At 30.9% G+C, this 72,089-nt stretch overlaps 2 protein-coding genes across 2 annotated transcripts; both read right to left on the minus strand.

Annotated features, from left to right (window-relative positions):
• Window positions 1–20,838: 20,838 nt before the first annotated feature.
• Window positions 20,839–52,100, minus strand: LOC147803339 (uncharacterized). The gene is made up of 3 exons (XM_087150506.1): window positions 51,089–52,100; window positions 50,001–50,989; window positions 20,839–20,970 (listed from the first exon to the last, which is right to left on the minus strand). Exons 1-3 carry the CDS (start codon window positions 52,098–52,100, stop codon window positions 20,839–20,841), a joined length of 2,133 nt encoding a protein of 710 aa, XP_087006632.1.
• Window positions 52,101–52,146: 46 nt separating this feature from the next.
• On the minus strand, window positions 52,147–53,856 carry LOC122270186 (uncharacterized). The gene is made up of 2 exons (XM_087150507.1): window positions 52,887–53,856; window positions 52,147–52,658 (listed from the first exon to the last, which is right to left on the minus strand). The coding sequence occupies exons 1-2, from the start codon at window positions 53,854–53,856 to the stop codon at window positions 52,147–52,149; spliced, it is 1,482 nt and encodes a 493-aa protein (XP_087006633.1).
• Between the last annotated feature and the right edge of the window lie 18,233 nt (window positions 53,857–72,089).

Genomic DNA, 72,089 nt, shown 5'->3' on the forward strand with positions numbered 1-72,089 from the left:
TTCATATAATGTACATATGTGTGTACATATACAGTACGTTTGTGCATAAATATATTGGGCATAATTCTTTCGTACAAATTTTACATGTGTACATGCATGCTATCCCTATCTATGCATATGGTGCAATGTATATATGTACAATGAATGTATCCACACATGTACAATACACGTATGTTCCATGTATGCATATCCATATGTACTATATATGCACGTACAATACATGAATGTATGTACATACATTACACGTATACATATGTACATTACATTTATGTCTAAATATGTGTACAATGCAATAAATAAAATGCATGTAAGTTAACTTTTAATGACTCAAGCAAGTTAAATGACAAAATCAAACGATATTTAAATTTAGTTTTCAGCTTTAATTGTTCTATATCATTTTGAAATTCTCTGAATAAAAAATTATTTTCAGGTATTTTCATGAAATGTTTGACAATACAGATTTATTTTTTTTATAACATAATGCATGATTCATAGAAATTTTTTAAATGGTAAGAAAAACGGTAAATTTTATGTGTGGAATTAATATTTAGAAATTCCAAATAAAATTATCGTTTGCTTTCTAAAAAATATGAGGTCGAGTAGATTAATTTTAAAACAAATTTTAGAATAATTTTAAAACAAATTTTAATAACTTTACTCATATAAATTTTTTTAATGTATGCACAATGTATGTGTATATTGTAATTACATTAATGTACGCACGTATTTGTACATTACTTGTAATTATGTACATGTATACGTTGTATGCACATGCATACATTGTGCATATAACTATTTTTTGTACATCCATGCATTACATGCGCATAAGTATTAACAAAGTATGTAGTTATACAAGTACATACGTAAGTTGTACATAAGTACATACTTTGCGTGCACATATATCGATGTACATATAAATATGCATGTATACATGTACGCATTTTATTTACGCAACTATGTGCATATATTATACCTTTAAATAACATTTTTACATATTGTACGCAAATACGTACAATTTTATATACAAACGTACATTGTATATACGTGCTATTATCGTAAATTTATACAATATATGCACTTAAGTACATAAAAGCATGCAAACGCATAAACATTATTTTCATATACGTTCATACATACATTGTCTATGTATACAAAGATACAAAACATTGCCTTTTTGTACAAACTAACATACATGCGTACATGTATCATAAAGGCATAATTATATGTACTAAGCATATGCGCATTGCATTAAGTATATTACAATATAATTATGAATATTGTACGTACAAACAACGTTTGTGCATACATTGTATGAATAGGAATCGCAAATTGTACGTTCATGCGTGCGTACATTCTATGTACATAAAAATATGTAAACACATGAATACTTACATTAAAAATTTGACTATAGTATACAATCGTAATAACTTGTAATCGTATAGTTTGATTACAAGTAATCACAATTACATGTAATCAAATTACATGTAATCATGATTACATGTAATCATATATTTTGATTACTTGTAATCATAATTACTTGTAATCGTTTTTGTTGTGATTACTTGTAATCGCAATTACTTGTAATCATGATTACAAGTAATTGATTACTGTAATCAAAATTGTAATCATGATTACAGCTGTAATCAAAATTTTTTGAAAGTTGTAATCACGATTACAAGTAATTGATTACATGTAATCGTGATTACAAGTAATTGATTACTGTAATCAAAATTGTAATCATGATTACAGCTGTAATCAAAATTTTTTGAAAGTTGTAATCACGATTACAAGTAATTGATTACTTGTAATCGTGATTACAAGTAATTGATTACATAGCTGTAATTATCTGTAATCAATTACAGTTGTAATCGATTACTGTAATCAACGGCCAACTCTGGTTGGCACCTCTCTATACATAAATAAAACTATTTTTGTGAGTTCTATATTGCATTAATTTTTTCAAACCATTTTAGTAACGGTAGTAATATAAAAAAAAATTGACTCGAATTATGGGTTTCAAAAGTCTTGACTTGACGGGTCACCGGTGACCCCCGTGGAGCTACGAACATACTCAGTACCGGTCACCTCCATGGCATTCAAGGTATTAACAATTAACACGTTCACGCCGGGGTGATCCACCGGTGGGTCACGCTAGATTATCTCATCTTGGCAGCGCACCGGAGTAAAAACTGGTAACAAATAAATTTCATTTTTTAGTTTTTTTCCGGGAATAATAAAAATCCATAACTACCAATTGTGTTTAACGGATGCAATTTTTATATTGAATTGCTTCTTCGCCGTGATAAATTTCCTTTCAGTGAATTGTTATTGTTGAGAATAGATTAATTCCTCCCAAATATTATCTAATTTTGAAATAGTTCTTCTACCAGTATTTTCTGTTTTCCCGTACCAGTATTCTCACTTTTTCCGGCGTGAAAGTGTTAAAGTAAGTGAATTGAACCTGACTGACTGATACAGTATTTACGGTGTCCTAAACTTCTGTTGTTATATTCTCCTTCATTGGATATAAGACCATTGAAGGGGAGGAAAAAAAGGGGAGCATTTAGTGAAAACTGACATCTTAGGGAATTGACTAGTCCTAGTGATGCGCTTTATCTGGGCCGCGAACCGTCCTCTACCTTATTTACCTTGAATTTGAATTGAATCTTTACAGTCTGCAGGCAGCCAAGATGCTAATATGACTGCTATTTCAATTACACTTTCCTAATGAATTTACTCAATTATTATACAATAATTACGAATTATATTAATTATTTCATTTTCATCTTTAAAGTGGTAATAAATTTCTTTTTAATTCTTCTATTTATAAATTTCATTTAATTTGATTTAGTCTAGGGGAGAGGGGGGCACATGTGAACATGGTATGTTTTACCAATATGATTTGAAATAAAAAATCTCAATTGATGGCAGTACTAGTCCTAACTCTTTGCAAAACTTTCAGAACAATGAGACATTTTGTTGTTCTATTCTGTCAATTTGTTTGTATCAGCTGGTGTTGTATATATTATAATCACTCACTTCTTCAAGTGAAAGCATAGTATAAATCAACTAATAAGCTAAAATTAACTATTGCAGATCATTATATGAACATTTAGGAAAGTTTATGGCAATTATTATTTTTTTTTTACTCAATTAAAAAATTTTTATTTTTCAAGTTTGGTTTAAGAAGGAAGATGGGGTACTTGTGAACAAAACATCTGGGGCAGTTGTGAACAGTTCACATGTGCCCCTACATAGTATTAAGATTATTATCCTCATGATATTATAAGTTTAAAAAATATGTATGCATTTAAAATTATTATTGTTTAATTTTCCATAATTAATTTATTAATTTTTTATTTATTTTTTATTAAATGGTTGATCGCGCATCACGCATATTAACTCATACACCTGAGAAAGATGTAATTGCTAAAGCTACAAATGAAAAGACAGAAAAAAATGAAGAAAAAAAAAGCATGAAAGAGTATTAGAGAGGAAAGAAAAAGGCCCATTACAACTCTTGAGGAGCATGAAGTTGCGAAAGACCCAACAGCGGAAAAATTATTGTACAGCTGAAAAATTATTTTCTTATTGACAGTACTGTTGTACAATTTAAATTCACATAGTTAGCTACAACCCCTTCAGTATAATGCGTATCTATATCTGTTATATTAGAGATTTTTTTCTTTGACATGTGATGACTGTTTTGTGTTTTAAATCTTGTTCATATGTGCCCCAGGCATGTTCACTTGTGCCCCCAATAGGGGCACATGTGAACAATTGAAGAAATTTTTCTAAAATATCATAAAGTAAAGAAATATTTTATTGAAAAATCTCAAAAAATTCCATAAGACAAAGAAAAGACTATTTAAACATATGGACTTTTTTACTGTGAGAAATTGATGATATTTTTTGAAAAATGAAGAAATAAAAAAATTTGTTCACATGTGCCCCCCTCTCCCCTACCTCTAAATGCAAATAATCAACTTTATTTAGAAGAGCTGATTATAGAAACGAAAATGAGTCTATGTCATAGTCTTTACTACCACTTGGGAAAAACTATATAAGAAGCAGTATAGGTGTAATACTATTTGTGTGTGTTCGATATTGCATTAATTTCTTCAAACCATTTTAGTAACGATAATAATATTAAAAAATTAAAAATTTTACTCGAATTATGTATTTCTAATAATCTTGGTTTCACCGGTGACCCCGTGTTGCTACGAACAAACTCAGTGCCGGTCACTGGTGACCCCCATGGCTCTCAACATGTTAAGGTTTTTTCCTACGCCACTACATAGAAATGAGGCAGCATTTTTTCTTGCGAAGTAGTAATGTTGAGTGTTGGTACTCGGTGATTTTGCAAAAAATTTTAATTTTTTACTTCGAAAATATTCGACCCAAAAAAGATTTTGACAAAAAACTCTTCGACTTAGGAATTCAAATTAATATTAGGTAGATGTGTAATGCTAAGGGGAAAAGTATATTTTTGACATACCAAGGTTTTCGAGCTATCGAGAGTATATCTTTATATATATATTTCGTCTGTTCGTGTGTATGTCACTGAACTCCCCCTAAACGGCTGGACTGATTTAAATGAAATTTTCTGTGTACCTTCAGAAGGATTCGAGAATGGTTTAGATTCACAATAGAACATTCTGCCACAAACCGTTCCAGCGGTATCAGCGAAAATCGAAATGGAATTTTCTGATTGGTTAAAAGTTAGCCATTGCTTTAAATTTTGCTGTACACGAATCAGTTTTCAAATATCTTGAAGATAGCAACAGTGATATTTTCTATCTTATAGCTCTATTCTTTTAGAAAAGTAAATTACATATACTTTAATATTTAATCATAATTCGGTTCTTTATTTCAGGTGAGCACAAGCACGTAAAATCAACGAGAATAAGTTTCGTAATTATTGGTCGTATCACGGATTTAGTATTGTGAAAACTGTTTAATAAAAATCAAGGCAAAAGCAAATTTTATTCATCTTGCACGCTTTTAATAATTATTTATATTTAGTATGCAATTTTAGCTCAATTTAGTATGCAATTTTTCATTGCTGACAGTTGTCATTTGAAAACTATTAGATTGTTTATTATTACAAAGTTTGCGAATTCACATTCATTTTAATTATTTCATTTAAAAAATAGGAGTAGACTATATTTGAGGGTGCCCCTTGATTCTCACCAAGTTGTGATAGCGGTTGATCTCCAAGCTGGCCGATGTTGAATCCCAATCGTGATTCTGATTCGTTTAAATTTCAGCGTTATTTTTAAATGTTCAACGGTATATGTAATTTCAGAAGTCCGTTAGTTCTATGTTGGATACCGGCTGGTTAGGTTACTTTTGCTTCTGATCAATAGGATCGAAGGTATGTGGGCAGTCATAAAAAAAGGACTTTAGAAAAAAATGTCACCGCCATTCCGATATCACAGACGCCATTTTCAATTCGTATTTCGCCGAATTTATGTGGCGATAGAGGAACACAGATTCTATTCATGATAAATTTAGACAGTATCTAACTGCTATTAGAGAATTCTGTGCACCTAAAACTGAGGAAATTCAAGCTTAATGAATAAGTGAGATGTTTTGTTTTTCCTTTTCTTTCTGTGCTTACTCCATTAATTTTTATTTCGATTCAAAATGCATTTTATTGGGTTTATTAATTTTGCTTACATTGGGTTCATTGCAATTTTATAAAGTTTTGGCCGATGTCTTGCTGAAATTTTCCAATGTATTATTAAAATATCATTATGTTTTGGCAGCCATTCCTGTTACCGCGGTGTTCCGCGCAAACAGGAATGGTGATAAACATAAGTTACCAATTTCGTCAAGGGGCACCCACAAGTATATTTTTACCAAAAATAGATTTTTGTTTTAAATTTCATCATTATTATATTTCTTATTTAATTTATTTCATTTTTATTGCTTTTTTATTATTTAAAATAAATACGTGAATTTTCGAATTAGCAAATTTGCGACCACTGTCAACTTCTACATTTCTTTTTGTTTGAAAGAGAATATTTGCAAAAATATGCCGCCTAAACGAATCGCTCTTAGTCGATCAACATCTCAAGCACGCAAGAAGAGAGCCAACCGTGTTTCAGAAAAATCGGAGCAACGGGAAGAAAGATTTGAAACTAATCGAGAACACAATGCTTTAGCCCGTTCCTTAGAAACGTCTAAGAAACAGGAAAGAAGACTGTTAACAAATCAACTACGCACTTATCAAGCCCGTTCGTCGGAAACATCAGAGCAACGGGATGCAAGAATAAAAATCAATCAAGAACGCACTTCGCTATTCAGACGCTGCCAATACTCTGATTTGAATCTCAGTGCATTTCACTATGATCCGACAACCAACTATAGTCTTTCACCCAAGCGTCATCATCGGAAAAATGGATCAATTATATATGTTTTGTAGTGCTCTCAAATTTAAGAATGAAACAGCTGGAATTTGCTGTTCTGGAGGCAAAGTGTAACTACCAGATTTAACGTCGCCAGCCGAGCCATTATCAACGTTGTTATCGGGTCAAGCAAATCAATAGAAACTTTTCTTGGCAAATATAGGTCAGTACATTCGTGTTTCCAAATGACTTCATTCGGTGCTGCTACAAGTATCGGTGCGCATATGGACAGCTAGAGTTATTTATTACATTCACATGCAATCCTGCTTGAGCTAAAATTAAACAGCTTTAGTAACTTAGGCAAACATCATCGGATCTTCATGATGCATTATCACACGTGAGTTAAAACAAATATTAAGCTCTAAACTTGGTTTTATTGCGAAAAGTCATGTTTTTAGAGAGACACGGTGTTTGATGCATTCTATTGAACGGCAGAAAAAGAGAATTGCCACATGATTTGGCTTATTGAAAAACTCACACCAGGACAAATTGGTCAGCTCATATCAGCAGAAATATTCATGACGCCATTGATCCAGAATTATTTCAGATCATCATCCAAAATATGTTTCACGGTCGGTGTGCATCACCATACATGTCTGTTTGAAAATGCACTAACGATATCCTAGAGAATTAACTGTTGAGACTATCACTGGTTTTTTCACCATTAAATAAAATTCTCTATTCAAATCATAATCACAAATCTCATTTACACACTTAAATACAAAATTTAAATTAAAACTGAAAGCTTTGCAACGCAAGCAGGGTACAGCTAGTATATATATATATATATATATATATATATATATATATATATATATATATATATATATATATATATATATATATATATATATATATATATATATATATATAAATACAAGAAAACACGAAGAAAGTTAAGAAAAACAATAAGTTTTTCACTTTAAAACCCTCTTGTTACACTTAATTTGCGCTTTTGTTTTCATATTTTGTAATCTGGCAATCTTTCTGCGAAAACATTATTAAATCATTCTTGAAAAATTTCCGTCCATGTAAGTTGATCTGATTTCGCTACTCGCTTTATAGTCCAATTTTACTGTTTTTTCTTTTTCTTTTATTTTATTTTCTGTTTCTACATGTTATTTTTACTTATTTTTACTTTTTGTGTTCTATTTTATTTGTTGTAATTTTTATAAAAAAAATTTTTGAGTTCTCCTCACACTATTGTATTAATATATTTTGCTTTGGCTTTATTGATACAATATCAGATAGCACTCTGTTTCACGGATATAATCGTGTGGGCTGATAAAAAGATTATATCTTTTTTTCCGGTTTTTTAAATAAAATTTCATCTCTTTTTTTCCTTTTTTTTTAAAACTGTTGTTTGTTATTTTTTTACTTATTATTTCCCACTTTTTCATATGTCTTTAATTTTTCTTTGTTTTATTCTTATATATATATATATATATATATATATATATATATATATATATATATATATATATATATATATATATATATATATATATATATATATATATATATATATATATATATATATATATATATATATATATATAGCCGTTTTTATCCGAGTAAAATATAATAAAAATACTTCTCACAAAACTGCTAAAAATAAATAAAATAGTTTTACTTTCAGTTTTTTCACTTTTTTGTCTCACTTTTCAGGTCTCATGAAGCAAACGGCATAGTTGTCAGCTTGTACACTCGTTCGAAAAAATTAAAAAAAAAAAAGAGGTAAAATATTTAATTATCAAACTATGTTGATATGCTAAAACACGCTGTATATCAGCTATATTACGTTTTGAAATATGCTTATCAAGTCAAATTCATTTGCCTAAACATGCGCTTTTAACTATATTTTCTTTTTTTTTTAAATACCCTTTTCAAGCCAAGTTCAATTGCTTAAACGCGCTTTTTCAGCTATGTTTAAAGAAACATAGCTGAAAAAGCTCGTTTTGAAATAATCCTTAATAAATCCTTAAACGAGTAAGTAATGTCCTTAAACGATCGTTTTGAGCTATGTCCAATAATTTAAATTTATAAACGTATAAAACATTTTCAATTTTTTCTTACATTTTAAATTTAAATATCAAAAGTAATATACTTACAATTAAATATCACAATCGAATTTGATATATATTACGAATGAAACTTACGCCTTTTTCAACAACATACTGCTAAAAAGGAAGCATTTACGACGAACAGGTCTTTTTTCTTCGCATTACTTTTTTGTGCCAAATTTCGACTTCTTCTCGATTCGCATTTTAATCTACTTAAAATAATTACTAAAACTCATGCTGCTTTTCTCAATTTCTAAAATAGGCGTTCTGTGAATTCAGTTCAGCGAAAGTAACCTTAATTAATTCTAACAACGCCGCATTTAATGAAAGTGCTTTCGTTAGCCAGAAAGTCAATTAGCATACTTTATCTAATGTCGTATATCCTTTAATTGAATAAACTCTTTTGTTCTAAAACTTCATCTGAGGAGAAAAGATTAAGACAACGCGGCTGAAGGCGAGCACGTATGTAGGAATTCATTAAGAAGAATTGGAATTAATAAGCAGATAAGTCTCCGGAGAAAACGATTTAAATTGAAGGCACCATAAAAAAAATTCTCACTTATTGTTTTCTTGTTGGATAGATAACATGATAGATAGCTGATTTAATCGTCAGCTAAATTACCGGTGATGATACAGGAGCGGCAAGTATGTTTCGTATTCGAAAATGAAGGAAAGTGATGTCAACATCAAGCGATATTTGGTAACATTCGATCTAGTTTGTTTTAAAACTTCCATGTACAGAATGTCCTAAAAATTCTGTTAACCCTTTCGCGCCGACTGTCACAAATACGTGCCAGCATAAAGCCGTGTCAATCAGGGTAAAAAGATAATACTGGTAACTCAAAGTAATTCTTTAACAGTTTATTTGTCGGCGGAGTTAAAATTGCTTGATTTATTTAATTCACCGTCACTTAGTTCAAAATGAAACTATTTAGTTATACTTTGAATTAACATAGATTATATATATATATGATTAAACTAACAATAATTAAAGTAAAAGCAAAGTAAGTCTGTCAAGTCAGCAACGACTACATTTAAGTTACCGTTTTTTATTTAATTACATCCTGATTCTGATTTTGTTCGAATGCTTTTCTGAATCACCCGTCCCCAAGGGGTTAATGATCTAATAACTTGAGAAATATTCAATGGATGAAAAAAGCAAACATATGATTTTTGCATTTTACGATAAGATATCCACACGAAAGAAAAGTTGATCCCTCAAATCGAACTCCTGAGGGTAGAGAAAGGGAAAACTTTAAACACTCCATAAAAATTCTTATTTCATATTGCCGATTTGGATGCTCTAGAAAAGAGTTCCCTAGTATTTGCGGATTTTGTTGGCAACGCTGTGATCAGTAACCGAGGAATTATCAAAAATTAACATTTTTATATGTTAATAATTAGTTACCTAATTATGTTACGAAGCTCACACTAAAACAACACGAGCACACAGATTGTCGGACCCTGTCAACCCCTTGTGAGTCTGATTAGGGCTGTGTAGGTAAAAAACTGAAAAAAGTGGTAATTACCAGAATGAGCAGGTCCCTACTTTAACAGAAGTACGCAATCTAACGGAATTTAATTATTTAACTTCACAACCACAATTAACACAATTTAATTACAATTATATATTGATTGGCTCATTTGGAATTTATTATTTTGTAAATACTTTTATTTAATTTGTATTTATAATCAATTTGCTGTTTTGAATTTTAATATTTTTGTAAATAATTCTGATTGTACTTACAAGTTTTAATTCAGTAATTACCATATCAAAGTGCCATTTTATCTTTTAACTTTCTATTTTGCAATTTGTGTTCCTGTTATGTGACCAGTTTTTTTTTCTTCAGATGTTCATCAATACAGGATGAATGGAAAAATGACCACTTTTGGCCTCAGATGTCCAATTATACATGTCAGACCAGACCTTATGTTATGAAGTTCATAAGTTATAAAAATATTATAGTGTGTAGTTTAAACTACATATTGATATATTTGGAGTACAAAAGGTTAAGAGAAAGTGTTGCTGTGCAGAACATAGAATAGTTTTCATATCTTCTTTTACTTAATGGGTTTAAAAAATATACTATAAGTTCAATTTGTTAAAAAAAACCTGCATGATAATGATAATTAAAGCGAAGCAATGATAAGTTCTTCATGCGTCTTGCCATGAGTTACACGTTTGCAACAACTGGAAGAAAGTATTACTGTGCAAATTATCGAATTGTTTTCACACTTACTGTTACTTATATAATTTATTCGAATGGAGTAAAAAAATTATCCATTTATTTAGTTTATTAAATAAACTCTAGATTAACAATAAAGAGAAAAAATGGGGAATTTCTCATGTGCCTTGCGAGGAATTTCACATTCGCAGTAACTAATAAAAAAACGTTTCAATGTAAACTATTGAAAGTTAACTGTAGTTCATATTTTCTCTTCGAATGTGTTTAAAGACACTCCGTCGATTCAATTGGTTAAAAAACACTCTATGTTATTAAACGATAAAGAATCAATGGGAAATTTATCACACGAACCATACGCTTACAATAACTGATAGTAAATGTTATGTACATCATTGAATAGATTTCATATCTATTGCTGCTCATGTGTCTTCATGCATGTTCATGGCCAAGTGTTTATAAAACTCAGTCTCTGACATTGAATAGTGAAAGAAAAAAACAATCAAATCATCATCTACATGCGAAAGCATGGGGTTTTCCAAGAAAGTTCTGTAATAATAATATTAATTAATTGCTAATGAAAATATATTTCAAGCTAAGAGTGTTGTGCAATGTGGAAAACAAAACATATCACTCTGATTGATCCAATGATCGGATTTTTATGTGCGAAAACTCCATCTTAACCGGTTAACGCCCAGCGTCATATATATAGGACAGTTCCTTTTTTCAAAGACATTCATTGTGGTGGGAAACTTTTTTCAGCAGTTTCATTTATCTGGGTGAATTAAAAGATTCTCATATACCACAATGATTTAGTTATTTCTGATTAGATCTAGAATTATAAGGAGCAAGTACTTTTTGATCTATCAATGACTTTTTGAATACCCTAACAGTAGAAAAACCAATTAATTTCGATAATATTTTATACCACTTTTTCCATAAAAACCACTTTTTCTATCATTTCAATAAATAAATTCGGTATAAAACGGGTTAATGGTTCAAGAGAGCCTCGAATATTCTAATTAGTTAGTCTGTCTATATTTTAAGTTACGAAATCAGACATCAAAATATACTTTCTCTGACAAACATATATATTTTTAGACGAATTTGCATTTCTTATACTCAAAATGTAGTTTCAATTTCAATTTCTTATACTCTCATGTTTTATCACAGAAAGTACGTTTTTATGTCAGACTTAACCCCTTGGGGACGGGTGATTCAGAAAAGCATTCGTACAAAATCAGAATCTAGTTGCAATTAAATTAAAAACGGTAACTTAAATGTTGTTGTTACTAATTTGACAGACTTACTTTGCTTTTATTTTAATTATTGTTAGTTTAATAATATATATAATCAATGTTAATTCAAAGTATAACTAAATAGTTTTATTTTGAACAAAGTAATGGTGAATTAAATAAATCAAACAATTATAACTCCGCCCACAAATAAACTGCTAAAGAAATGCTTTGATTACCAGTTTTATCTTTTCACCCTGATTGATACGGTTTTTTGCTGTCACGTATTTGTGACAGTCGGCGCGAAAGGGTTAACGGTCGTCTGCACTAAGGCTCCTATACTATCAGAGCTGACCTACCTATCAAGCAATATTGGTGCAAACAAGTTCGCAAGTTAACGTTATTCTAGTATTCGTTTTGTTATTACAGAGATGCCAACTGCTGCGGACACGCCAAAATAATTTTAAAAACGGTAAATAACAACAAAGTAAATTTCGCAAATAGTTGACAATATTTGCTTGCTTTTAAAAATGTAAAGCATGTTATAAGTACTGTAAAGTGGTGAATTATATAAGCCTACGAATTGTTTAGAAATAGTGGTGGATTAAAATCTACTAAATCGAACTTAAGAAACCAAGAATTACAATTAATAAACTACCACTTGAAAATATTTATTCGATGTGCTTATGTTAGCTCTTTGCTCCAACAATAAATGATAAGTCCATACCTGCCAACTTTTAGTCTCTTCCATTATGATTTTTCCCAGTGGTATTAAAATGGAATAAAAATTTCAATTTTAAGCAAAAAAATATGTTGTATTTTAGAAATCTTAAGCTGCCTACCATAATAGTAACACATATTAATATATATGCTTAATTTTCTTATGAATAGTGGTGATGAAAATCATTAAAAAATTTAGTTTTTAAAAGAAAAATAGTATATATTTACTACCACTTTAAATATAAAAATTAAATTTTACGCCAAATGCGTAAAAGTTGGCAGGTATGTAAGTCGGCCTGTCTATTTCAGGGGCTCTAGTCTGCACTAATTAACATATTTGAGGTCACCTTGTATTATGGTGTGTAATTAAGCTGACAGAATTTTTCAGTAGACGTAATATTTACTTTAAAGCGATTTGAAACTACAATTTAATGCGTGACGCAGCATTTATAATAATAAATGCTACCTACCGAGATTAGCCAAAATCTAAGACACAGTGACAAAATTTTTATTAATAGCATATAAATTTATATATTATTTTTTTTAAACGAAAGCGGTAGGTAAAATATTTCAATAATTTTAAAATTACTATTTTTTTTTTAAAAGTCAAATTGCTAGCATTTTTTACACTTTACTTCTAGCTGAGGGGCTATTAACAATCACGGCCATCCTGGTTTTTCGAACTCAAGCGGCAGATGGCGCCAGAGGAAGGAACCAATCGAAAAAGGAAAGCTACCGCTAGGTAGCGGGTGCGATTTTAACTGGGGTACTACACCAATCAAATTATAACTTAAATTGTAACCTATCATTGTTTGTGCCGACGTGGATTTGTGGTGTTGTGATCTGGAAAAGAAGTGTGGTCTGGTAATCATATTTCGGAAGCAGCCAGAAAAAAGGTAATTTCATTTTTTTGTTACCAAACTATCAAAGAAGTTCTACACGCTTCGACGTTTCAAAAAGATTTTTTGTTTACCAGTTATAACCCGTAATTCAATTTTCGATGGAGTGTGGGGTGACTAAGTGCCATCTTGTTTTGCAGTGTTTTGGTCATTTTTAAGTTTCTAGAGGGCTGTTGTCAAGTGGAGAGACTGCCATTGATGACCAAGATGTTGACCACAAATCTACAACAGTCTCTGGTGACAAGCAGTGAGTCAGTCAATGACGCAAAAAACACTGGCCCTGTGCAAGGTGACTTTGTTGCAGTAAAATATAAAGGAAAAATATACCCGGGTCAAATGATTTCTGATTTCGACAGTAGCAACGAGGCATGTGTGAAATGCCTGGAGAAAAATGGACAATTCTGAAAGTGGCCTTACACCCCTGATGTTTTGTGGTACAAAAAGAAACAAATCCTGAAGAAGATTTGTCCTCCCGAACCTCTACCAAATGGCGACAAATTCCAGGTTAATCTAAATTCAGATTGGCTGAAGAGAGGATTTCTATCTCAAATTTGTAGTTTGTGTTTCGTTTAATAAATCGAGTTATTTTGAAACACTTTGAAGAGTTTCCTTAATAAATAGAATTTTTCCATATGTATGGCCTTTTTTATTTTAAAATATGAAGATATACTCATAAAAAATTTTACTTATAATAGCTAAAATGACAAGGAGATGAATTCTGAACGGTGAGAAGTTGCCAGCGATCGTTTCTAATAGATTTAAGAGGAGGAAACATGCGTGGCCCTTAGTCACCCCCATCTGCGGGGTGAGTAAGTGCCACTAAGAAAAAATTATATCCCCCCTCCATGATATCTTAGAATCATTTTTAATATGTGAATTGAAAGCTTAGATGTGTAATTATGTTGCATTGAATAATCAACCCGATAGGTGAAAAAATAGAGGAAATATGACACGAAAACGTCAAAAAGTGGCACATAGTTACCCCGTTCGACGGTACAACAAGAGATAAATTGAAACAGAGTGGCAAATTACATGTTGGAGGGAGGGGGCCAATGTGGACTTGGGACATTTCTGTTATGATGAAGAATATTTCCGTCTCACTCAAATATTTTCTGTCAATTTAAGCAAAACTGTGATACACATTTTTAAGTAAGCACAAGAAAAAAATTTGGTTGAAAGGTAAAAATTTTTTTTTTAAAAAGAGGTTTTATGGTGGAAAAGGGTTTGCTAATTCTTGCTGAAATTGCAACTTTAGACAATTCTATTCATCGTTTTTAAGAATAGGAGATAACACGTTAAAAATGCCCTGGGGCAGAATTTTTTCGAGCTATTTGCGACGAAACTGTCAAGCACTAAAATCATTCTGCAATATACTTTTAATAATAACAAACATATATGTTACTCATTTAACCCTTTTGAAGGCCGTGGTAAGTATAAGATGCCAACAGGAGCAGTTGTCATCTCTGGTAAACTAAATTGCGTAAATCCACATCTCAACGATCAGGTAATTGCATATCAATATAGGATAATTTCCAAAAGTACTTTTTTTCATATCTTCATCTGATATTGTAAAATATGAAGAAGAGATTTTTCGCAAAAATGTGACACAAAATTAAATTCAGAACAACTTACTATTCCAAGTATATACAAAAAAACCCGGAATGTCAAAAATAGAAATAGTCACTTTAATGCTATGACGTCAGAAGAGGACCTTAAGACTTCCGGTATGTTTTTTTCTTTTTTTAAAGGTAGATGGTGAATATTACTTGCTCCAAAAGTCAAAGTTAGAAAAATTTTTAATTTTTCTCGAAAATGGCACGTTTTTCGCTTTAAAATATGAACAATAGTTGCAGAAACACAAATTTGAACCTATTTTGTAGGCAAGGCTTTGAGCTGAAACTTTTTACTTGAAACATCATTGTTAGACAAACAAATCAAAGGAGAAAAGGTGTTTTTCGAACCACACCAGAAAAAAAAAAGAATTTTTGTAAAAACAGAAATTTTGCATACAATTGGTAACTAACGTACAGATGTCATAAAGAATGTTTTTTTTAGCAAAAATGAAATAAATAAAATGTCAAATTGAAAAGAAAATTATTATATTAATTAAAAAATAACTTAATTTCAGATAATTCAATCATTGGATACAGAACATAGAAAACTGAACTATATTAAAAAATATCAAATTTAATAGTCAGAGTAAATTAATTGCTTTATCTTAAAAAATAAAAATAAACTTAGACTGACATGGGTATAGGAGTAGTACAATCACCTTTTACTAAAAATCGTACTTTATCTCGTTGTTTTAATTTTCCTTAGCTCAAACTTGTATTCACTTTAAATGCTCTCAAGTGAATTGTTCAGTTAATTAAGAGCAATATTCAGTGTACTCCTCTTTCCTATCTTTATAACCCTGAAAAAGTTGCGCTGTTCGTTATCGTTCTTCTCACCCTACTATCGTAAATATAATCTGAAATTATGAAAACGTGGGTTATTACTTTTTACCCCGAAGTCTTTAAATATTTAAGCATGAATAAAGCTTCAGAATTTTTAAAGCCGTGTAGTATATTTTAATTTTTCTTGCCTCTTTAAAAGTTCTGACATATCTACCTTCAAATAATTTGACATTAAATTTTAGCACCAGGAATCTTTGTTTTATTTTCCTCTCCTTCCTAACGTGAAAGACGATTTCCAATTTTTTTCCGGGGAGGAAATACCGTTTAAATATTTTCGTTACTGCTTAAAAGGAATGACTTTTATGTTACCGGCCCCGTGTTAATCGTTTTTATGAAAAATTGTAAGAAAATCCTTTTAGATAACAGTAATTGGCATACTTTCCTTTTCAGGATGACATTTTTTTAAAGGAAATTACTAGCATTTTTGGATGTTTTAAAGGAATTTTCTTCAAGGAAAAAGGAAGAAGCTTGAGAAGAGGAGATAATCGCAAAGAATATTGTTTTTTAACTCAAAACTTCACGTTTAAGGTTTTACGCAAAACGTTCATGGGAGAAGCTTTGTTTGAAAACGATCTAAAACACTGATTATTCTTTTTTTTTTTTTTTTTTTTAACTTTTTTTTTTTTTTAGTTTACAAAGTGATGTTTTTTTTTGTCAAGTTGTTTTTGCTAGTTTAAAAAAAGCTCGAGAAAACTGTTTTTAAAAGTGATATGAAATATCGATTCTTTTTTTCATAAAAGGAAAATAAGTAAAAAAGTTAGTTTCTTCTTTGGCTTGAAGTTTTTGCCTGTTCAAAAACGCTGGAGACAAGCTTAGAAAGAAAAGCGTTACTTCGTTGTTTTTTTTTTTCTATTATAAAGTGAGTTTTTTTTTTTTCATGTTGACTCTGCCAGCTCAGATGTGAGTTTTTAAAAACTAAGTATCGCGTATATATACAATATCTACACTGTTAACAATACTTATTAGATAGGATACCATCCAATAAGAAAAAAGCTGCGAATGGGCTGTGCGTAATATTTTCAATTAAGAACTTTTTTTAAAGAGATATAAAAACTATCTTTATCAAAATCGTGGTATAGTCGTAAGCTTAATTGATATTTTTTCACTCGACTACCACATTAATTAAAATAAATATTACAATGGTATCATTTCAGATCAAAAAATATCTACTTTTATTAATTATATATTAAGTCATCCAGAAAGTTCGTACCAATTTTTGACAGGCGGAGCTCCCTAAGGTCAGCCAATCAATTTCAAGGAGTAATAAATCTAATACCATGAAATATATTTCTTGTTTTATTGGATCATAAAATTTTTTTGAACACTACAAAAATTTGGAACATTATTGCAAATCTACTCGTAGAAGTTTTATATAAGCTAGACAGGCCTGAAAGCGAGACGGAAAAGAGAAAATACTGGTAGGATAACTAATTCAATATTAGATAATATTCGGGACGGGTTAATCTATTCTCAACGATAAAAATCCACTGTAATTATTTATTCCTCGGCGAAGAAGCCATTCAGTATAAAAATTGTATCCTTTTAAAACAATTGGTAGTTATGGATTTTTATTATTCCCGAAAAAAAGCTAAAATTTGAAATTTACTTGTTGCCAGTTTTTACTCTTTTCCGTCTTGATATACAGGGTGATTCTATAAAGATGGGCAGAATTTTAGGAAGTGATAGTATACACCCAAGCAAACAATTTTTATCAAATAATGCATGGTCGAAAACAAAACGGTGCTGGCGCATTTGGAAAGTTGTTTGATACAAACGTGAAAGCTCCATTCCTGTTGCGAGTTAATGCGCTGCGTTACTTGTCGCCAAGCTTTCGGCCGCTGCAGGGAAAGTTCGTGATATGCCTGGTGTGTTTCAGAATGTTCGCCTGTCTTTTCTTCGCTGTTGTACTGCATGCATAGCCGCTGCCGGCCACTGTTTTGAACACTTATTGTAATCACATGCCATTAAAATTACTTTTATAACTTAACTTCATCGTTCTTTGTGTGTTTTTGCCTCACATAAGGACATAAACTTTCACGACCTCTATTGGTTTTGCGATTTGTTTTCATCCATGAATTCTTTGATAAAAATTGTTTGCTTGGGTGTGTATTATCACTTCCTAAAATTTTGCCCATCTTTTTAGAATCACCCTGTATATAGGCTTTCAGCCCTGAAGCTACATGAATATTATCTAAATTGAAGTGGTTGTAAAAGTGGTGAAGTTTTAAATTGCTTTGATGACAAGTTTGTAGCAACGTGAATATTTTTTGAAGACATTTTTGAACCCCAGCCTATCGAAAATCGGCATACATTTTCCGGTTGGCCCAATATTTCGAAGAACACAAATAAGAACATAAGATCGAAGTAGGATGCGGTATAGCCTGGTTGGTTGGGCACTGGGCCCTTGTTCAAAAGGTCGTAGGTTCGATCCCCGCAAGTCGAAGACTCGCCGTGCAGCAAATGGTGACAGATGCACGTTAAATCTGTCGAGTCACAAAGCCCTCCATGTTCCCATAATGAAACATGCCTCAGGGGGTACTGATTCAGGAGTTTCCTTGTCTTCTGGATTGGTTCAAAATTACAGGGCTACGGAGTTGAACATTGGAAGTCGTAAACCCAAAAACTGGGTCTGCTGTTCAGCGATGGATATAAAATAAAATAAGACCGAAATAATTTTTTTTAAATATACCAGATGGTATGAGGGTTAAAGAGCGAAGAGAACATTAGAAAGTGCATTTTTTTAAAAGTTAAATATTTCTACTACCAATTTTTTACGGAGATCATCAGAAAAAGCATTAATTTATCCAGAACTTTTTTAAGAAGTCATGGAAAAGTTGTAACTATGTTTTCCTCTAAGATCTCAAACGTCTGACTTATGATTGTTTCACAATCTACCCTTCAAACAATTATACAAATTAAGTAAAACCTGTGTTGCTATCCATTGTTTATTCACTATTGCTTCAGATAAAAATATTATTTTCTGAAGATCGTGTCAAGAATAAAAGAAAATGCAAGTTTTATTTTACAGCGTTCAAATATTTAAATTTTCTTCTTTTGACTCACACGTCAAAACGAAAAATATGACAAGCAGAATATCAATGATTATATATTTATAAAATGTGTCGTTAACTTTAAAAAAAAGTTTATAGAAATTGATGAAACTCAAACAAAATTTAGAACGGTTGACAAGGTAACAATGGAGAAAAAGTTCTGACGATAGGGGGAGAAGAGGATCAAGAAATAACAAAATAATAATAATAACTTTTGTTTTAGACATCGGATTTTCAATCACGATAGAGCAAGCTCAGGTTATCGGAAATACTGATTAAATATCTTCGAAACTGTAAAAAAAAAACTATTTTGTACAAATATTTACATATTTTGTATATTTTTTTAAAATGTAAATCACATTCATCAAACAGGAAATGAAAATTTAAGCTCCTCTTAAAGTAGATTTGTGGACAAAATGACCGCTGAGACTGTTCTAGTGTTAAAAAATATTTAATTTCATGAATTAAATTTTTTTAATTAAAAAAGATTTATTTTAAGATTGAATAAATCCAATATTTTTTTATTTGATCCTATGAAACGCAATCGTTTTACCACACAAAAAGAAAAAAAAATTATCAGATTATTAATAATTATTATTTACTAATCTATCAAATTATTTGATAGGATTAAATGATAATTATCAGTAGATCTATAAAATATTTATAGAATAGTATAAATTGAATCTTTCAATCAAATTTCTTTTGGAATGATTAATTAATATTTCCCCCACATTTTAATTAATATAATTTTTTATCAAAACCATCAATTTGTTTAAAATTAAATAAAATTAAATAATGTTTAAAATAAAATAGTGTTTATTATTATTATTTAATCCTGTTGAGATTGGTCATTTTTTAAACAATAACAAAATTCTAAAATCGATATTAATCTATCGAACTCATCAAAAAGATGGATTAATTAATACATTTTAAAAATTTCTAGGAATTAGATAGATTAAAACTATCAAATAAATTTTTATCTATCATTTAATAACTATTTAGCCCACATTCTGTTAAAATAGTTTTAATCGAAATCATTAATGTATTTAAAAATTACAAAAATCTATCATTTCGTATTTTATTATTTGTCATTATTATTATTATTATTTGATCTTATGGACTAAAGTCATTTTTTTAACAAAAGAAAGATAAAATAGTCTTCATTTAATTAATTCATGAGAACTAAATAATTTTTTTCATTCTTTACAGTATAATATTGCTTTTAATAGATATTTCTAGGAAATATCTATTTATAGTTATGCGTATTTGCAGACTTGTATTGGACACTGTTTAGAATATATGGTTTAGAAAACTTGTGTGTCAAACATCGATCCAATACGGCCCATTATCTTTGGAAATCATATTTGTGACAATGCAATGACGACTTATCGTTAATAGTTGTTGACATATCTTTTGACGAAAAAATGTTTCCATGGAAACCAATTGTTACGTTTTGTAGACGAAGAAAAAGAATTTGTTTTTCTTTATTATTTTTTACTGCTTATAATAAAAAAGTAACGACGGAAAATTATCTTCTTCATGATTTTCTGATTTCTTTTTCTCCATAACTATATATGTTATCATCATGTATTGTACTTTTTTAGTACTGCAAGTAAACGAGAAAAATAAAATAATAAAAAATGAAAATGCAAGTTTTTTTTATTCACAATTTATAAATATGCATGCTTTAGTAAAAAAAGTAAAGCATTCCCGCAAACAGCACATAGTAGTCCAAAAAGGACATAATAGTTAAGTCTTTACAATTTTGGGACCTACCAAATAAGAGAGAAATACGGTCAGCGTTGCTCACTGACTACCTTTACAGAGAAGCTGGTACACATGGACCTCCTGCTACATGAGCCTCTACTGGTGACCAACACAATGGCAGCTCAGTAGAACCATTGCGGCTCAGAGGATAAAGCATTTGCCTGCAAATGAGGTGACCCAGGTTCTAATTGCAATGTCAAAGTCATGTATCGTTATAAAGAACATGCATTTTTTTTAAGGTGTAATGTATTTACTGCATGTTGTTTGTTGTCTGTTGAATCACCTCGCATGTATTGCGCATAGATACCAAATTTTCAATTAATTATTGCCGAGCAATGTTCTCAGTGGTAGCTAAAAAACAACTTCAGTGTTATTTTGTTTAAAACTGTTTGTAAATTTGCTAAAGCACCTGAAAAGGCACCCCTTGTTAATTAGGTATTACGTGTTTTAATTATTTATATGCCATGGTTGTCAAAAAACATTTAAAATGAGTTTTTTTAAAACCATGAATCAAAAACTTAAGCATATGTTTAGTTATCACAAAAGAAAAACTTGAGATAGAAAGGAAAAAGAAGCAGCTGTTGCAATAATGTTATTCCTCTTTTATGCTGAAGAAATGGGTTCTTTTCTAGACATGGGCAAGCAAACTTCTCAGGGTTAGCCCATCGAGAAAATAACTCTAGTACATTAAACGTCTATCTTTCCGGATACTTTACACCAGTGCTTTGGCCGGCTTAATCGAGAAAAGTTGTTGAATCTATCAATTCTAATAGGTCTGAAATTTGAACCTAGTTCACCTTAAAGGGGGGAGGGTGGATGTTTTATACCCCGGTCATCCAAGTCATTAAGATGTATATAAGGAATAAGATATAATGTATAAAATCACAATTATATTTATTGTTAGCAAGTTTTATAATTAGAAATATTTTTAAATTAAATCTTTTTTAACCCCTTTTTTTCAAAACTGTAAAATGCATTTTAAATAAATATCATATCTTTAAATTATTGCTTTTCCCCTGCTAATATCTACTTAAAATAACGTAATACCTAAGCTAATTTTATCCACTGAAAATAACTCTCTATTAGACAAATTATAGCATCTCTTGACGTCAACTGAAAGTTAACATTATCCTTAATATTTGCACTTCAATTGCGGGATTATCTACTTAAAATCTCGCTTTATTACTTTAATATCTATTTAGATTAGCACTCTATCCTTTTTCTTTCTTTATTTAAACAAAACTGGGTGCCTAGGCCGCGCAGCGACCCCTACCCCATTCATCATGAAAATTATATACAATGAATAAAACATTTTGAATTATGTAACAATGTGGTAACATTATAATAAAGTAACCATGATTAGAAGTATGTACAAACTTGATCGGAGATTTACATTAATTGCCATTGAAAAATGAATACAGCCATGATTAGATGGATATACATGAAATACGAGCTTAATCTGTGATATTTACATTAATTGCAGTAGAAATTTGGAATTGAGCATTAAAAATTGATGATAGCATATATACACAAAATCATGATTCAAAAGCATGAAATACATGCTTAATCTGTGATATTTACTTTAATTGCAGTAGAAATTTGGAATTAAGCATTAAAAATTGATGATAGCATATATACAGAAAATCGGGATTCAAAATCATGAAGATTCTACATAAATTTTGCTAAGCCTTAGTGGCGCCATCTAGTGTGATCAGTATTCAAAAATATTAATTTGTATAGTAATAGAGATACTAACTAAAGTTCAAAAAAAGAGTTCAGGTTTAGTCCAAAAGTGACATTATTCAGAAGTGGACTCACGCATGATTGTTTGCAGCAGTTGTAAAACTTCTCTGTTTTTTAAAAGTTCTTTGATGATTGAAACCAGTCTATGGGCTTGACCTGTCGTTGTAGATGGAATTGTAGCTGGAGTTGCACGAAGGCCTCTCCTGGGGGGACGGATGCTGCATCCAGTGTAGTTGGCAGTAGCGCTCTATCCAGGGCTGAAAGTGGATATATATCAAGACGGAAAAGAGTAAAAACTGGCAACAAATAAATGTCATTTTTTTGCTTTTTTTCGGGAATAGTTAAGATCCATAAATACCAATTGTTTTCAACGGATATAATTTTTATATTGAATTGCTTCTTGGCCGAGAAAAAATTTATTTCAGTGAATTGTTTATTGTTGAGGATAGATTAACTCAACCCGAATATTACCTAATATTGAATTAGTTCTCCTACCAATATTTTTTCTTTTCCGTCTCGCTTTCAGGCCTGGCTCTATCATGCTGTAAGAAGGCCTTTCTACTTCCTAAACTTTTCGTAAAAAACTATTCTAGGGGTAGCTATGTTTATTTTTGAATCTATTATTTTCTATTCATTTAAACTTACTTTCATAACCACTACATATAAATAATTTAAAAGCTAAACCCAGTGTCACTATATTTCAGCTCCTTCGTGGTAAAGCTTTTAAAATATTGGTAAAATTTCCAAAAATTTTGAAAACTTTGTTTTTAAACTGCCTACCACTATATAAAATATTTTTTAAAAAACATAGCACTTGGCAGGCATGTATAAGACTGATTTCGTGAAACAAAATTTTAAATCGGTAAATCGGTAGTTAAAATTGAGATTCATTAATGACTGATGCTTTTACTGCTTTAAATATCTATGTGTGTGACAAGATATATGATATGCAGGGATGCCAACTGCTCCTCTTTCAGGAATAGTTTTAGTAAAGTGGTAGCAAATTATGTCGTAAAATTCGGTAAAGAAGGATAATTACGACTACTTTTTAATAGAGTATCCAGTAGATTGATGTTTAAACGTTGCATTTTATATGATGCTTATAATTTTTGCTACTTAGTGGTGAAAAAAGTACTTAAAATGAAAAGTACTAAACTAAAAGTTACTTAAATTTCGCTACCACTAGAAAATACTATTTTACAAAGCGGAGCAAGTTGGCATCTCTGGATATGTATAAAACCGCAATTACACAAATTACTTAAAGGTTTTAGAATTCAAATATTTTCACAATTTCGTTTTTAATTCTACTAAAATTTATTTTAAATACATAAGACTTAAATGCATTTTATGCTTACAACTATTTATCTAATCGAGTTCAGATACTTTGGTTGAAAGGTTAAATGTTGCACAAGGGACTTGTTTCCTGATAAAGCTTTAGATTTTTCAGAAATTCCCTATTTAATCATTACTTTCGTAGTTTGAAATTCCCAAAACGTCTTATTAAAACGTCTCCCCCAGAATTTTGAACGTGCAAAAATCGATAACAATACAATTAGTTACTAACATCGATTTGGCAATTAGGGGAAAGAGAGACTTTTAGTATATCGAAATTTCCGTACTTTTAAGGATAGCCATTGTGCGTTGAGCAATAAAAGATGCATTAAGTAATAAAATGTCAAAAGAACGTCTCAGTTGTTAAAACCTTTTGTAAATTTTGAACAGCTCACATTATACAAGAAAATTAAGTAATAAAAATAATCTTTAAGATTATTGCTTATGTAAAGAATACAAAAAACTAAATGTGTCTTATTTAATAGATAAATAAAGTATCCAACATGACATTTTAACCACTTAAATTGACGACATGGTTAATTTTTTGATACCATGTACTAATTTAGAGGCGAATCTATTCTTACTGGAATTATGGCCCTGATTAGATTAAGTGGTGAAAAAAGTGGTATCAAAATTTATGTTTCTCTATTGAAATATTTGCTTCATAAAGTTAATTAAAAAAATTTTGAATAAAAATTTATTAACTATATATATTAATGCACAGTATTTTTCTATGTACAGAGCGGTACCGTCAGCCAAACGTTGTGCAAAGAGTGGAGATAGCAGGTTCGAATCCCGCTGTTACCCTGGAAGCCTGCAAATATATGTAATTGCAATAAACAATTCTATGTACACATGGATACTCCCTCGAGCAAGAAATGACTTCCATATATATCCAATCACTAATTCAGATAGCTGCCCGACTAAATGTACAAACTTAAGAGCTTCCTCTATATCATCTTGCTATGACCATTATTAACGACATTATGTCAGTAAGGGCATTAATCCAGATGAAAGAGTGGAAAGGGTGCTTCGCTGGCAGGCACTCCGTAGACACCTTAAGTCTAAGATATACCTAAGCAAAATAAAAATCATATCTCCATCAGTAATTGCATACTTGCCAACAAAAATTCTTTTCCTAATGAGAGGGAAAAGCTAATTAAATTAAGATTGTATACTGGTGTTTCGTTTATATTTAAAATACAATTTTGGAAAGATCGCGAGCCCATTAACTGTATGTTTACACTATTTATATGTAATATTAATCAAAATCATTTTAAACTACATTTATTTGAAGAAGAATAAAATGTAATTATATGAATTTTCCCACCACATAAAATATAAAAATAAAATCTTCTGCATGAAATTTTTCCAGCATGTAAACACTTCTACGATATGTTTAGCTTTTTTAATGAGTCGTGGTACTCGAAATCGTTGTTAGTCAAATTTTAAAAATTCAAAATCAGTCAGTTAAGAGTAAAATTTGGCACCCATTAAAATATTCCTGGGTCTTCGACAGTCAAACGAAAGTGTGCATTACGATATACTTGTTAAAAGTACAAGATTTCAAAATTTTATTATAATCAATATTTTCAAATAAAGAAAAATTTGTTGTATAATATCACCATAGCAACCCGATGATACAAATTCTAATTTGCAACTTACATACACTCAAATAACAAATAAATAAAATCTAGCTTACAACTTTCATATATTCAAATAACAAATAAATAAATTCAATACTTTTAACAGTAGTAAAAGCAATCAGTACGAGAAGATGGCGTCACTTCAAAATAAAAAGCAAATTGGAGTGTCAAATTTTGTATCAAATTAAGCTAAACGGCGACGGTGCTTCTTTCCTTTGACTCGGTATTGTCCAGTAATCCTTTAAGAACATTATTTTTAATAAGTAAATTATATTAAATATTAGCATGATTTCATTATTCACATTTGCATTTAAATTGCTTATCATTTGCATTCATGATGAAATATTTTTAACCTCTTCAGAACCAAGATGCCCATTAAGATACCTCACCAAATACAGGGTATCCACAACCTGGAAAAATTAAAGAAGGAGGTGAACTTTCCTCAGGGTTGCTTAAAATTTCATTAGGTAAATTTCCTATAATTTTTTATAAAATCAGTTTTGAGGTTCTTACACAACGATAAACGAAACGAAAATGTTTTAAGCAGAAATGAATACTTCAAAGTATTTAGATTTTTACATATATAGCTACTTTTTTAAAACAATCTCCAGCCTGTGCTTCACCTGTTAGTGCCCAGCGTCATATTTATAGCAGAGATGGCAACTTGCTCCGGACAGCAAATATATATTTTAAAGTGGTAGTTTATCAATTGTGATTCTTGGTTTAATAAATTCAATTCAGTAGATTTTTATCCACCACTATTTTTAAATAATTCGTAGCTTCATATAATTCACCACTGTATGGTACCTAAGACATACTATACCTTGTACCTAAGACATACTATACCTTTTAAAAAGCAAGCAAAAATAGTCAAATATTTGCAAAATTTACTTAGTAGTTATTTACCGTTTTTTAAATTATTTTGGCGTGTCCGGAGCAGTTGGCATCTCTGTTATAGCACAGTTTCCTTTTTCAAAAACATATATTGTGGTAGGACAATTGTTTCAATTTTGTCTTTTGGAGAATTAAAAATTTCCCTTTCACCATAATTTATCAGTGATTTAAGTTTCTATCACTGGATGTATAACAATAATGTGTAGGGTTATTTCGAACTGAAATGGTGGCCATAATAGTTGATATTAGCCATTTAGCTGAATAACATATTATACCACTTTTTTCATAAAACCACTTTTTGCACCACTTCAGTATGAAAAGTCGGGATAAAACGGGTAAAGATGTGTCATATCAGATCTGAAAAAGTTTACAAAAATTTCTATAATTATATGAAATAAAAAAAATGGTTCAAGACTTTAATATATTTGTAATTTCAGCTAACACATTAAAGAACAAATAAATAAATTATCAAGTTCTTCAAAAGCAATATAATTACTATATTATTATTATTTAAGAAATCTACAGCGGTATACTACCTCTGAAAAAAATATTTCGAATAAACTTCAAATTTACAAAAATTTTTATCGCTAATGGTGATACTTAATATGTGATAGTATGAAGAATAAGCAGGATTATTCAAGATAAATTAAATATTAAAACAATTAATTTTAATTAACATAACTCTTAATTATTTATTGAATTAATTTATGATAAATAACTATTTAATTTTGAAAAATAACTATTTAATTACGAAAAATATCGATTTGATTTTAACTAAACTGTTTAATTTTTGAAGAAAAAAAAAGGGAAAATAACTGCCCTGTCTATAGAACGCAGGCATAAATGAGTAGATCATTATCTTTAATGCTAATACAAGGACTAATTTCACTTTCTGTAAAAGTTATATTGGTCTCGCATTAAATAGTAAAACTTGTAGTAATAACGCCTACTTTTTAAAGGTGCCACCTTGGTAACTGTCTTACAATTGCGTTGCTTTTGCGTCGCATTTCAGGTTCTTTTCCGAACCACCAATACAACTTTCTTGAATGGGATAAGGGCCATTTAGGCCTCAGATGCCCAGTTCTAAAACAACGAACGAACGAACTTTTAAAATAAAATTTGGGTTCATGCGCACAACAGGTTCACTTTTAAATAGCCTGTGCGGACTACTTATAAAAACCCTTGTGGAGGTCTTTGATGTAGGAGGTGACGACTCATGTCTGGATTCGTTTATTTATTATAACACATACAGATGCAGCCTTTAAAAGCCTGCTGCTCTTAAATCTTAATGACAGTCTATATTCAATAAAAAGACTTAAATTAATTTAATCAAGTCTATATTTATTAGTTCGTATTAGTTAGCGTGAATTATGTAAAAAACTAAAGCTATTTTTTTTTGGAAAAGACATTGTTAATTTTCAGTGACAAAATAAGGAAAACAACCACAAAGTTATTCATACAACTTGTAATTGCTATTAAGGCTACAGTGGACCTTTATATTGCCAAAAATTGATAAAAATTTCGGGTTTTTTTTCCCGACATATTTAGACACTTGTTTCATTGCTTTTTCAACTGAATTTTTTTTTTTTAAATTTCGTCATTTTTTGAGAAGTTATAGGGTAGTTTCGTTTTCACATTATGAAGCAACGCCCCTTTTCTTACACAAAAAGCTGTTTTTCTCAAAATTGAAATTTTGTTATGTTTCACGTATTCAAAATGTTCCAGTCGACTTTGTTTTCATCCTATTGAGATGAAATTTTTTTCTAGTTATTTATATGTATATTAGATTAAGTTTATGCATTTGTTTCTGTTTTATAACAAGTAATAAAAGAGTTATCGGGTTTCATGTACCTAACGACCTTTATTTTGAAACAAAAATCTACATAAAATTTGTTTTTTGGTCATAAATTTAAAATAAATTTAGGAAAATTCCTATATAATGCATAAAGCTTTTAACATTTATCTCTAAAAAAAGAATATTAAAAAAAAATAACTAAAAATTTTAATTTAAGCCGCTGGGAGCATTTTAAAATTGATGAAATTTTTTTAAAAAAATTTTAAATTTCTCAAAAATGGTCCAAATATTTTTTACAAAAATTTTTGCAAGGGCATTTCTTGATAGAATACATAAGTTATAAAAAAAGTTTTAGTGTAGCATAAAAACTAAAAAAAAATTTTTTGAACGTCCACTGTAGCCTTAATGTATTTAGAGTAATTTATTCAAATATCATTGAATTTGTGTTCCACTAATTAGTTTTCATTCTTCATTATGTTTTTCTTGGAATTACTAGTTTTATTAGAAATTTGTTTTATTGTTCCTATAGGAGATTTTAGAAGAAAAAGAAATCACAATGCTTTTCTCACTTCCTGAAAGGGACTTTCCATATACATATTACAGCGAAAGAAGCATTAATTAATTTTAACGGTGAGAACTTTAATGAAAGTGCTTTCGCCAGAAAGAAAGCTAATTAGCATACTTTGTGCGTTATCTAATGTCTTATAGTTTTTTTAATTTAATAAATTGTTTTTGTTCCAAACTCTTCCACGGTTCTGAGTCGATAAGATTTACCATCCGTAGTTCCGAATCAGTGCGTGTGTATGAATTAATTAAAAGCAAATAGAATCGAATTAACTGTTAACGCTCCTGTTTTAAATTATCATGCGATATTCGTGTATATAACCTTGATTTTAGTTTTTTTAAAGTATCGACACTAAATGTAATTGTTAGCTAATACCTATATTTTATAATCGTCGTTGAACAGCCGACCCATTTTTTTGGATTTACGACTACTAATGTTCAACTCCGTGGCCTTGTAGTTTTGAACACAATTCAGATAACAAGAGCATTTCCTTGGACCAAGCATTGAGAGAAATTACTTTTTGATGGAACTAATCTGCATTTGCATTACACGGAGAGGAAAGTCACGAAAACCTCCCACGTTTAGCCCGAATTTTGGATTTTCTTTTTTGAAAGTTTGAATGGCTATATCTTTTAAAGCATCGACAACTCAAGTAATTGATGGGTCACAGAGCTTATCCTAATAGTGAACTTTAATATTCAGAGAAGAATTTATAAGAATGCTGTTGTTTAACCCTTTCGCGCCGACTGTCAGAAATACGTGCCAGCATAAAACCCTATCAACCAGGGTTAAAAATTAAAACTGGTAATCAAAGTAATTCCTTAGCAGTTTATTTGTGGGCGGAGTTATAATTGTTTGATTTATTTAATTCAGCATTACTTTGTTCAAAATAAAACTATTTAATTATACTTTGAATTAACATATATGTTAATTCCGGTTATATATATGATTAAACTAACAATAATTAAAGTAAAAGCAAAGTAAGTATGTCAAATTAGCAACGACTACATTTAAGTTACCGTTTTCTATTTAATTACATCCTGATTCTTATTTTGTACGAATGCTTTCCTGAATCACCCGTCCCCAAGGGGTTAACTATGATTTTCAGGGGAGGAAACGCCAAAAACTGAAATATTCACTAACTTGGGAAGAACACGCAAAATAAATATTTAAGTAGCCAGAAAATAAAGAAATGTTTTGAATACTTTGCTAATAACATCAGAATATTTTTGATTCTAAACAATTTCTCCTTCAATCTGTTTATTAAAGGCTGTAAGATAAATATTGTGTGTTTGTTTGCTCTTCATTATAATATTTTTAAATAAAATACAGGTTTGTAAATTGATATTTTAACTAAGTACATGTTTTAATATGCTATCTCTCGCAAACAACGCGTTTCTTTGTTTGCGATAAAGCAATGTCAAACTATATCAAGATAAGTTTTATTCCCCCCCCCCCCGTTTTTATCAATTAGTTGCTATTTTTTCACTCGCTACACCAAGGTTGAATATAAATTATTAATCACCAGATTCCGTTTTAAAAATATGAAACCTACTTCAATGCTAAAGGAAATCAAAGCAATCGAAAATCTATCAAAATTTCAGATTTTTGTCTGATTTTCAAAATATTAGCTCGTAATTACGCCCAGCACGCATTCGTGTATTTATATTTATGTTTTTTTCAATATGAAGTCATGGCGAGAAGTATTCTAAATAAAATTCATAAATCAAGAATGAAATAGGAAAATATAGTTTTGCATCCACGTTTCCAAGGTTGCTACAGGTGACTAAAAATGTATAATAATGTGGTGACTAATAAAATAAAAAATTTTTTTTTTTTTTTAAAGATTTAAATTACAATTTTACAACCTTATTTTTTTTTATTTTATTTAGCACGATGAATGCCATGGGGGTCACTGGTGACCGGCACTGAGTTTGATCGTAGTCATATTATTATTGTTACTAAAATGGTTTGAGGAAATTAATGCAATATAGAACACACAAAAATAGTTTTATTTATGTACACAGAGATGCCAACTTGCTCCGGACAGCGAATAAATATTTTCAAGTAGTAGTTTATTAATTGTGATTCTTGGTTTAATAAATTCCATTTAGTAGAATTTTATCCACCACTATTTCTAAACAATTTGTAGGTTTATATAATTCGCCACTTTGTTTTGATTTGTCATGTTAAGCTTTTAAAAAACTAGCAATATACTGTCGAATATTAGCAAATTTGGTTTGTGGTTATTTACCGTTTGACCAGACGGGCATTCACTATGCTAATATCGTTTTTTTCCTAATGCCCACCTGGAGAATGACCTAGGTCACACAGGCATTTACAGGGCAGATTTGTTGGCCACTCTTGCAGGGGCACCATATCAGGTGGGCCAACGTTGCTCCCACAGTAAGGACAGACAGTACAGAGAAGGAAAGAACATCCATGCCTTGCCCGGGATTCAAACCCAGAACCTTTCTGATGCAAGGACAGTTTCCTGCCCCCTGCACCGGCAGGTCGGCATGTTAATATTGTAACTTAACCCCTTGGGGACGGGTGATTCAGAAAAGCATTCGTACAAAATCAGAATCAAGTTGCAATTAAATAAAAAACGGTAACTTAAATGTAGTCGTTACTAATTTGACAGACTTACTTTGCTTTTATTTTAATTATTGTTAGTTTAATCATATATATAATCAATGTTAATTCAAAGTATAACTAAATAGTTTTATTTTGAACAAAGTAATGGTGAATTAAATAAATCAAAAAATTATATCTCCGCCCACAAATAAACTGCTAAAGAAATACTTTGATTACCAGTTTTATCTTCTTACCCTGATTGATACGGTTTTTTGCTGTCACGTATTTGTGACAGTCGGCGCGAAAGGGTTAATGCGAAAAATGAGTTTGTTTTAAATATGAATAATCTGAAATGTAAGTCACAATGGTAGTTACGGTTGGATAATTAAAGAGATAATAAATAAATAAAAAAAAATCGAGTTCCTACCACTTTAAACAATCTTAAACGCCAGTAGCATCCCTGCTTTAACCCTTTCGCACCGACTGTCACAAATACGTGACAGCATGAAACTGTATCAATCAGGATAAAAAGATAAAACTGGTAATCAAAGTAATTCATTAGCAGTTTATTTGTGGGCGGAGTTATAATTGTTTGATTTATTTAATTCACCATTACTTTGTTCAAAATAAAACTATTTAGTTATACTTTGAGCTAACATTGATTATATATATGATTAAACTAACAATAATTAAAGAAAAAGCAAAGTAAGTCTGTCAAATTAGCAACGACTACATTTAAGTTACCGCTTTTTATTTAATTGCAACTTGATTCTGATTTTGTACGAATGCTTTTCTGAATCACCCGTCCCCAAGGGGTTAAAGGTAAAATTGAAGGGACTCCCAATTCCACCACAACGAACGAACGAAAATTGAAGTCCGAAAAATACGTTCCAACATTCGAAACTGCAGCGAAGTATTTTTTTACTGAACTGATATTTTTAAAACAAATAAAACTTATAAAACTTTTGTCAGGTTTCAAAAACATGGCTGTTGATCTCTATGGCCTTTTATATAATTGTTTAAATTATTTATGTGTCGAGGAGGACAAAACCCTCTTAATTCAAACATAATTCTGAAATTTTCTGAAACTTCGGAAGTTCTGTACTTGTAAGAGGGTTGCAGCTACGGCCTGGACGCAACAAAGCTAGACAAAGGTTTATTATGTTTTTAATATGAATAAAAAAATTTCGTTACTTGCGTCCTCTTAACCCGTTTTGGCACGAATTTATATATTGAAATCATACAAAAAGTGGTTTTATGGAAAAAGTGGTATAATATATTTTCGAAATTAATTGTTTTTTCTACTGTTAGAGCATTCAAAAAGTCTTTGATAGATCAAAAAGTACTTGCTCTTTATAATTCTAGATCTAATCAGAAATAACTAAATCATTGTGGCATCTGAGAATCTTTTAATTCACCCAGATAAATGAAAATGTTCAAAAAAGTTTCCCACTACAATTAATGTTTTTGAAAAAAGGAACTGTCCTAAATATATGACGCTGGGCGTTAACCGGTTAAACAATGAAGCACTTGAGCATTGCAGTTACCAAATACGAAAGACAATAGCAGAGAACAAAATTTTTTTAATGAGATTTTCAAACTATTTTAATAAATATTTGCATTGCTGATTTCAAAACTGCAATTGATTTCTCAACAAACATCAGTTTTTCAGCAATACCAAAATAAATTCTTAACCATTATTTTTTTTAAACTCACTCGAGTGAATACTTAGTGTCCCCCATTTGCTTTTACGTACGTCGAAGTAAGTAGGAGCAAATAATACGTTTAAGCATATAAAGCAAAACGCTTAATGCCATGTTTCTTTTCTTTTCTTTTCTGTATATTTGGAGAAATAATAACCTGAAGTACCATTTTGAAGAAAAGAAACTAACTTTGGGAATAAAACTGACTTTAGATGTGAAATTCCCATACATGACTTAAATAAGATCAAGTACTTATATATATATATATAAACCAAAAATGAACTTTTTCAACAATGCTATGAATATTTTATTTTAAAACAAATACCAGCGAATTTTAACTGGTAATTATCGTGATCACTTTATGTATTATACTAAATATAAAATACTAAAATGCTGAAATATACACACTGAAATATAAAATATCTGACACAGCTTATTTTTTTCTGTACTGGTAGCTTTTATACCACCAATTTCAAATAAATAATTGAGAGCTGTACGCTCGGCGGTAGAGCTTCGCGCTCACGTGCCACAAGTCCTAAGTTTGATCCTCGGGGCAGGCAGGATCGACTAAGCCTTTCATTCCTTCATTGAGTAGACAAAATGAACTCCAAGCATGCTCTGGGACAAAAGACGGAGGGTTACGCGTTCGGCTAACCACCGAAATGGAACATCTGCTCTCCAGAACCCATGTTCAAAAGAACAAAGATGGGCACAGTAGGCCTTGCCCCTTTATGGGCTGTCGTGTTACTGAGTTTAGTTCAGTTTAATTTAAAGTCGAACTAAATCGGTTGGACTATAATACCAGGAAAAATTTAAAAAGTGGTTAGTTAAAGTTCTAGAAATAAATTGAAGTAACCTATTCCTACGTACCTAAATATATTTATTAATTAAGGGAAATGTATTTACTTGTTAAAATCGGCTAACTTTTTTAACCAATTTTAATCACTTTACAATTATTTTTTTTTTTAAATTTCTAAACGGAAGTTAATGCCTACTAAAATTTTCCAACTGCGTTATGCGACATTAGTCACAAATTTTTCGTTGTTATGCCCACCCTACAAGCTACCCGTTGATACTAATTAAAATAGTATATCTATAAGTAGCTATAGATATACTATTATATATTCAGATATAGCTATAAGTAGCTATAGATATACTATTATATATTCAGATATAGCTATAAGTAGCTATATCTGAAATAAAATAGTCCATAGCAACCTTCATTGATCCCGACTAATTAAGTTGGAACTACATGCCGCTCCCTTCATTATGCTTTTATCACAAAATTACCGTTGACCTGTTGAACAGACAGCAAGCAATGATTTCCGAAAAGCAAGAGCATTATACGACTCGCATTGAGCTGTAATAGACTCTTATAGTGAGCGCCTCTATGAATTGCCCAATTGAATAATACTTGCCTCATTTATCGGAATATCTTTTATGGTTTTTTAGAGTGTTTTGAATATTTAGTGAGTACATTTTAATATCTGTTACTTAGTGTTTTAATTTTACGAAAATGTTTCATCAACTAAAACCCTCATCGTAAAGGGTGAGGCAAATTGTTAACGAGAATGACGAAACTAGAATTCGACAATCGAAAATAAAGTGATGAATTAAGCATACTGCTCTGCCTCATAGCAGAAAGTTTCGGGGTTCGAATACCGCCCCACGCATGGGTGTAAATTATTTCTCGGTTCTATTTGTTAAGCTGTACCACCTTTATGGTACTCACGTTGTGATTATTAGAAACGTTTAATACATAAAACAATACTCTTTTTTTGTAAAAAATTGAACAATGAAATATTTTTAATTTTGACAAAATTTTTTATCATTATAATATATCAGGAAACGATTTCGTCAAAAGCGAAGAAAGTTCAGTGATATTTGAGAATCCATATTTTAAAGTGTCAACTTTTAAAATACATGTTGCGTTTAATTTAAATTAAATACATTACACATGTCACGAGCAAAAATAAACATATTACGCTTAAATTGTTATTTGGTTACAGCTTTAAATATTCTGGGTAGCTTAAACTTCCGGGTTGGCCCGCCATTTAAACGCTTAAATAGCATTAACTTGTTCTACCATTCTTCGTTACCTACTTATTTTAACTCATACCATTTCCCAGTTAATGCAGTAAGTAGAGGATAAATGAGCTTTATTTAACTTTTACTGTTTAATAAAATGAGCCATCATTAATGAATGCTAAAGAAAAAATTCTTCGAACCGTTAAGATTATGTCTTCGTTAAATGTAAATGATTAGAAATTTAAAACTTTCTGCTCAGAAATATTTCTATAAGCGCAAGTTTTGTTTGCTGTTATGTGGTACATGAAGAAAGTTAGGTATCTACCAAAGAGTTTTAAACGTAGTTTATGTTGTTTGAAACGTCGTTACACACATTAACCTAAATATAAATCTGCAAATTTCCCAGATCAGCAGTTTTCGTTAACATAAATCGCTACACTTCTTGCAGTTTTCTAGAAGGATTTTGTTTATATACTCAGTTGTATTAATATAACTGTAATAATCACACTTAAAAACCTAACTTACAGTAAACCAACGAAATAAAATGCTTACTTAGTTTAAAAACTCGTGTACCACCACTATTTTAATAATGTCATTTTCCCCAACATATTTCTATAAAATATTGGCATACCTGCCAACTTTCACTCTTTCCGAGAATGGATTTCTCAGAGTGGTTGTTAAACAATCTGATTCAAAAATATATTTATATTTTGATCCTGTTGTAATTCGCTTGCTCATGGATTATGATGCTTAAATATATTTATTGTAATTATTTATATGTAGTGGTGGTCAAACTCATTTATAATTATCATTATAATTCAAAAAGTTAACTGGAATAACCTGAGTATCGCTACCACTTTAAATATGAAAATAAAATCTTCCGGAAAATCCAGAAGAGTTGGCAGGTATGGGATTATAATTAAATATATTTATACTTAAATATATATGTATATGTGTGATGTGAAATGCACTACTCATATATTATGTAAGTACCAACTTATATATTAAACATAATTCTTGATAATTTCAGAATCTGCCGTACATTGCAGATCTTCCATTTCTTTTTTATGAATTTTAAATGCAGCATTCCATTTTTTAAAAAATTGGTAAATGCTAACAATAGATAAAAATATTAGAACAAAATAGTCTTAGAAGTGAGGTGACAAAAAGACAACTCAATAATACCTAAGGTCAAAACTATTAAGCTGCTTGAAGATGAACTTTGCTTGACTCGGGGGAGGGGATTTGTTTTTTTTAATCTGAAAGCTACAATTTTTCTCACCAGACGGGACGTCTGCTGTCCCATTTTGGTAAATTTCTGATATTACGGCTGGGACAACATATGTCCCAGTTACTGAAAAATATCTAGGACAGAAAATAACGCCCACTTAGTTCTCCCAACCGATTTTAAGGCCCTCTCATTGTTCTGAGTCAATAAATTTCTCATTTCAATCGTTCCCGATTTAATCAAGTAAGCGACAACTTGCTCCGGACAGCGAAGAAATATTTTCGAGTGGTAATTAATTAATTGTGATTTTTTTTTTAACAAATCCAATTTATTAGGTTTTTAGTCACCACTATTTCTAAGTAATTCGAAGGCTTATTTGTAGTCTCCTTCTTCATACCTAAAAACTCTTCCGGATTTTCCTAAAGATTTTATTTTCATATTTAAAGTGGTAGCAATACTCAGCTTATTCCAATCAACTTTTCGAATTATAATGATAATTAGAAATGAGTTTGACCACCACTACATATAAATAATTACAATAAATATATCAAAGCATAATAATCCTTGCTCAAGCGAATTTCATCGGGAACCAAATATAAATATATTTTTGAGTCAGATTGTTTTTCGTTTATTGTTTTACAACCACTCTGAAAACCCATTCTCGGAAAGAGTGCAAGTTGGCAGGTATGCTTCTTCCGGGGAAGGAGCAACCCTGTAGGGTCGAATCTGGTCAAGCTGTAGGTCCAGTAACATGAGCAACCCGGCACGAGCGGTGGATTACCGGGTCGTCGTATTAACAGAGGCTTACAAATTGTAAATACTTGTTAATAATGTATATATTTCTTTTCAATTTTTAGACTTGTACAAAACTTATCTGTATATATTTTAAACTCACTGTTATTTCAACTATTCATATGTTTTAATTTTAATGTACGATTTCATGATTTGAGCTGCCCATGCAGATATTTCGAGCCGCCAACTGCCTTGAACTCCTCCATTTATCTTTCTTCCCTATGCCATTAGTACCAGTCGCCCTAGGGCATAATATAAATTAAGAGGTCTGGTGCCTGCTAACGCGGGCAGGCACCTTACAAATTACTGATCATTGATGAAGAGTCGAAAGAGAATTAACCTTGATAACAAGTTGAGACAGCTCGCTTATATTAGTGAGTCTTTTGAAACTGAAAACACTGAAGGGGAGACCGCCAATTAAATCGTTTCCCCCAATCACAGTGATTTGTTTGATGATGAAGTTGAGCTCATTCATTTGCATAAAGCTTATTCATTTACATTCCCCAATGTACGAACGAAAGAATAGAAATGGAAAGAAAAAACATTTGAAAATGCTAGCAAGGAAGTCAATAAGCAAAGGCCCTCTTCCTTCAAAACTATATCATCATCAACAGCGTGACTTTCAATGTTAGAAACCATTTCCCAGTTGAGGGAATAAACGCGCAGAAGATGTGCATGATGCGCAGAAATGAATAAAGAGGCACGCTCGAAAATAGTGTGCACCTCTTGCAACGTAGCACTGTGCAAGAACTGTTTCCAGTCCTACCACACTCTCAAGAAACCCACTCTTTAGATACTGCTGTTCCTCCACTACTTTCAATTTTTTACCGTTCTTATTTTATAACTGTTAATTTCGAAAAGTGTTTGTAAATAAAAATGTTGACGCAAATGTACATGAAAATGTTAGTAAAAAAAAAAAAAAAAAAAAAAAAAAAAAAAAAAAAAAAAAAAACGTTGCCTAAAATAATCATTAAAATTTTAAGTAAAATGTCAATAAGGCCGGGGCACACCCTGTCCCGGGTTTTAGTTGCTTTGGGCTTATGGCGGGACATATGCTGTTCCATCACTGAAGCTTGGGAAATCATTCTTATCGATGGTGCGCTGATATGGGGACAATTATGCGTCTCCAAGACCTTTAACCTTTTAGGCATAATTGTTTCTTTTATCTAATAATCGTTTGGAGGAGAAATTACTGATCCCGGAAATGGGGCGCACTTGGACTGATTTTTCGCCGTATTGAAAGGGTTAAATAATATTTTTATTTAAGTTTATTTTTTGTTTGAATGCACGAATTTATAAAAAAATGTATAGGCTCATATACATATTTATGCACTTGTCTTCTGTTTTGAAAATATCACATCGTAAACTGAAATGTATTATTGGTTTCTTTCTACTACTCCCTACGTAGCAGAGAAGTGGAGATACAAAGTATTCAATCGAGTGGTTTTTAAGAATCATGATTATAAATATATATTTTGAATTCCATAAAAAAACTGTAACTTGTAGGGAGAAACCGATTACAGTTTCGAAATCAGTGATATTTAAGATTAGTTCAAAAATGTCACGAAACATAAGAAAAAAAATTACTTTAAAGTGTTATTTATATTAGAAATTTTTTTTAATGTTAATCCCTTAAATTCTTGCTACAAAAATTGGTTTGTATATCGAAAAATATGGTAGTACATATTTGTTTAGATCTGTCGAATATTTCTCTCAGTGACCTACCACTCAAGCGTTAATAATCATGGCCCTTTTGTTTCAGATACAAATAAATATGCTTCTTTTATTATAAATGAAGCAAATGTTTAACCACTTTTTTTCTACTTTAATAAAAGAAATGGTTCTTTTTAAAAGGGCGTAAATCACAAATTGAAAAAATATTCGACATTCTTTTCCTTATTAGGTTTAGTAAACAAAGTTCGTTAAATCAAATATTTTCAGCCGACAAAAAATTAAGAAAAATGCTCATAACAAGATTATTATAATTTTTTTGCTATATGTATATGCATGTTTTTTTCTATGATTCTTGTGGTCGTTAAAATCACTATAATTTTAAGGAAAATGATAAAATCAAGAATTAATACTACGTGGAAATTTAGCTATCACTAAAAAATATCTCTTAAATAAAAGTATAAAATAATTGTAGAGATAAGAATATTTTGTACAGCTACCGCATAGAACGGTAACCACAAAGAACCAATTCAAAATAGAAAAGTACAAGATGGACGGGATAGGGGCCGGCCCAAGTGCCCTGACCTCAATTCAAGACAAGAATATTTTGAAGCATTCGCCACCTCTCCAAATGCGATTAAATCGTAAATTTGACGAATAAAATTGTATTTTGGCAAAACTATTGGCGAAAGATTTTTTTTTCACAGGAGAGAAAAATATGTATAAAAAATAGTTAAGATTCTCTATTTGGCAAAGACTTTCGAAAATTGGCAATTACTTTTGATATTGGGCTAATTTAGTGGTTAATAAATTGAAATCCTTAGCACGGGTCCTGATTATGTATGATATTTTCCTCTGCAATAATTTTAATGTTTATCAAACATTTTCGACCGTCTTTCTTTTTTTTTTGTGATTCAATCATTATCTGAAATACACTTTAAAGTTGAACACAGATATTCCTGTTCGAATAATATCCAGAAAATTGATAAATCGGTAATTTGACTACATTTAGGGCTAAAGCGAGATATTTTCCCAGAAATAATGTGATAGAACAGAAAATTTTATGAGAAAAAAAATTGTTTAAAAAATTTAAAAATGTGCGTATCAGAAAAACTATACATAACTTTTTTTATGGCTAAAATTAGAACACAAAATTCAAAAGTCAATTACGATAACTATTTTTTATTAGTCATTTTCTCCATTTCTTATAAACGCATTGACTTCTGATTTATTGATTCACCTAAGAGTAAATTTCACTAGGATTAATTGGTTTTGAAATTTTTTCTTGAAAATAACACTTTTGTTGCATTCATGCTTGATTATATCTAAATCATATATAAAATTAGTTTTGTCCCGAAAGCTACAGATTTTTTTTCGAAAGGATAACTCTATTTTATTATTATTTTTTTTGTTTATATACATAAGTTCATAAAGAACTTATTAGTTAAAATACACAAACACAATAAATAATATATCTGCGTGTATACACTTGTCTGTCTCTTTGATAATATCATTTTAGGCAAAAATGCGCTACTTTTAAATTATTCAACTACCAACTTACATATTAAATATAATTCTTCATTATTTTCTAATCTGCAATAAGAAAAATAACAATTACTTTGACACAATCAAAATTACTGGCGGCTTTTTCCTTGTTTTTAAAAAATTGGTAAATGCTAAGAGAAAAAAAATTAGAACAAAACGCAACTTATTTATACCTAAGGTAGAAACTATTTCATTGCTTTAAGGTGAATTATTCGGGTGAGGGGATATATTAGGAGAAACATCAGTGTTCGGAGTACTGGGCAATGGCACTGATCCTTTTAAAAACATCAATGAAGGGTACGCAGGACGCGTATTGACAAAACATACCGTAGATTGTAAAAGGGTTGGCGAAAATATCTATCGGCGTTGAAGGAGCGTCTCGCAAATCGCCAAACAGCTGTGTGCTTATGTTTTTGTTTTGTTTTCGGTATCACGTATCTATCATTCACCAAGTTATATATGGGTGTCACATTTCAGAGATTCAAATAAGCTGATCTTCATTAGATTCTTCTGCATTAAATGAAATATAAAGCGTATTTTTTTGTTATAGCTCCGACATAATCGTTTGTATTTGTTAACATAATTGTGTTTATTAGCGTTTTTTAGAAGATCGTAATAAAACTAAGATAAAAAAAATTATATATTATTACCTTCTGTATTTTCATAACTTTCATTAAATGTATACGCGTATTTCGAGTAGTGAACTTCTTTACCTACTCATCCACTTATTAAAATTAATAATTTAACAATAACCTCTAATCCTTAATAATGAAATGATTATTACAATAAAGTTTGTTTACTTAAAAGATTAAAAAAAAATTATTGTTCAGCAGTGACTTTGTTACTAATTCTATATTCATTAATTAAACTTAATGGTTCTGCTCGATAACCATTTACAATTTTTTTTAAATTTTATTTAATTTTCAGATTATGGAATTCCTTAAATATTTTTCGACGTAGAGGTTATTTAGCAATAATGCGAAAAGCTGAAATTTATAAATGTATAATATTTATAAATGTTTAAGAGAATTATTAGCAGCTATTTTGTACTAATTTTTTTAGTTGAAATGTTCATTATACACAGTTTTATAAAAATAATCGTAAAATTCATTGAACGATGGATACATTGACATTTTAAAATGCAAGTAGAATTCAATAATCATTTCATTTTATAACTGTAAAACGGTAGATAAGTAACTTCGTTATCAAGTTTTACATGATACGAGAATATTATGCTATTGCTTTATAATGAAAGAACAACATTTTAAGTTCTAAACTTTTTGTGGAAAAGAAAAAAAAAACGAAATTTTTTTCCTGTCATCAGTGTTAGCGATTAGAGAGTGTTTTATCGTATAAATGTTAAGTCAGTACCGTTCCATTTTAAATAAAAATGCATTTTGTTCCGGAAAAAAAATTACTTGACTTTGTCAATAGAAATTCCCTAATTATTGTAGCAAGAACTTTTAAATTTCTAATCAAACTTTCCTCTATTATAATTTTGTGCAAATAATTATTATTAATAATATAAATGACTATTAAAAGGAATTAATTGAGAATGTTCAATTTTAATAAATTAACTGTTTACGCAATCAGATTAATAACTTTTTTCATAATTTACAAATGGAGAAAAAGTCTTTTACAGTTTAAAAGTGAAAAGAAAAATAAAGTTGAGATTAAATTTATTAAGTAAGCATAACTCGAAGGAGGTTGAAGTAAGGGCATTAGACGAAGTGATTGTGTTTTTTTTAATATTATTTAGAAAGAATTTTTCTAAAAGTATTTCTTTTAAAGTTTTTATCAAACTTTTGTTTTTTATTTATCTATAGTTATTGAAAGTTAAGTTGATGATTTTTAAGTTGAAATGAATGCCGCCCTGCTTTGCATATTTCAAATATTATTTCTAAAGAAATGTATAACTTAACATTAAACACCCAGGACCTTACAATTGTAAATCAAACAATCACTACATTTATTTATTAAGAAACACTCCTATGACCTGATAATAAATTGATCTAAATCTTAAATGTGAGTTTTATAACATGTAATTTATTTAAACTCAGCAGATACATCTAACCTCTGTTGTCGCCAATGTCTCAATTTTAAAATATAGTTTTTCTTTTAAAAATTTTCTGATATTTTCATATAAAGGATAGTATTAAGTTCGAGAATTAAAAATTTGTGCCCAAAAAAGTTGCTAAAAATTATAATTATTATTAATATATGACAACAGGAAGTTTTTAATTGAAGGTTGAAATTTTTTTTAATTATATTATTTTTTAATTATGTTATTTTTTAATTATATTTTTAATTACCAAACTCATATAACAGTATTTAGGAATCTATAAATTTATGTTACGTATGATAGTTGCATTATAACCTGTGTATAACCTTTATTATTCTTATATTGAAAAGGTATCAAGTTATCTATGACCTCCATAATGAATGAAGTATTTACCGACTTTTATATATATTAAGGAATTGAATCAATTTTTCACAAAGTTTAAAATCTCATCTCATTCCAAAAAAAAGTTATTTCATAAAATTATGCAAAAAAGTAATTTAATATATATTTTTTTTATAATGAATGCTTCTAGTAATGAAACAAACGCTTTCAAACTTTATTTTAAAAATATTGATTATTCGTTTACAAGAAACTATTACTTTAAAGCGTGATAAAATTTTTGAATACTCTATTTTTTTTCTAGTAAATAATATGTCTTTGTTAATTTCTAAAAAAATAATCTTTATAAAAAAGCTTACATTATTCTTTTATAGAGAATATTGATTTCATTGAAAATATCACTAAAATAAAACAGGTTATGTTTTCTTACAATAAAAGTTAAATAGAATTAATTCTTCAAAATAGCGTTTCAATAAAACATAGTATTAAAATGTTACGTTATTTTTTGTGATTGGTTCATTAATAAATTATTTTTATTTCTTCGCAAACACAATTCTTGTAAAAAAAATTAAAAAATTGAATCTGTTTTATCAAAAAACTAGATCGTTTTATAAAATATAAATTATAGCGCTTAATAAAATATGAATACAGTGTATTTGTAAAGTGATCCTGACAATAAAAAGGTGTTATTTTCTTTTTTATTTTCTCTGCTAAAAGGAATTAATGAGTTATTTTTATTCATAATGGCTAGTCGAGGAGAAGAAGAAAATATCGAATTACACTGCTTAGGTTAATGTAATTTCGTTCTCCCACCACATTTACGCGTAATCCATCGCCAACTCCACCTGCAATCGCCACGTTTACAATCTACGGTATGTTTTGTCAATACGCATACAGGACAGTGGCACGTAACTAATTAGTAACACACTTTTCTCCAAAGAAGGTAAATATGTTTTGAATATCAACAGCGTCATATTGTGTAATTGAAAAATGTTTTGCCTGGTAACGAAGCAGCCTTTCCCTATGCGTATGTCATTTTGGATAAAAACAAACAAACAATATCCTTAAAAGATACATCATATTTATTGATCACTTTACTTTTATAACAGTTACATTAATGAGAGTTACATCATTTACAGTTGCATTATGGTCTTAAAGGATATTTGAGTAGTCAAAGTTAAAATCACTTTCATTTATTTGCAATTTTAAAAATTATGCATTTGAGGCAATCGAATAAAAAAATAACAATCAAGCATAGATACAATGATTTAAATTTAAAGATCTTTAAATTGAGGAAGAAATTATCCATAAAAAAATTTCATGCTTTAAGGCTACTATACATCCTCAAAATCATACAACAGACAGAAGCCAATAAACTAGTAAGCTGATGCCTAAGCTATTAAGAAAATATAAAACTTTTAATAAGCTTATAAAGTTCTTTTGTTAATTATTGATCTTAATGACAGTAAATCTTGACCTTACCATAGTAATAACATTGATGGTGAGAGGATTGTTCTTTTTCTTTGAACTCTGATTTTCTTAAAAGGACCAAACTACAAAGAAGGAACTAAACTAAATATTTAAGTAGCCAGAACATAGAGAAATGTTTTGAATACTTTGCTAATAACATCAAAATATTTTTGATTCTAAACAATTTCTTTTTCAATTTGTTTATGCCATGCTGCAAAATAAATATTGTGTGTTTGCTCTTCATTATAATATTTTTAAATAAAATTCAGTTTTGTAAATTAATGTTTTAACTTAGTACACATTTTAAAATATCAACTACGTACTCTCGCTAACTACGATTTTCTTCAAAATCATGTCAAACTATATCAAGCTATGTTTCTTTTTTTTATCTATCAGCCAAAGAATTCGCTACATTTAAGCTACCGTTTTTTATTTATTTACGTTCTGATTTTGTACGAATGCTTTTATGAATCACCCGTCCCCAAGGGGTTCAAGATAAAATTAAAGTCCGAAAGTGCCGTAATGCCTCGGACGCCCAGTTTAACTACAAGGAGCGAACGATCGAAAATTGAAGACCGGAAAATACGTGCAACATTTAAAACTGCAGCAAAGTATTTTTTTAGTGAATCGAAATTGATATCTTTAAAACAAATAAATCTTATAAAACATTTGTCAGGCCTTAAGAACATGCCTGCTAATCTCTATGGCCTTTTATATAATTGTTTAAATTATTTATGTGTCGAGGAGGACAAAACACCCTTAATTCAAACATAATTCTGAAATTTTCGGAAACTTCGGAAGTTTTGTCGTTGTAAGAGGGTTGCAGCTACGGCTTGGACGCAACAGCGCTAGTCAAAGGTTTATTATGCTTTTAATATGGATAAAACAATTTCGTTATTTACGTCAGATGAAGCAATGAAGTACTTAAGCATTGAAGTTACCAAATATGAAACACAAAAGCAGAGAACAAGTTTCGTTCGCATGAGATTTTCGAACTATTTTAATAAATATTTGCATTGCTGATTTCTCAACAAACAACAGTTTTTCAGTAATTATCTAGGATGACGAAACTAGAATAATAATCAGACATTTGAAAATAAAGTGATGAATTAAGCATACTGGTCTGCCTCGTACCAGGAAGTTCCGGGGTTCGAATACCGCTCCACGCATGGGTGTAAATTATTTCTCGGTTCTATTTTTTAAGCTGTACCACCTTTATGGTACCCACGTTATGATTATTAGAAACGTTTAATACATAAAACAATACTCTTTTTTTGTAAAAAATGGAACAACGAAATATTTTTAATTTTGACAAAATTTTTCATCGGAACAATATATCAAGGAACGGTTTCGTCAAAAACGAAGAAAGTTTAGTAATATTTGAGCATCCATTTTTTAAAGTGTAAACTTTTAAAATACATGTTACGTTTAATTTAAATTAAATACATTATACATATTACGAGCAAAAAAAAAAAAACAACACATTATGTTTAAACTGTTATTTGGTTACCGCTTTAAATATTCTGTGTAGCTAAAATTTTCGGGTCGGCCCGGCTATTTAAACGCTTAAAAAGTATTAACTTGTTCTACCGTTCTTCTTCTTCTTTACTTACTTATTTTAACTCAAACCATTTCCCAGTTAATGTCGTAAGTAGAGGAAATGAGCTTTATTTAACTCTTACTTTTTAAGAAAATGATCCATCAATGATGAATGTTAAAAACAAAGTTCTTCGAACCATTTAAACTATGTCTTCGTTAAATGTAAATAATTAGAAATTTAAAACTCTCTCTGCTCAGAAATTTTTTCTAAAAGCGCAAGTTTTGTTAGTTGTTATGTGTTACATGAAGAAAGTTACGTTTCTACAAAAGAGTTTTATATGTAGTTTATGTTTTTTGAAAGGTCATTACTCACATTAACATGTTTACGCCGGGGTGACCCACCTGTGGGTCACGCTAGATTGTCTCATCGGGCGGTCCAACGGAGTAAAAACTGGTAACAAATAAATTTCATTTTTTAGTTTTTTTCCGGGAATAATAAAAATCCATAACTACCAATTGTTTTTAACGTATGCAATTTTTATATTGAATTGCTTCTTCGCCGTGATAAATTTCCTTACAGTGAATTGTTATTGTTGAGAATAGATTAACTCCTCCCGAATATAGATTAACGCCCGGTGGCTGAGCTTCGCGCTGTCGTGCCACAGGTCCCTGGTTCGATCCTCGGGCCGGGCAAGGTTGACTCAGCGTTTCATCCCTTCAGTGGGTGGATAAATGAGTACCAAGCATGCTTGGGAACTAAACACTGGGGTTCGGCTGACCACCTGATCGGAACATCTTCTTCTGCACCCCAAAGCCCAAGGTCAAGAAAACTGAGATGGGCACAATAGGCCTTGGCCCTCTAGGGCTGTCTATCCGCTGAGTTTAGTTTTAATTTTTATATTGAATTGCTTCTTGTGAATTGATATTGTTGAGAATAGGTTAACTCCTCCCGAATATAGATTAACGCCCGGTGGCAGAGCTTCGCGCTGTCGTGCCACAGGTCCCTGGTTCGATCCTCGGGCCGGGCAAGGTTGACTCAGCGTTTCATCCCTTCAGTGGGTGGATAAATGAGTACCAAGCATGCTTGGGAACTAAACACTGGGGTTCGGCTGACCACCTGATCGGAACATCTTCTTCTGCACCCCAAAGCCCAAGGTCAAGAAAACTGAGATGGGCACAGTAGGCCTTGGCCCTCTAGGGCTGTCTATCCGCTGAGTTTAGTTTTAATTTTTATATTGAATTGCTTCTTGTGAATTGATATTGTTGAGAATAGGTGAACTCCTCCCGAATATAGATTAACGCCCGGTGGCTGAGCTTCGCGCTGTCGTGCCACAGGTCCCTGGTTCGATCCTCGGGCCGGGCAAGGTTGACTCAGCGTTTCATCCCTTCAGTGGGTGGATAAATGAGTACCAAGCATGCTTGAGAACTAAACACTGGGGTTCGGCTGACCACCTGATCGGAACATCTTCTTCTGCACCCCAAAGCCCAAGGTCAAGAAAACTGAGATGGGCACAGTAGGCCTTGGCCCTCTAGGGCTGTCTATCCGCTGAGTTTAGTTTTAATTTTTGTATTGAATTGCTTCTTGTGAATTGATATTGTTGAGAATAGGTTAACTCCTCCCGAATATTATCTAATATTGAAATAGTTCTTCTACCAGTATTTTCTCTTTTCCGTCCCGCTTTCAGGCGCAACACTCGGAGTGAATGTGTTAACCTAATTATAAAATCTGCAAATTTTTCAGATCAGCAGTTTTCTCGAACATTTTTCCAGAAGGATTTTGTTTATATATTCAATATAATTAATATTTCATTCTTGATTTAATACTTTTGATTTCGAATCGTTCAGAACGCCACTATAATGATGGGAGCTCTTCGACACATGATTCCAATATCTTATTAGAATCTGTAACTGTAATCTTATGTTGAAAGCAAAGCTTACTAAAGCATGGTTGAATACCCACGAATTGTCATTGGTAACTAAATTATTTTGGTTATGGCAACTATTTTGGCTTAACACTGTGATCACGATAGATTCACGCATTATTTTCATTTCGTAAAATGCTTTGGCGATATCTCAAAGAAATCTCTTAAAATATATATAACAGTTATTATAACTGTGGAAAAAATTTGCTCAATGTTAACAAAAAAGATGCACTTTTTCTAATTTTATTACTTTATCATAGTGAATAAAAGCATGAATATTCACCTTTATATATTAGTAATGTACAGACTTAAATTTGGATCTGTAATAATCACACTTAAAAACCTAACTTACAGTAAACTAACGAAATAAAATGCTTACTTAGTTTAAAAAATCGTGTACCACCACTATTTTAATAATGTCATTTTCCCCAACATATTTCTATAAAATATAGGGTTTACTAAGAGTTATACTCAAATATATATATGTGAGTGATGTGTAATGCGCTACTTTTAAATTATTTAATTACCAACTTATATATTAAACATAATTTTTGATAATTTTAGAATTTGCATGGAATCGTTAGCATATTCTTCAAATCGTGAACCTTTCTTTTAAATGCGGCATTATACTTTTTTTAAAATTAGTAAATGCTGAGAATTAAAACAAATAATAGAACAAATTTGTCTTTGAAGGGAGGTGACAAAGAGACAACTCAATAATACCTGAGGTCAAAACTGTTTAGCTGCTTTAGGATGAATTTTACTTGATTCGGGTGAGGGGATTTGGAATTTGTTTTTTTTTTTTATTTGGAAGGCTACAATTTTCTTTTAAATAATATTCTTATTCAAGTTTATTTTTTGTTTGAATGCACGAATTCATAAAAAATGTATAAGTTTATATGCATATTTATGCACTCGTCTACTGTTTTGAAAATATCGCATCATAAAATGAAATGTATTATTGCTTTATTTCTACTACTCCCTACGTAGCAGAGAAGTGGAGATACTAAGTATTCAATCGAGTGGTTCTTATAAATCATGATTTTAAATATATATTTTGAATTCTATAAAAAACTGTAACTTTTAAGGAAAAACCGATTACAGTTTCGAAATCAGTGATATTTAAGATTTTTACTCAAAATTCTCATGAAACAGAAGGAAAAAAAATTGCTTTAAAGTGTTATTTATATTAGAAAAAGATTTTAATGTGTATCCCTAAAAGTCTTGCTACAAAAATTGGTTTGTTGATCGAAAAATATGGTAGTACATACTTGTTTGGATCAAGTGAATATTTATCTCAGTAACCTACCACTTAAGCGTTAGAAATTAATGACCCTTTTGTTTCAGATACAAATATAAATGTTTCTATTATTATAAATGAAACAAACGTTTAACCAGTTTTTTTCTGCTTTGATAAAAGAAATGGTTCTTTTTAAAAGGGCGTAAAGCACAAATGGAAAAAATATTTGACATTCTTTTCCTTATTAGGTTTAGTAAACAAAGTTCGTTAAATATTTTCAGTCGACAAGAAAAATGTTCATAACAAGATTATTGTTTTTTTTTGCTATCTGTATATATATATATATATATATATATATATATATATATATATATATATATGTGTGTGTGTGTGTTTTTTTCTATGATTCTTGCGGTCGTTAAAATCGCTATAATATTAAGGAAAATTATACAATCAAGAATTATACTACGTAGAAATTTAGCAAAAATATTTCTTAAATAAAAGTGTAAGCTGATTGTAGAGATAGGAATCTTTTGTACAGCTACCACATAGACCGGTGACCACAAAGAACCAATTCAAAATAGAAAAATACAAGATGGATGGGATAGGGGCCGGCCCAAGTGACCAGCCCTCAATTCAAGACAAGAATATTTTGCAGCATTCGTCATCTCTCCAAATGCGATTAAATCGCAAATTTGACGACTAAAATTGTGTTTTGTCAAAACTATTGGCGAAAGATTTTTTTATCTTTTACAGGAGAGAAAAATATGTAAAAAATAGTTAAGATTCTCTATTTGGCGAAGACTTTCGAAAATTGGCATTTACTTTTGATATTGGGCTGATTTACTGATAATAAATTGAAATCCTTTACATGGGCTCTGATTAGATTTGATATTTTCCTCTGCCATAATTCTAATGTTTATCAAACATTTTCTACATTTTTTCTATTTTTGTAGCATATTATTGTTATTCTGTGTTGGATTTTGTTGAGAGCAAATCAGACTGAAAGTCACGTAGAACAAACTGAAAACTTAACTTTTATTTACATCAAAAGGAATATAAAAACAATAAGATGTTGCCAGCACAGGAAACTCAAACTATCTAACTAATCTCGAACTCAAACCTCAACATCCTCCCCACCCTGGTCGACCTCGAGGGGGATGACCAGAGCTACCGGACGGGTTATATTGTGACCATTAACTCTCAGCTCACAGGAACTTATTTTTCCATCTCGTCCTTCATGCAAGTTCACCACTCTAGCTTTCTTCCACATGTGACGTGGTCGGACATCTTCTTGTAGAAGTACAATATCGCCAATTCGAACGTTAATGATATTGTCCTGATTGCACTTGACAACTCCTATTAGGCGTTCCCACCAGCCTCCCCACCAAGCCGCTTGTGGGGCGATAAATTTCCAAGTTATGCCATTTTGGGCATAATATTGCTGAGTTTTAGCTGATGACAGAACTTGCCATAGCAGAATCAAGTCCTTATTTGCTGCATGAAAAGTGGTAGCATTGTCGGTATAGATTGTGTGTGGGAGTCCTCTGCGGCCAACAAAACGTTGTAGTGCCAAAAGAAATTTGTCTGTGGTAAGATCCGACACAAGTTCGATGCGTAATGCACGTGTTGTTGCACAAGTAAATAGTGTTATGTAGGCTGTGTCTCTTGATTTCAAACATCGAATATTCACGGGTCCAGCAAAATCAATTCCTGTGGTAGTAAATGGAGCAGAAGGTACAACTCTTTCAGGAGGTAAAGGAGCTTCGATTTGTTTTCCGTATTTCGCTTTGGACAGCTTGTAAGGTAGGCATTTGTGAATAACTTGCTTTATAGCTTGACGTCCTCTTAAAATCCAGAAGGTTGAACGTAACTCGGACAGGATTATACGCACACCTAAGTGGTGGAGTCGTATGTGTGTATGCTGGATCAAAAGGTGGACAAAATAGTGTTTACCATCGAGCAATAAAGGGTGTCGAGTGTCAGAAGAAATGTTTGAAAATTGCAGCCTTCCCCCAAGGCGTAAATAATTATCTTCGAGAAAGGGATTGAAACAGGAAATTTTGGATTTTTTCGGCAGAGGACTTTCCGCTTTTAAGGCATTTATTTCAGCTGAGAAACATTGATTCTGTACAGTTTGTATCCAATAGTTTTTAGCTTTCTCTATTTCATTACAATTCAGTTCATGAGTTATGCGTTGCTGAGTCTTACAGTTGTATATAAAACGTAGAATCCAGGCAGTGACACGAAGAAGTTTCGTGTAAGAACTATAACGAGATATATCTATGATGGGTTCTGTAGTTGCAACGTAGAAGGATTGAAATTTTGTTTTTCGTGATTCAGCTTCAACTAAAGGTTGTGTACGTGTAGACAAAACTTTGATAGGCCAAGTTTCTGAATCATGTTTTAGCCATTTCGGGCCGTGCCACCAAGATTCTAAAATCGATAACTGTGATGGAAAGGTACCACGAGTAAGATGATCCGCTGGGTTATCTGTACCGGGACAGTGGCGCCATTGTGCTGAAGTAGTGTTTTGAAGAATTTCTGTTGTTCTGTTGCAGACAAATGTTTTCCACTGGTTGGGATTTCCCTTTATCCAACTTAAAGCTACAGTAGAATCGCTCCATAGTATGGCAGTGTGGGAATTCATGTTCGTTTCCCTGCAAAAATACTGGAGTAGGCGTGCTCCTAGTAGTGCAGCTAACAATTCAAGTCTCGGAAGGGTGACCTTTTTGATTGGGACTAGTTTATTTCGACTGCAAATGAGATGGATCTCTGTGGAAATATCATCTGCGTGACGCGCGTACAAGCAAGCACCATATGCACGTTCCGAAGCGTCGCAAAACACATGTATGGTAACGTCGGAATTTTCGGAAAAGCCAATCCATCTTGGGATGCATATTTCATTCAGATAGTGTAATTCATTTATCCACTTGTGCCACTGCTGTGCTACAGATGGAGGTAATAGTTCATCCCACTGAATACCACTAAGCCATGTATCTTGAAATAATATCTTCACAACTACTGTAACTGGAGCAAACAAGCCTAGAGGATCGTAAAACTTTGACATCAACTTCAGTAGTAAGCGTTTTGTTACTGGCTCTTTACATGCTTGAACAATTTTTGTCTGCACATCAATTTGAAAAACATCACTGTTAGTATCCCATTTAACACCCAAGACTTGCGTAATATCCTTAAAAGAGACGTTTTCTTGTTTCCACATATCTTTCAAAATCTTAGAATTTGTAGTCCATTTGTCTAATGGTAGGCTAATAAGTGATGTAAGTTGCTGCAGTTCTTGGTAAAGAACTGCAGCAACGTTCCGTAGACGTTCCCGTTACAAAATCATCCATATAGATGTTATTCTCAATGTGTCTAGTTGCTGTAGGATATGCTTGTTTGTGTTTTGAAGCCAATTCACGAAGAGAAGCTGCTAATAAAAATGGACTAGAGACGAGTCCAAATGGAAGACGTGTGAATCGATAGGTTACAATTTTATCTTCAGTGCAGAGTTTCCCATCAGGAGTATATGTAGTATTGTACCAAATAAATCGTGTTGCATCTCTGTCTTCTTCTGCTAGAATCACCTGCAGAAATGCTTGTCGCCCATCACTAGTGATTGCTATTTTAGAAAGTCGAAATCTCAACAATGTGGCTAAGATATCGGGAAGAAGATTTGGTCCTACTTCAAGAGCGTCGTTCAAAGATGGGTGACCTGGAGAATGTGAAGATGCATCAAAAACTATACGCCACTTAGTTTCTCCATTTGTGATTTTCTTTACTGCGTGATGGGGCAAGTAAAATAAACGTTCTTCATTATGTGTTTCTGAGACAACTTCAACGTGTTTTTTATCAATGTAATCTTGCATGTGCTCAATATATTTTTCTTTGAATTCTGAATTTGCATGCATTTTCCTTGTTAAAGATTTAAATCGTTGAATTGCGACTTGATAATTGTTCGACGAAAGTTGAACTTCTGGTTTCCAAGGCAATTTTACAACTCTTCTACCATCGATGATTTCAAAAGATTGATGAAAGTTCGTTAAGAGTTCAGAGTTGTGAGGACTTATTTTTTGTTGTGTTGGTTGTATACCAATGCTCTCTAAGTTCCAGAAATTTCGTACCACATTATCTAATTCCTGAGTTGAAGTATCCACATCAACATTATGAACCGTTGAAATGAAGGAAACTGTTGCGTGTGATCGAGTTCCACTAAGTACCCAACCAAAAGTTGATGGGACCAAGGCCAGAGAATCCGACAACCTGACTGGAGCTTCAGAATTCATAACAATCCAGTAGTAATCTGCACCGATTAAAATCTCAATTGGTAAGTTCGACAATGAATCATCTGGATCAGCAAGTTTCATTCGCTTGTTTTTAGCAAAGAGTGAAACATCCGTTGTTGAAGGTAGGTGTGATGCATATTTGTTGGAGCTTTCGAATGCAGTTACATTAACTTTAGATTTGTCCCAGATACTTGATAACTGAAATTTGACTTGTCTTCGCATGTAGCCAACATTAGCTGGGGATTCAAAGGCTTGAATGTCCAAATGTCTGGTTGAAATGACTGGAAGTTTTAAAGTATCCACAAGATTAGAAGAAACGAAACTAGATTGACTTCCACCATCCAAAAGACAACGTGTCAGTTTTGTAATGCCAGTGGGCCCAGTTATGAAAACTCGCGCAGTTTGCAAATGAACGAAATTGGAAGACGATACATCAATTTTGTTTGTAGATGTAGCCACAGGCTGCTCATTGGTTAGAGGTTTGCATATTGATGTATGGTGTTTTCTCTTGCATTTGGAACAGACAAATTTTTCTCTACGAGGGCAATTTTTTTTGGTATGTCCTCGGTTAGTGCACAAAAAACATCTATTACTAGTCTTCAATTTCTGTATGCGCGCGTCTATGTCCGTTACAACATTGCACTGTTGAGGCCAATGTCCGACGGTTTCACAGAAAGGACAAAAGGGTGACATTATTTTACTTTTGGTAACTGATTTAGAATTCACGTTAAAATTTTCTAAGGAGGATTTAATAGGATAGTCTGGAACAAGTGAACCTTTAATATTACTTGCAGTAATTGATCCCTCGACCTCTTCTGATAAAAATTTCATTAATTTTGAAATATCGCTTTCACCAAAATTTTCACGTTTGGCATGTACAATCCAATTACGACAAATTTCATGAGGAAAAGCACGAAGTATTTTAGGAGCCAAAATTCTTCCGTATGATTGAGTTTTTTCTCCTAAAGCATCTAAAGCCTGTATTCTTCGATTACAATCAATATATAACTCATTTATTGCTGCTGGAGAGTGATTTTTGACAGGTTTTAGGTTTTCTAAATAATCGAGATGAGCCTGTATTATTTTATCTTTATCGCCATATTTTGATTTCAAAATATTCTTTGTTGTTGCATATGTTTCTGCAGTTATATTAATTCCATCAACTATTCGTTTTGCTTCTCCATCTAAATATCCCCGCAAAAAAACATGCTTGTCAATCAGCGATAAACTTTCTTTTTTGTCGATACAGTTTTCAAAACGCTCCCAAAAACTATGGAATTCTTCAATTTCGCCGTAAAACGTGTTTATTTTTATTGTAGGCAACTTTACTGTAACATTTGAAGGCGAAGCTGGAAAATTATTTATATTGGCAGCTGTTGGCGATGTTTCAGAAATTGAATTCGTGTTCCGATTCGCTGTTCTTTTGAAATTAAATAACGCCAAATGAGCATTTTCTGTGTATCTTTCGCATTCTATTATGTCTTCCTGATATTCTTCATCATTTAAAAAATTATGTATTTCATCGTCTGCCAAGGTTAATTCTTTAATTTTATCTTGTAAACGTTCAATGTTGTATTCTTTTTCAGTTTGTGTACTAGCAGCATCGTTCAATTTCGTCGTTAGTTTCGTAATGGCGGTACGTAGCGTTGTTCGTTTGCGTTTAAATATTACAAGTTTTTCACTACCGGTAGCCATTCCAATTCAGATTTTTGACGAAAGTAATTATAAAAGGTTCAGTATGACTTACCGAATTATTTCGGCACCAAATGTTGGATTTTGTTGAGAGCAAATCAGACTGAAAGTCACGTAGAACAAACTGAAAACTTAACTTTTATTTACATCAAAAGGAATATAAAAACAATAAGATGTTGCCAGCACAGGAAACTCAAACTATCTAACTAATCTCGAACTCAAACCTCAACATTCTTTATTTACTAAAAGTGAGCAATCATTAACTAAAATACACTTTAAGGTGAGCACAGATATTGTTGTTCGAATAATATCCAGAAAATTGATGAATCAGTAATTTGACTACATTTAGGGGTAAAGCGAGATATTTTCCCAGAAATAATGTAATAGAACAGAAAATTTTATGACAAAATCAATTCTATTAAAATTTATATTTGAACTTTAAAGATGTGCGTATCAGAAAAACTATACACAACTTTTTTATGGCTAAAATTAAAACACAAAATTCAGAAGTCAATTACGATAGTTATTTTTCATTAGTCAATTTCTCCATTTTTTATAAACGCATCGACTTCTGATTTATTGTTTCACCTGAGAGTAAATTTCACTCGGATTAATTGGTTCTGAAAATTTTTCGTGAAAATAACACTTTTGTTGCATTGTTTTCGAAAGGATAGCTCTGTTTTATTAATTTTTTTTTGTTGTTTAAATACATAAGTTCATAAAGAACGTATAGGTTAAAATACACACTCACACACACATATATATATATATATATATATATATATATATATATATATATATATATATATATATATATATATATATATATATATATATATATATATATATATATATATGTATATATATATATATATATATATATATATATATATATATATATATATATATATATATATATATATATATATATCTGTGTGTATACACTGGTCTGTATCTTTGAAAATATCATTTAAACTTAAAGCAAAAATCCGCTACTTTTAAATTATTCAAGTACCAACTTATATATTAAATATAATTCTTCATACTTTTCTAATCGGCAATTGAAGCACGATGAATCTGAAAACAATTTACGCAATAATTGGCGGCATTATCCATTCTTTAATGAATTGGTAAATGCCAAGAGTAAGATAAAAATATTGAAACAAAAGGCTATATATTTGTACTTAAGGTAGAAACTATTCTATTGCTTTAAGTGGAATTTTTCTTGATTCGGGTGAGGGGATATCAAATTTTTTTTGCTGCTGAGGGTAGATTAGGAGAAACATCAGTGTTCGGAGTACTGAGCAATGGCACTGAACCTTTAAAAAAACATCAGTGTAGGGTATACCGGGCAGTGGCACGTAACTAATTAGGAACACACTTTTCTCCAAAAAAGGTCAACAGCGTTTAAATATAAAGTTATAGACAGAGTAATAAGGCATTATATTGTGCAATTAAAAAATGTTTGAACTGGTAACGAAGCAGCTTTTCCCTATGCGTATGTCATTTTGATTTTTAAAAAAAAACAATATCCTTAAAACATCCATTAGTTTTATTGATCACTTTATATTTATAACAGTTACAATAATGACAGTTACATCATTTACAGTTTCATTAATTACAGTTGCATTTATTGCGCTATGGTCTGAAAAGAATATTTGAGAGAAAAAAGTAAAAATTACTTTCATTTATTTACAATTTTGTAAATTATGCGTTTCAGGTAATCGAATAAAAAAAGTAACAATTAATCATCGATACAATGAATCAGATTTAAATATCTTTAAATTGAGGATAAAATTATCCATGAAAAATGTCATCCTTTAAAATAACTAGACATCCTCAAAATCATACAACAGACTGAAGCCAATAAACTAGAAAGCTGATGCCAGAATAAATAAGAAAATATAAGACTTTTATTAAAGCTTATAAAGTTCTTTTGTTAATTATTGATCTTTATGACAGTAAACCTTGATCTTACCAAAGTAATAACGTTGATGGTGAGAGGATTGTTCTCTTTCTTTGAACTCTGATTTTCTAAAAAAAACCAAACTACAAAGAAAGAACTAAAATAAATATTTAAATAGCCAGAAGATAGAAAAATGTTTTCAATACTTTGCTAATAACATCAGAATATTTTTGACTCTAAACAATTTCTCTTTCAATCTGTTTATGTAATGCTGCAAAATAAATATTGTGTGTTTGCTCTTCATTATAATATTTTTAAATAAAATTAAGTTTTGTAAATTAATGTTTTAACTTAGTACACATTTTAAAATATCAACTACGTACTCTCGCTAACTACGATTTTCTTTAAAATCATGTCAAACTATATCAAGCTATGCTTCTTTTTTTTATCTATCAGTCAAAGAATTCGCCACATTTAAGCTACCGTTTTTTATCTATTTACGTTCCGATTTTGTACGAATGCTTCTATGAATCACCCGTCCCCTAGGGGTTAAAGATAAAATTAAAGTCCGAAATTGCCGTAAGGCCTCGGACGCCCAGTTTAACTACAAGGAACGAACGATCGAAAATTGAAGACCGGAAAATACGTTCCAACATTTAAAACTGCAGCAAAGTATTTTTTTACTGAATCGAAATTGATATCTTTAAAACAAATAAATCTTATAAAACATTTGTCAGGTTTTAAGAACATGCCTGTTGATCTCTATGGCCTTTTTTATAATTGTTTAAATTATTTATGTGTCGAGGAGGACAAAACACTCTTAATTCAAACATAATTCTGAAATTTCTGAAACTTCGGAAGTTCTGTAGTTGTAAGAGGGTTGCAGCTACGACTTGGACGCAACAGCGCTAGTCAAAGATTTATTATGTTTTTAATATGAATAAAAAGATTTCGTTATTTACGTCAGATGAAGCAATGAAGGACTTAAGCATTGAAGTTACCAAATATGAAAGACAAAAGCAGAGAACAAGTTTCTTTCGCATGAGATTTTCGAACTATTTTAATTAATATTTGCATTGCTGATTTCTAAAAAAACAACAGTTTTTCAGTAATTATCCAGGATGACTAAACTAGAATAATAATTAGACAATCGAAAATAAAGTTATGAATTAGCATACTGGTCTGCCTCGTACCAGGAAGTTCCGGGGTTCGAATACCGCTCCTCGCATGGGTGTAAATTATTTCGCGGTTCTATTTGTTAAGCTGTACCACCTTTATGGTATCCACGTTGTGATTATTAGAAACGTTTAATGCATAAAACAATACTCCCGTTTTTGCAAAAAATGGAAGAACGAAATATTTTTAGTTTTGACAAAATTTTTCATCGGAACAATATATCAGGAAACGGTTTCGTCAAAAACGAAGAAAGTGTAGTAATATTTGAGAATCCATTTTTTTAAAGTGCAAACTTTTAAATTCTTACTTCGACCCATGGTTCCAATATCTTATTAGAATTTATAACCGTAATCTTATGTTGAAAGTAAAGCTTACTAAAGCATGGTTGAATCCCCTAGAATTGTCATTGTAACTAAATTATTTTGGTGATGTCAAATATTTTGGATTAACACTGTGATCACGATAGATTCATACATTATTTTCATCCCGTAAAATGCTTTGGCAATATCTGAAAGAAATCTCTTTAAAAACATAAAACAGTTATTATAACCGTGGCGAAAATTGCTCAATGTTAACAAAAAATATGCACTTTTTCTTATTTTATTACTTTATCATAGTGAATAAAAGCATGAATATTCAACTTTATATATTAGTGATGTACAGACTTAAATTTGGATCTGTAATAATCACGCTTAAAAACCGAACTTACAGTAAACCAACGAAATAAAATGCTTACTTAGTTTAAAAACTCGTGTACCACCACTATTTTAATAATGTCATTTTCCCCAACATATTTCTATAAAATATTGGGTTAGTAATTAAATATATTTATACTTTAATATATATATATATATATGTGATGTGTAATGCACTACTCTTATATTATTTAACTACCAATTTATATATTAAACATAATTCTTGATAATTTCAGAATCTGCCGCTGTTAGCAGTGATCCAATTCTTGGTTTTAAATTTTAAATGCAGCATTCTACTTTTTTAAAAATTGGTAAATGCTAATAATAGATACAAATATTAGAACAAAATTGTCTTAGAAGGGAGGTGACAAAAAGACAACTCAATAATACCTAAGGTCAAAACTATTTAGCCGCTTGAAGATGAATTTTGCTTGAATCGGGTGAGGGGATTTGTTTTTTTTAATCTGAAAGCTACAATTTTTCGCACCAGACGGGACGTCTGCTGTCCCATTTTGGTAAATTTCTGATATTACGGCTGGGACAACATATTTCCCAGTTACTGAAAAATATCTAGGACAGAAAATAACGCCCACTTAGTTCTCCCAACCGATTTTAAGGCCCTCTCATCGTTCTGAGTCAATAAATTTCTCATTTCAATCGTTCCCGATTTAATCGAGTAAGCGACAACTTGCTCCGGACAGCGAAGAAATATTTTCGAGTGGTAGTTAATTAATTGTGATTTTTGTTTTAACAAATCCAATTTATTAGGTTTTTAGTCACCACTATTTCTAAGTAATTCGAAGGCTTATTTGTAGGGTCTAATCTGGGCAAGTTGTAGGTCTAGCAACATTAGAACGATGAGGAACCCGGCACGAGCGGTGGATTACCGGGACAGCCGGGTCGTCGTAGGCTTACAAATTGTAAATAATGTATAGATTTCTTTTCAATTTTAAGACTTGTACATAACTTATCTGTATATATTTTAAATTCATTATTACTGTTATTTCAACTATTCATATCTTTTAATTTTAATGTACGATTTCATGATTTGAGCTGCCCATGCAGATATTTCGAGCCGCCAACTGCTTTGAACTCCTCCATTTATCTTTCTTCCCTATGCCATTAGTACCAGTCGCCCTAGGGCATAATATAGATTAAGAGGTCTGGTGCCCGCTAACGCGGGCAGGAACCTTACAAATTACTGATCGTCGATGAAGAGTCGAAAGAGAATTAACCTTGATAACAAGTTGAGACAGCTCGCTTATATTAGTGAGTCTTTTGAAACTGAAAACACTGAAACGAAGACCGACAATTAAATCGTTTCCCCCAATCACAGTGATTTGTTTGATGATGAAGTTGAGCTCATTCATTTGCATAAAGCTTATTCATTTACATTCCCCAATGTACGAACGAAAGAATAGAAATGGAAAGAAAAAACATTTGAAAATGCGAGCAAGGAAGTCAATAAGCAAAGGCCCTCTTCCTTTAAAACTATATCATCATCAACAGCGTGACTTTCAATGTTAGAAACCATTTCCCAATTGAGGGAATAAACGCGCAGAAGATGTGCATGATGCGCACGAATGAATAAAGAGGCACGCTCGAAAATAGAGTGCACGCTCGAAAATAGTGTGCACTTCTTGCAACGTAGCACTGTGCAGGAACTGTTTCCAGCCCTACCACACTCTCAAGAAACCCACTCTTTAGATACTGCTGTTCCTCCACTACTTTCAATTTTTTATCGTTCTTATTTTATAACTGTTAATTTCGAAAAGTGTTTGTAAATAAAAATGTTGACGCAAATGTACATGAAAATGTTAGTAAAAAAAAAAAAAAACGTTGCCTAAAATAATCATCAAAATTTTAAGTAAAATGTCAAAAAAAATGAGTTATTGACTCTAGAATTCCGGCCGGGACATACCCTGTCCCGGGTTTTAGATGCTTTGGGCTTGCGGCGGGACATATGCTGTTCCATCACTGAAGCTTATGAAATCATTCTTATCGATGGTGCGCTGATATGGGGACGTTTATGCGTCGCCAAGACCTTTAACCTTTTAGGCATAATAGTTATTTTTCATCTAATAATCGTTTGGAGGAGAAATTACTGATCCCGGAAATGGGGCGCACTTGGACTGATTTTTCGCCGTATTGAAAGGGTTAAATAATATTTTTATTTAAGTTTATTTTTTGTTTGAATGCACGAATTTATAAAAAAATGTATAGGCTCATATACATATTTATGCACTTGTCTACTGTTTTTAAAATATCGCATCGTAAACTGAAATGTATTATTGTTTTCTTTCTACTACTCCCTACGTAGCAGAGAAGTGGAGATACTAAGTATTCTATCGAGTGGTTTCTGAAAATCATGATTATAAATATATATTTTGAATTCCATAAAAAAAACTGTAACTTGTAGGGAGAAACTGATTACAGTTTTGAAATCAGTGATATTTAAGATTTGTTCAAACATGTCACGAAACATAAGAAAAAAAATTACTTTAAAGTGTTATTTATATTAGAAATTCCCTTATCCCTTAAAGTCTTGCTACGAAAATTGGTTTGTATATCGAAAACATGGTAGTACATATTTGTTTAGATCAAGTGAATATTTATCTCAGTGACCTACCAATTACGCGTTAATAATCATGGCCCTTTTGTTTCAGATACAAATATAAATTTTTCTATTATTTTAAATCAAACAAATGTTTAACTGCTTTTTTTCTACTTTGATAAAAGAAATGCTTCTATTTAAAAGGGCGTAAAGCACAAACGGAAAAAAAATATTCTACATTCTTTTCCTTATTAGGTTTAGTAAACAAAGTTCTTTAAATCAAATATTTTCAGCCGACAAAAAATTAAGAAAAATGTTCATAACAAGATTATTATTATTTTTTTGCTATCTGTATATACTCGTATATATGTTATTTTCTATGATTCTTGTGGTCGTTAAAACCACTATAATTTTAAGGAAAATGATAAAATCAAGAATTAATACTACGTAGAAATTTAGCTATCACTAAAAATATTTCTTATATAAAAGTATAAAATAATTGTAGAGATAAGAATATTTTGTACAGCTACCACATAGACTGCTGACCACAAAGAACCAATTCAAAATAGAAAAGTACAAGATGGATGGGATACGGGCCGGCCCAAGTGCCCTGACCTCAATTCAAGACAAGAATATTTTGAAGCATTCACTTCCTCTCCAAAGTTGAGCACAGATATTGCTGTTCGAATAATATCCAGAAAATTGGTTAATCGGTAATTTGACTACATTTAGGGCTAAAGCGAGATATTTTCCCAGAAATAATGTGATAGAACAGAAAATTTTATGAGAAAAAAATTTGTTTAAAAATTTAAAAATGTGCGTATCAGAAAAACTGTACATAACTTTTTTATGGCTAAAATTAAAACACAAAATTCAGAAGTTAATTACGATAACTATTTTTTATTAGTCATTTTCTCCATTTTTTATAAACGCATCGACTTCTGATTTATTGTTTCATCTGAGAGTAAATTTCACTCGGATTAATTGGTTCTGAAAATTTTTCGTGAAAATAACACTTTTGTTGCATTCATGCTTGATTATATCTAAATCATATATAAAATTAGTTTTGTCCCGAAAGCTACAGATTTTTTTTCGAAAGGATAACTCTATTTTATTATTATTTTTTTTGTTTATATACATAAGTTCATAAAGAACTTATTAGTTAAAATACACAAACACAATAAATAATATATCTGCGTGTATACACTTGTCTGTCTCTTTGATAATATCATTTTAGGCAAAAATGCGCTACTTTTAAATTATTCAACTACCAACTTACATATTAAATATAATTCTTCATTATTTTCTAATCTGCAATAAGAAAAATAACAATTACTTTGACACAATCAAAATTACTGGCGGCTTTTTCCTTGTTTTTAAAAAATTGGTAAATGCTAAGAGAAAAAAAATTAGAACAAAACGCAACTTATTTATACCTAAGGTAGAAACTATTTCATTGCTTTAAGGTGAATTATTCGGGTGAGGGGATATATTAGGAGAAACATCAGTGTTCGGAGTACTGGGCAATGGCACTGATCCTTTTAAAAACATCAATGAAGGGTATACAGGACAGTGGCACGTAACTAATTAGTAACACACTTTTCTCCAAAGAAGGTAAATATGTTTTGAATATCAACAGCGTCATATTGTGTAATTGAAAAATGTTTTGCCTGGTAACGAAGCAGCCTTTCCCTATGCGTATGTCATTTTGGATAAAAACAAACAAACAATATCCTTAAAAGATACATCATATTTATTGATCACTTTACTTTTATAACAGTTACATTAATGAGAGTTACATCATTTACAGTTGCATTATGGTCTTAAAGGATATTTGAGTAGTCAAAGTTAAAATCACTTTCATTTATTTGCAATTTTAAAAATTATGCATTTGAGGCAATCGAATAAAAAAATAACAATCAAGCATAGATACAATGATTTAAATTTAAAGATCTTTAAATTGAGGAAGAAATTATCCATAAAAAATTTCACGCTTTAAGGCGACTATACATCCTCAAAATCATACAACAGACTGAAGTCAATAAACTAGTAAGCTGATGCCGAAATAAATAAGAAAATATAAAACTTTTAATAAGCTTATAAAGTTCTTTTGTTAATTATTGATCTTTATGACAGTAAACCTTGATCTTACCAAAGTAATAACGCTGATGGTGAGAGGATTGTTCTTTTTCTTTGAACTGGGATTTTCTTAAAAGAACCAAACTACAAAGAAGGAACTAAACTAAATATTTAAATAGCCAGAAGATAGAGAAATGTTTTCAATACTTTGCTAATAACATCAGAATATTTTTGATTCTAAATAATTTCTCTTTCAATCTGTTTATGCCATGCTGCAAAATAAATATTGTGTGTTTGCTCTTCATTATAATATTTTTAAATAAAATTTAGTTTTGTAAATTAATGTTTTGACTTAGTACACATTTTAAAATATCAACTACGTATCTCTCGCAAACTACGATTTTCTTTAAAATCATGTCAAACTATATCAAGCTATGTTTCTTTTTTTTTATCTATCAGCCAAAGAATTCGCTACATTTAAGCTATCGTTTTTTATTTATTTACGTTCTGATTTTGTACGAATGCTTTTATGAATCACCCGTCCCCAAGGGGTAAAAGACAAAATTAATGTCCGAAATTGCCGTACCGCCTCGGACGCTAAATTTAACTACAAGGAGCGATCGATCGAAAATTGAAGACTGGGAAATACGTTCCCACATTTAAAACTGCAGCGAAGTATTTTTTTAGTGAATCGAAATTGATATCTTTGAAACAAATAAATCTTATTAAACCTTTGTCAGGGTTTAAGGACATGCCCGTTGATCTCTATGGCCTTTTATATAATTGTTTAAATTATTTATGTGTCGAGGAGGACAAAACACTCTTAATTCAAACATAATTTTGAAATTTTCTGAAACTTCGGAAGTTCTGTCGTTGTAAGAGGGTTGCAGCTACGACTTGGACGCAACAGCGCTAGTCAAAGGTTTATTATGTTTTTAATATGAATAAAACAATTTCGTTATTTACGTCACCTGAAGCTATGAAGTACTTAAGCATTGAAGTTACCAAATATGAAAGACAAAAGCAGAGAACAAGTTTCTTTCGCATGAGATTTTCGAACTATTTCAATAAATATTTGCATTGCTGATTTCTTAACAAACAACAGTTTTTCAGTAATTATCCAGAATGACGAAGCTAGAATAATAATTAGACAATCGAAAATAAAGTGATGAATTAAGCATACTGGTCTGCCTCGTACCAGGAAGTTCCGGGGTTCGAATACCGCTGCGCGCATGGGTGTAAATTATTTCGCGGTTCTATTTGTTAAGCTGTACCACCTTTATGGTATCCACGTTATGATTGTTAGAAACGTTTAATACATAAAACAATACTCTTTTTTTGTAAAAAATGGAACAACGAAATATTTTTAATTTTGACAAAATTTTTCATCGGAACAATATATCAGGAAACGGTTTCGTCAAAAACGAAGAAAGTGTAGTAATATTTGAGAATCCATTTTTTTAAAGTGCAAACTTTTAAATTCTTACTTCGACCCATGGTTCCAATATCTTATTAGAATTTATAACCGTAATCTTATGTTGAAAGTAAAGCTTACTAAAGCATGGTTGAATCCCCTAGAATTGTCATTGTAACTAAATTATTTTGGTGATGTCAAATATTTTGGATTAACACTGTGATCACGATAGATTCATACATTATTTTCATCCCGTAAAATGCTTTGGCAATATCTGAAAGAAATCTCTTTAAAAACATAAAACAGTTATTATAACCGTGGCGAAAATTGCTCAATGTTAACAAAAAATATGCACTTTTTCTTATTTTATTACTTTATCATAGTGAATAAAAGCATGAATATTCAACTTTATATATTAGTGATGTACAGACTTAAATTTGGATCTGTAATAATCACGCTTAAAAACCGAACTTACAGTAAACCAACGAAATAAAATGCTTACTTAGTTTAAAAACTCGTGTACCACCACTATTTTAATAATGTCATTTTCCCCAACATATTTCTATAAAATATTGGGTTAGTAATTAAATATATTTATACTTTAATATATATATATATATATGTGATGTGTAATGCACTACTCTTATATTATTTAACTACCAATTTATATATTAAACATAATTCTTGATAATTTCAGAATCTGCCGCTGTTAGCAGTGATCCAATTCTTGGTTTTAAATTTTAAATGCAGCATTCTACTTTTTTAAAAATTGGTAAATGCTAATAATAGATACAAATATTAGAACAAAATTGTCTTAGAAGGGAGGTGACAAAAAGACAACTCAATAATACCTAAGGTCAAAACTATTTAGCCGCTTGAAGATGAATTTTGCTTGAATCGGGTGAGGGGATTTGTTTTTTTTAATCTGAAAGCTACAATTTTTCGCACCAGACGGGACGTCTGCTGTCCCATTTTGGTAAATTTCTGATATTACGGCTGGGACAACATATTTCCCAGTTACTGAAAAATATCTAGGACAGAAAATAACGCCCACTTAGTTCTCCCAACCGATTTTAAGGCCCTCTCATCGTTCTGAGTCAATAAATTTCTCATTTCAATCGTTCCCGATTTAATCGAGTAAGCGACAACTTGCTCCGGACAGCGAAGAAATATTTTCGAGTGGTAGTTAATTAATTGTGATTTTTGTTTTAACAAATCCAATTTATTAGGTTTTTAGTCACCACTATTTCTAAGTAATTCGAAGGCTTATTTGTAGGGTCTAATCTGGGCAAGTTGTAGGTCTAGCAACATTAGAACGATGAGGAACCCGGCACGAGCGGTGGATTACCGGGACAGCCGGGTCGTCGTAGGCTTACAAATTGTAAATAATGTATAGATTTCTTTTCAATTTTAAGACTTGTACATAACTTATCTGTATATATTTTAAATTCATTATTACTGTTATTTCAACTATTCATATCTTTTAATTTTAATGTACGATTTCATGATTTGAGCTGCCCATGCAGATATTTCGAGCCGCCAACTGCTTTGAACTCCTCCATTTATCTTTCTTCCCTATGCCATTAGTACCAGTCGCCCTAGGGCATAATATAGATTAAGAGGTCTGGTGCCCGCTAACGCGGGCAGGAACCTTACAAATTACTGATCGTCGATGAAGAGTCGAAAGAGAATTAACCTTGATAACAAGTTGAGACAGCTCGCTTATATTAGTGAGTCTTTTGAAACTGAAAACACTGAAACGAAGACCGACAATTAAATCGTTTCCCCCAATCACAGTGATTTGTTTGATGATGAAGTTGAGCTCATTCATTTGCATAAAGCTTATTCATTTACATTCCCCAATGTACGAACGAAAGAATAGAAATGGAAAGAAAAAACATTTGAAAATGCGAGCAAGGAAGTCAATAAGCAAAGGCCCTCTTCCTTTAAAACTATATCATCATCAACAGCGTGACTTTCAATGTTAGAAACCATTTCCCAATTGAGGGAATAAACGCGCAGAAGATGTGCATGATGCGCAGGAATGAATAAAGAGGCACGCTCGAAAATAGTGTGCACGCTCGAAAATAGTGTGCACTTCTTGCAACGTAGCACTGTGCAAGAACTGTTTCCAGCCCTACCACACTCTCAAGAAACCCACTCTTTAGATACTGCTGTTCCTCCACTAATTTCAATTTTTTACCGTTCTTATTTTATAACTGTTAATTTCGAAAAGTGTTTGTAAATAAAAATGTTGACGCAAATGTACATGAAAATGTTAGTAAAAAAAAAAAAGAAGAAAACGTTGCCTAAAATAATCATCAAAATTTTAAGTAAAATGTCAATAAAAATGAGTTATTGCCTCTAGAATTCCGGCCGGGACACACCCTGTCCCGGGTTTTAGATGCTTTGGGCTTATGGCGGGACATATGCTGTTCCATCAATGAAGCTTGCGAAATCATTCTTATCGATGGTGCGCTGATATGGGGACGTTTATGCGTCTCCAAGACCTTCAACCTTTTAGGCATAATAGTTATTTTTATCTAATAATCGTTTGGAGGAGAAATTACTGATCCCGGAAATGGGGCGCACTTGGACTGATTTTTCGCCGTATTGAAAGGGTTAAATAATATTTTTATTTAAGTTTATTTTTTGTTTGAATGCCCGAATTTATAAAAAAATTTATAGGCTCATATACATATTTATGCACTTGTCTACTGTTTTTAAAATATCGCATCGTAAACTGAAATGTATTATTGTTTTCTTTCTACTACTCCCTACGTAGCGGAGAAGTGGAGATTCAAAGTATTCAATCTAGTGGTTTTTAAGAATCATGATTATAAATATATATTTTGAATTCAATAAAAAAAACTGTAACTTGTAGGGAGAAACCGATTACAGTTTTGAAATCAGTGATATTTAAGATTTGTTCAAAAATGTCACGAAACATAAGAAAAAAAATTACTTTAAAGTGTTATTTATATTAAAATTTTTTTTTAATGTTTATCCCTTAACCCTTTCGCGCCGACTGTCACAAATACGTGACAGCATAAAACCGCATCAATCAGGGTAAGAAGATAAAACTGGTAATCAAAGTATTTCTTTAGCAGTTTATTTGTGGGCGGAGTTATAATTTTTTGATTTATTTAATTCACCATTACTTTGTTCAAAATAAAACTATTTAGTTATACTTTGAATTAACATTGATTATATATGTGATTAAGCTAACAATAATTAAAGTAAAAGCAAAGTAAGTCTGTCAAATTAGCAACGACTACATTTAAGTTACCGTTTTTTATTTAATTACAACTTGATTCTGATTTTGTACGAATGCTTTTCTGAATCACCCGTCCCCAAGGGGTTAAAGTCTTGCTACAAAAATTGGTTTGTATATCGAAAAACATGGTAGTACATATTTGTTTGGATCAAGTGAATATTTCTCTCAGTGATCTACCACTCAAGCGTTAATAATCATGGCCCTTTTGTTTCAGATACAAATATAAATTTTTCTATTATTATGAAACAAATGTTTAACCGCTTTTTTTTCTGCTTTGATAAAAGAAATGTTTTTTTTAAAAGGGCGTAAAGCACAAATTGAAAAAATATTCGGCATTATTTTCCTTATTAGGTTTAGTGTTCGTTAAATCAAATATTTTCAGCCGACAAAAAATTAAGAAAAATGTTCATAACAAGATAATTATTTTTTTTGCTATCTGTATATATATATATATGTTTTTTTCTATGATTCTTGTGGTCGTTAAAACCACTATAATTTTAAGGAAAATGATAAAATCAAGAATTAATACTACGTAGAAATTTAGCTATCACTAAAAATATTTCTTATATAAAAGTATAAAATAATTGTAGAGATAAGAATATTTTGTACAGCTACCACATAGACTGCTGACCACAAAGAACCAATTCAAAATAGAAAAGTACAAGATGGATGGGATAGGGGCCGGCCCAAGTGCCCTGACCTCAACTCAAGACAAGAATATTTTGAAGCATTCGCTTCCTCTCCAAAGTTGAGCACAGATATTGCTGTTCGAATAATATCTAGAAAATTGATTAATCGGTAATTTGACTACATTTAGGGCTAAAGCGAGATATTTTCCCAGAAATAATGTGATAGAACAGAAAATTTTATGAGAAAAAAATTTGTTTAAAAAATTTAAAAATGTGCGTATCAGAAAAACTGTACATAACTTTTTTATGGCTAAAATTAAAACACAAAATTCAGAAGTTAATTACGATAACTATTTTTTATTAGTCATTTTCTCCATTTTTTATAAACGCATCGACTTCTGATTTATTGTTTCATCTGAGAGTAAATTTCACTCGGATTAATTGGTTCTGAAATTTTTTCTTGAAAATAACACTTTTGTTGCATTGATGCAAGTGCTTGATTATATCTAAATCATATATAAAATTAGTTTTGTCCCGAAAGCTACAGATTTTTTTTCGAAAGGATAGCTCTATTTTAATATTATTTTTTTTGTTTATATTTTTTATAAACAAATTTATTATTTTTTTTGTTAACTTATAAGTTCATAAAGAACTTCTAAGTTAAAATACACACACACAATAAATAATATATCTGCGTGTATACACTTGTCTGTCTCTTTGATAATATCATTTAAGGCAAAAATGCGCTACTTTTAAATTATTCAACTACCAACTTACATATAAAATATAATTCTTCATTATTTTCTAATCTGCATAAAATGAAATTTCTTTTGTTGATTTTCGATAGAATTATTGGCAGCATTATCCATGTTTATAAAAAATTGGTAAATGCTTAGAGTAAAAAAAAAAAAATTAGAACAAAACGCAACCTATTTATACCTAAGGTAGAAACTATTTTATTGCTTTAAGGTGAATTATTCTTGATTCGGAGTACCGGGCAATGGTACTGGACCTTTTAAAAAAATCATTGTAGGGTATACAGGGCAGTGGCACGTAACTAATTAGTAACACACTTTTCTCCAAAGAAGGTCAATATATTTTCAATATCAACAGCGTCATATTGTGTAATTGAAAAATTTTTTGCCTGGTAACGAAGCAGCCTTTCCCTATGCGTATGTCATTTTGGATAAAAACAAACAAACAATATCCTTAAAAGATACATCATATTTATTGATCACTTTACATTTATAACAGTTACATTAATGAGAGTTGCATAATTTACAGTTGCATTATGGTCTTAAAGGATATTTGAGTAGTCAAAGTTAAAATCACTTTCATTCATTTACAATTTTATAAATTATGCATTTGAGGCAATTGAATAAAAAAATAACAATCAAGCATAGATACAATGATTTAAATTTAAAGATCTTTAAATTGAGGAAGAAATTATCCATAAAAAATTTCATGCTTTAAGGCGACTATACATCCTCAAAATCATACAACAGACTGAAGTCAATAAACTAGTAAGCTGATGCCGAAATAAATAAGAAAATATAAAACTTTTAATAAGCTTATAAAGTTCTTTTGTTAATTATTGATCTTTATGACAGTAAACCTTGATCTTACCAAAGTAATAACGCTGATGGTGAGAGGATTGTTCTTTTTCTTTGAACTGGGATTTTCTTAAAAGAACCAAACTACAAAGAAGGAACTAAACTAAATATTTAAATAGCCAGAAGATAGAGAAATGTTTTCAATACTTTGCTAATAACATCAGAATATTTTTGATTCTAAATAATTTCTCTTTCAATCTGTTTATGCCATGCTGCAAAATAAATATTGTGTGTTTGCTCTTCATTATAATATTTTTAAATAAAATTTAGTTTTGTAAATTAATGTTTTGACTTAGTACACATTTTAAAATATCAACTACGTATCTCTCGCAAACTATGATTTTCTTTAAAATCATGTCAAACTATATCAAGCTATGTTTCTTTTTTTTTATCTATCAGCCAAAGAATTCGCTACATTTAAGCTATCGTTTTTTATTTATTTACGTTCTGATTTTGTACGAATGCTTTTATGAATCACCCGTCCCCAAGGGGTAAAAGACAAAATTAATGTCCGAAATTGCCGTACCGCCTCGGACGCTAAATTTAACTACAAGGAGCGATCGATCGAAAATTGAAGACTGGGAAATACGTTCCCACATTTAAAACTGCAGCGAAGTATTTTTTTAGTGAATCGAAATTGATATCTTTGAAACAAATAAATCTTATTAAACCTTTGTCAGGGTTTAAGGACATGCCCGTTGATCTCTATGGCCTTTTATATAATTGTTTAAATTATTTATGTGTCGAGGAGGACAAAACACTCTTAATTCAAACATAATTTTGAAATTTTCTGAAACTTCGGAAGTTCTGTCGTTGTAAGAGGGTTGCAGCTACGACTTGGACGCAACAGCGCTAGTCAAAGGTTTATTATGTTTTTAATATGAATAAAACAATTTCGTTATTTACGTCACCTGAAGCTATGAAGTACTTAAGCATTGAAGTTACCAAATATGAAAGACAAAAGCAGAGAACAAGTTTCTTTCGCATGAGATTTTCGAACTATTTCAATAAATATTTGCATTGCTGATTTCTTAACAAACAACAGTTTTTCAGTAATTATCCAGAATGACGAAGCTAGAATAATAATTAGACAATCGAAAATAAAGTGATGAATTAAGCATACTGGTCTGCCTCGTACCAGGAAGTTCCGGGGTTCGAATACCGCTGCGCGCATGGGTGTAAATTATTTCGCGGTTCTATTTGTTAAGCTGTACCACCTTTATGGTATCCACGTTATGATTGTTAGAAACGTTTAATACATAAAACAATACTCTTTTTTTGTAAAAAATGGAACAACGAAATATTTTTAATTTTGACAAAATTTTTCATCGGAACAATATATCAGGAAACGGTTTCGTCAAAAACGAAGAAAGTGTAGTAATATTTGAGAATCCATTTTTTTAAAGTGCAAACTTTTAAATTCTTACTTCGACCCATGGTTCCAATATCTTATTAGAATTTATAACCGTAATCTTATGTTGAAAGTAAAGCTTACTAAAGCATGGTTGAATCCCCTAGAATTGTCATTGTAACTAAATTATTTTGGTGATGTCAAATATTTTGGATTAACACTGTGATCACGATAGATTCATACATTATTTTCATCCCGTAAAATGCTTTGGCAATATCTGAAAGAAATCTCTTTAAAAACATAAAACAGTTATTATAACCGTGGCGAAAATTGCTCAATGTTAACAAAAAATATGCACTTTTTCTTATTTTATTACTTTATCATAGTGAATAAAAGCATGAATATTCAACTTTATATATTAGTGATGTACAGACTTAAATTTGGATCTGTAATAATCACGCTTAAAAACCGAACTTACAGTAAACCAACGAAATAAAATGCTTACTTAGTTTAAAAACTCGTGTACCACCACTATTTTAA

Source organism: Parasteatoda tepidariorum, chromosome 9 (genome assembly GCF_982258835.1).
Source record: "Parasteatoda tepidariorum strain Cologne lab strain chromosome 9, Ptep-v5.0, whole genome shotgun sequence".
Classification (NCBI taxonomy): domain Eukaryota; kingdom Metazoa; phylum Arthropoda; class Arachnida; order Araneae; family Theridiidae; genus Parasteatoda; species Parasteatoda tepidariorum.

Coding starts and splice junctions, on each gene's coding strand:
- LOC147803339 (XM_087150506.1), bottom strand. CDS start 52,100: ATGTGGAAACAAGAAAACGTCTCTTTTAAGGATATTACGCAAGTCTTG. Junction 50,990..51,088: donor TCTACGTTTTATATACAACT/GTAAGACTCAGC, acceptor AATGTTTCTCAG/CTGAAATAAATGCCTTAAAA. Junction 20,971..50,000: donor AGGGTGGGGAGGATGTTGAG/GTTTGAGTTCGA, acceptor CATTGCAATTAG/AACCTGGGTCACCTCATTTG.
- LOC122270186 (XM_087150507.1), bottom strand. CDS start 53,856: ATGTCACCCTTTTGTCCTTTCTGTGAAACCGTCGGACATTGGCCTCAA. Junction 52,659..52,886: donor ATCTTTTGAAATCATCGATG/GTAGAAGAGTTG, acceptor CCCATCACGCAG/TAAAGAAAATCACAAATGGA.